General features: G+C 43.9%; 1 protein-coding gene across 1 annotated transcript; it reads right to left on the bottom strand.

Moving 5' to 3' along the window:
* Nucleotides 1–40078: 40078 nt before the first annotated feature.
* Nucleotides 40079–54015, bottom strand: SOSTDC1 (sclerostin domain containing 1). Its single transcript, XM_056518898.1, has 2 exons — nt 53743–54015; nt 40079–41003 (listed from the first exon to the last, which is right to left on the bottom strand). The coding sequence occupies exons 1-2, from the start codon at nt 53942–53944 to the stop codon at nt 40564–40566; spliced, it is 642 nt and encodes a 213-aa protein (XP_056374873.1). The 5' UTR covers nt 53945–54015; the 3' UTR covers nt 40079–40563.
* Between the last annotated feature and the right edge of the window lie 18074 nt (nt 54016–72089).

The raw sequence follows: 72089 nt of genomic DNA, 5'->3' as shown, positions 1-72089 counted from the left end.
CATTTCCACACGGAGCTATACCACATATGTTTATATTTATTTACAGGTTTTTTGTTTTTTTTTAAATGGTGAAAAGGGGGGTGATGATTCTGCTGCTTGACTGCTCATGCCTGGATCTCAGGAACTGAGCAGTCATTCGGCGATTGGACACCAGGAGGCAGGTAAGGGGACCCTTCTCGTGTCCTACAGCTGTTCGGGATGCCGTGATTTCACCGCGGCGATCCCGAACAGCCCGCTGAGCTAGCCGGGGGTTGTTCAGTTTCATTTTAGACGCGGCGATCAACTTTGAACGACGCATCTAAAGGGTTAATGGTGCACGGCACCGCAATCAGTGCGCTATTAGCCATGGGTCCCGGCCGTTGTTAGAGGCCCCGCGTTATAGAACGGGAGCGGACTCAGGGCATACAGGTACGCCCTTGGTCCTTCACAGGTTAAGGACTCAGGGTTTTTTCCTCCTCACCGTCTAAACATCAACGCTTTGTTTTCCACCAACAGACGCATATGAGGCTTGTTTTATGCACTACCTATTTTACTTTGCCCTATATGAGGGCAAATTTTTTGTGCCATTGTCTGTAGTTTTTATCGGTGCTATATTTGTTTTTATGGGACTTTTTATTGCTTTCTATACCTTTTTTAGGGTATACAAAATGACCCAAAATACGCAACTTTGTACTTTGGAATTTTTTTACGTATACGCCCATGATTGTGCGGTTTAATTAACATTATATTTTTTTAGCTCACATATATATGCATGCTGCGATACCACATATGCCTGTTTTTATTATGTTTACATATTTTTTTATATGGAATTCTGAAAATGGGGGGTGATTTAAACTTTTAGTATGGAAGGGGTTAATTCACATTAACCCCTTAACGACCTAGGACGTAAATTTACGTCCTGGTGCTGCGGTACTTAACCCCTTAACGACACAGGACGTAAATGTATGTCCTGTGAGCTGGTACTTAACGCACCAGGACGTACATTTACGTCCTAAGCATAACTGCGAGCATCGGAGCGATGCCCGGATCATGCGCGGCAGGTCACGGCTGCTGATCGCAGCCAGGGACCCGCCGGTAATGGCGGACATCCGCGATCCTGCGGATGTCCGCCATTAACCCCTCAGATGCCGTGATCAATACAGATCACGGAATCTGCAGCATCGCAGTCACTAAAATGGATGATCGGATCGCCCGCAGCGCTGCCGCGGCGATCCGATCATCCAGCACGGCAGACGGAGGTCCCCTCACCTGCCTCCGCTGTCTTCCCGGCGTCTTCTGCTCTGATCTGCCTTCCCACAGACCAGAGCAGAAGATGACCGATAACACTGATCAGTGCTATGTCCTATACATAGCACTGAACAGGATTAGCAATCGAATGATTGCTATAAATAGTCCCCTATGGGGACTATTAAAGTGTAAAAAAAATAAAAAAAAAAGTGAAAAACCCCCTCCCCCATTAAAAACTTAAATTGTCCCATTTTCCCTATTTCACCCACAAAAAGTGTTAAAAAAAATATTTTATATACATATTTGGTATCGCCGCATGCGTAAATATCTGAACTATTAACTCCTTAAGGACGCAGGACGTAAATGTACGTCCTGGTGCGGTGGTACTTAACGCACCAAGGACGTACATTTACGTCCTAAGCATAACCGCGGGCATCGGAGCGATGCCCGTGTCATGCGCGGCTGATCCCGGCTGCTGATCGCAGCCAGGGACCCGCCGGCAATGGCGGACGCCCGCGATCTCGTGGGCGTCCGCCATTAACCCCTCAGGTGCCGGGATCAATACAGATCCCGGCATCTGCGGCAGTGCGCGATTTGAATGAATGATCGGATCGCCCGCAGCGCTGCTGCGGGGATCCGATCAGTATTAGCAATCATGGTATTGCTATGAATAGTCCCCTATGGGGACTATTCAAGTGTAAAAAAAAATGTAAAAGTAAAAAAAAAGTGAAAAATCTCCTCCCCCAATAAAAAAGTAAAACGTCCGGTTTTTCCTATTTTACCCCCAAAAAGCGTAAAATTTTTTTTTATAGACATATTTGGTATCGCCGCGTGCGTAAATGTCCGAACTATTAAAATAAAATGTTAATGATCCCGTACGGTTAACGGCGTGAACGAAAAAAAAAAAAGTCCAAAATTCCTACTTTTTTAATACATTTTATTCAAAAAAAATTATAAAAAATGTATTAAAAGTTTTTTATATGTAAATGTGGTATCAAAAAAAAGTACAGATCATGGCGCAAAAAATGAGCCCCCATACCGCCGCTTATACGGAAAAATAAAAAAGTTATAGGTCATCAAAATAAAGGGATTATAAACGTACTAATTTGGTTAAAAAGTTTGTGATTTTTTTTAAGCGCAACAATAATATAAAAGTATGTAATAATGGGTATCATTTTAATCGTATTGACCCTCAGAATAAAGAACACATGTCATTTTTACCATAAATTGTACGGCGTGAAAACGAAACCTTCCAAAATTAGCAAAATTGCGTTTTTCGTTTTAATTTCCCCACAAAAATTATGTTTTTTGGTTGCGCCATACATTTTATGATATAATGAGTGATGTCATTACAAAGGACAACTGGTCGCGCAAAAAACAAGCCCTCATACTAGTCTGTGGATGAAAATATAAAAAATTAAATTGTCTGAGCCCTTAAGGCCAAAATGGGCTGAGTCCTTAAGGGGTTAAAAAGGAAGGAAAAAGGAGGAAAAAATATAAAAATAAAATTGTCTGAGTCCTCAAGGCCCAAATGTCCTTAAAGGGTTAAAGCACCAGGACGTATATTTACGTCCTGTACATGACCACGTGCATTCGGAGCGATGCTCGGGTCATGCGCGGCAGGTTCCGGCTGCTGATAGCAGCCAGGGACCTGCCGGTAATGGCCGAAATCCGCAATCGTGCGGATGTCTTCTATTAACCCCTCAGATGCCATGATCAATACAGATCACGGCAGTGCGGTCAGAAATATGTATGATCGGATCGCCCAGAACGGCGCACGGAGGTCCCCTCACCTGCCTCCGCCGCCTTCCACGGGTCTTCTGCTCTGGTCTGAGATCGAGCAAAAGATGACAGACAACACTGATCAGTGCTATGCCTATCCATAGCACTGGAACAGTATTAGCAATCAAAGGATTGCTAAAGATAGTCCCCTATGGGGACTATTAATGTGTAAAAACAAAAGTAAAAAAAAAAAATGTAAAAAATCCCCTCCCCCAATAAAAATTTTAAATTCCCTTTTTACCCCCATAAAGTGTAAAAAATAAATAAATTCATACACATATTTGGTATTGTCGCATGTGTAAATGTCTGAACTATTAAAATATAATGTTATTGATCCCGTACAGTGAATAGCGTAAACCTAAAAAAAATCGCAAAATTGCTGCTTTTTTGTCACATTTTATAAAAAAAAAAATTTGAAAAAAATTTAGTTTTATATACACAAATGTGGTATCAATGAAAAGTACAGATCATGGTGCAAAAAATAAGCCCTCATACCGCCGCTTATACTGAAAAACGAAAATGTTATAGGTCGCTAAAATAGAAGGAATTTAAGCATACTAATTTGGTTAAAAAGTTTGCTTTTTTTTTTATTTTTTAAGCGCAACAATAATAGAAAAGTATGTAATCATGGGTATCATTTTTATCGTATAAAGAACAGAATAAAGAAGACATGTCATTTTTAACGTAAATTTTACGTTGTGAAAACGAAACCTTCCAAAATTAGCAAAGTTGTGGTTTTCTTTTTAATTTCCCCATACAAATATTATTTTTATGGTTGCGCCATACATTTTATGGTAAAATGAGTGATGTCACTACGCAGGCCAACTGTCATTACGCAGGCCAACAAGCCCTCATACTAGTCTGTGGATGAAAATATAAAGGTTTATTTCCTCCCCCTCCCAGCTCATCAGCCCTCTCCACCCTCACCACATGCACTGATAGGCTGTGGCCACAAGAATGCCTCCCATGTCACAAGAATGCCTCCCATCGCTACCATCACCGCTAGCGGGATCCATGTGCCCACTAGTGCAGTGTTTCCAAACCAGGGTGCCTCCAGCTGTTGCAAAACTACAACTCCCAGCATGCCCGGACAGCCTTCAGCTGTCCGGGCATGCTGGGAGTTGTAGTTTCGCAACAGCTGGAGGCACCCTGGTTGGGAAACACTGCACTAGCGGTGTCACAAGAATGCCTCCCGCGAGCGCTACCATCACCGCTAGAGGGGTCCCTGTGCCCACTAGCGGTGTCACAAAAGTGCCAAGCGCGGCTCTGTTCCCCGTCCCTGTCAGCTCTCAGGGTACGAGCCTCGCGCGCGGCTAACGTAGTACTGCGCAGGCGCAGCACTACGCAAATAGCATAGGGCTAACGTAGGCAGCGATATTAGCCTAGCGTTAGCCCTACGCCATTTGCGTAGTACTGCGCATGCGCAGAATAAATTAACTTTGGGGGAGTAGCCGACTCCAGGCTGGGAGGCTGGCACAGCCCGCAGTGACTCATGGGGGCGATGAGTCACCGGGCGAAGATGGCGCCGGATCGTGAGGAAGATGCAGTCGAGCGTCATCAGAGAACCCAGCTTCCGGCCAGATGGAAAAGCGAGGAGAAGTCCGGAAAGAAGCCGGCATGGACAACGTGAGTACATTACAATGTTATATAACTTTGATTCATGCTTCATTTCCCCCCTAATAGGTTACCATCGGAGTACTCCTTTAAGAGTATCCTCAAGGTAAAGAAGTGAACGACTCGATCAGGGGAACATTTAAGAACCTATTGAGTTACCATTGGAGACATTTTAATGCCCGTAAAACAATACAAGTTATGTTTCACATCTCAACAAATGGGAAAGTCATCAGGGCGCCATCTCCTGCGCAGCTCATCATGATGTTATTACTATTGTGATAATCCGGGACCATGACATTTCCTATTATTATGTCACTGCACTAAATTATTGTTTTAGTTTTCAGTAATCTCTAATAACTGCAGGATATGTATAATGATTCACTTGCAGCACCCAGCTGTCGACCATACACGTGCATGCTTGTTTATAGTCAGTCTGAAATTTTTGAGTGTTTTCCTTTTACAGGATATTTACACTGCCTGTTCTGGCCATATGTGGAGGAGAAATCATCTACAACCGTTCTGGGGGGTTCTGCAATGTGAGCAAAGTGGGGAATGAAGCGGCGGTAGTAGCCGGAAAATGCCAGAAAGCTCCTGACATCTTTCACCGTGCGCAGGGTAGGCCAGTTCTTGACAACTTCCACCTTTTCAGGATTGGGCTGGACTCCCTCAGCGCTGACAACATGACCCAGGTAGTGTACCTGAGGTTTGAGCAAGTGTCACTTTGACGGCTTGATCTTCAGCCCATGCTTGATCAGGACTTGGAAGACGTCTGACAGATGACTGAGGTGTTCCTGGTAGGACTTGGAATACAAAATGACATTGTCCAAGTACAATAGGACACTTTGAAAATTTAGATGGCCCAGGCACCTTTCCATCAAACACTAAAACGTAGCAGGTGCATTAAATAGCCCAAACGGCATACTTTTAAACTCAAACAGTCCCATGCGTGTCACGAAGACGGTCTTCCACGGCCATGGGTACTTGCCAATATCTGCTGGTCCAGGGCGGAGAAGTAAGCAGCAGACCCTGAAGGCTGTGAGTGACTCCTTGATCCTTGGCAGAGGATAAACGTCCTTATGTGTGACATTGTTCAGTTTCCTGTAGTCGACACAGAAGCAGATGGTTCAGTCTTTTTTCTTGACCAGGACAAGTGGCGCCGCCCAGGGACTCTGATTTTCGGGGATGATGTCTGCCCCTTTCAGGTCGGCCAGCATCTTCTTGACAGTCTGATACATGCCTGGCCCGAGGCGGTGTCTTTCCTTGATAGGTGGGCTGTCGCCTGTGAGGATTTGGTGTTGGATCATGGACGTATGCCCAAAATCTGTGGGATGTTTTCTAAAATCTTCATGGTACCTTTTAGCGACATTGATGACTTGATCCCTTGGGGTAGTGTTGTCTCCAACTTGGTGTTGTGCCTACCAGGGCTCGGGAGGACTCGTACTGGATCCTTCAGCCACTTGGGCTGCATGTTGTCGGGCCACCAAACATTCTGTTAAGATGTCCTTTGACTCTAGGAGATACAACTGGGCTACTGGAGTGTACTTGGGTAACACAGTAGCAGCATCAGACAGGTTGACTAAAAGGACTGGAACTCTCCCGTTGGTAACGGTGAGCAGGCTTCTCGCAGCTCGGACAAGAGGGTGTTCTAGCTGCAGAGGCTCCAGCAGAGCTTGATAGTCTCTATTCTTGACTCCGGGATGTGCACAACACCAGATGATGTTTTGAGTTGCAAGGTCACCGACCAGATGTCTTGTACTCGAACTCTGCAGACTTTACCTTGCTTGTTAGCAAACTTCCGCTCCGCTTGTAGAACTTTCAAGTGGACATATGGGGAAGAGAGGCATGCAAGGCATCTACTATTTCAGCAAAACAGTTTTTCATAATGTTCATCCCTAGTATAAATCCAGCAGACCCCTTATTTGTCACATTAGATACAATCACTCTAAGCCCGCTAAGTACTTACTCTCCCAACTGAATGGTTGGCTCCCAGTATCCATGTTTGGGGACTGGTTGCCCATTACCCACAACTACTCTGAAGTTCACACAATAAAGTAGCATCCCAATGTTGATAGAAAACATTTTTAGGTATAGTAGACCCTTGTGACCCTGTATCTATCAACGCCTCCAACGGTACACCTTCTACAAAAATTCTTACATAGGGGCAGGAGGTGACATAAAGTGAGAGTCCTGACTGAGGTTGTTCGGGGATTGGACCTGATGACTGTTTTCCTGTGGGCCGGTCCTTGACCTCACAGGAAATCCGTTTAAATCCCAACACTGCATTTTCCAATGTCCTGGTTTATTACAATAGGTACAACAGGGTCTCTGAGTCCCTGAGGGTCTGTTAGGTGGAGGGTTGCGGGAGTTGAAATTGTGGGGAGTAGGGGCAGGTTTTCTGGGTAGGGGCGGTCCACGGTCAGGTGGGGCAGACCGGGTGGCAAGCCCCTTCACAGCCTTAGTCAGTTGTTCAATGTCCTGCCTCACACTCTGTAAATCTAAGGCTGCGGTGACTGGCAAAGCAGGTGTCACTGGGGCGGGGCTGGTGATAGTGGTAGTATAGGTCTGGCTACCACACCTAATGGCTCTTGGACAGGTGGACAAGCTTCCTCTAACTCAGTCCTGTACTCAATCACTTGGATAGCCAGTCTCTTGAAAGCAGGGAATGACAGGTTGGGGTTTTGGACCGCTAACATTCACAGCTGGGCTTTGTCCCACTTATTATGAGCCCCATTAATAAATCTGTCCATTAACACCTTGTTGCCCTGCTCGGGAGTTATACTATCTAATTTTTGAACAGTCTCTAGGGCATTCTGTAGGGCTTCGGCATATGCGCTCAAGGTCTCACCTGGATTCTGTCGCCTTACATACAGCCGGAGACGTATGTCTGATGGAGAATGTGACTCAAATACCTGGTACAGTCCTTCAAAGATCTGCTCTTCAGTTGCCTTCTCAGAGGCTGGCCAGGTGCGGACTTCCTCTAATGCTGGTCCCTGTAGTTGTCCTGTGAGCAATTGCACCTGTTGATTAGGAGGGAAAGAGTAAAAGACAAACAAACTCTGGATCCTTTCTTTGGAATCCTTCAGGATAAAGGGATCTCCATTGTAGGTAGGGAGGACAGGGTTCCCCATAAATGATGTGGACTGCAGACAGGACTGGCAACATTCCGGCCTCTGGGGCAGGTGATGATCCCGCTGCTGGAGAGGGAGGGGCACTGTTGCCTGGTTGATCTGGAGAGCTGGGTTCTGACATCTTGTTGAATTTTGAGTGCCCTGTCGCTTTAAGAAGAATAAGGTGCTTTCCCCTTTAAGATAATTGCTGAAGTGCTGCAGCGGCTTAGACTTGGGAGTACTATTATGAATGCTACCCCTCTATTTTGCAGGTACCCGGTAGTAATTTGTCTTGCGACTAGACTTGCGGACACTACTAGTGGGTTAATGCTGATAGCTGCCGGCATTGGAGACTTGATACTGGTAATCGTTGGTGTTTGCAGGGTCTGTGCTGCAGCGGGTGCTTGATAGAAGACAGCGTTAGGTCCCGTGCCATCTGAGAAACCTTGGCGTTGGTGTGCGGGCTCTGGTGTGTCCTTAATATAAGGATACACTGGCGAATGTCTCAATTTTAACATCAGTGTTGAGGGATTAGCCAATGTCATTGTATACATCTACCACAGTAGTGCATCTACATTTCTGTATTGTATTCTAATTGTTACACATCCACACCGTTTACCTGGTGTAGGATTCTATTGTGGCACTTGTAGTCCACTGCAGGCATCCTCCATTGTATGCATTTTTATGCTGGGGATCGCCCCTAGCAACGGACTACAAGGGCAGGATCTGCTCCCCCAGTATATATGCACAACTGCATTTGGGGTTGAGCACCTCCAGCCATTTGAGACCACGTTTTTTGTTGTTGTTTGTAAATTTATACGTGGAGGTGTGTAAACTCCATATGTTAATGCGCCTTGAACATTTTCCAGGCAGCATTAGGGTTGCACCTGTGAGGCCATGCACCTATATCAGCCAACTTGGGTGGGGCTTGTAGCCTCTCTCCCCCCTTCCATTGTATGTGTGCTTAGTCACGCTGGAGGGAACTGGGAGCAGGCTACATGTCGACCTAGTGCTGCTGTAATTGCCCACTGGCCCCTGGTTTTTGCTTATTACGCACAGGTAGGTTAGCGTTAGGTCCCGTGCCATCTGAGAAACCTTGGCGTTGGTGTGCGGGCTCTGGTGTGTCCTTAATATAAGGATACATTGGCAAATGTCTCAATTTTAACATCAGTGTTGAGGGATTAGCCAATGTCATTGTATACATCTACCACAGTAGTGCACCTACATTTCTGTATTGTATTCTAATTGTTACACATCCACACCGTTTACCTGGTGTAGGATTCTATTGTGGCACTTGTAGTCCACTGCAGGCATCCTCCATTGTATGCATTTTTATGCTGGGGATCGCCCCTAGCAACGGGCTACAAGGGCAGGATCTGCTCCCCCAGTATATATGCACAACTGCATTTGGGGTTGAGCACCTCCAGCCATTTGAGACCACGTTTTTTGTTGTTGTTTGTAAATTTATACGTGGAGGTGTGTAAACTCCATATGTTAATGCGCCTTGAACATTTTCCAGGCAGCATTAGGGTTGCACCTGTGAGGCCATGCACCTATATCAGCCAACTTGGGTGGGGCTTGTAGCCTCTCTCCCCCCTTCCATTGTATGTGTGCTTAGTCACGCTGGAGGGAACTGGGAGCAGGCTACATGTCGACCTAGTGCTGCTGTAATTGCCCACTGGCCCCTGGTTTTTGCTTATTACGCACAGGTAGGTTAGCGTTAGGTCCCGTGCCATCTGAGAAACCTTGGCGTTGGTGTGCGGGCTCTGGTGTGTCCTTAATATAAGGATACACTGGCGAATGTTTCAATTTTAACATCAGTGTTGAGGGATTAGCCAATGTCATTGTATACATCTACCACAGTAGTGCACCTACATTTCTGTATTGTATTCTAATTGTTACACATCCACACCGTTTACCTGGTGTAGGATTCTATTGTGGCACTTGTAGTCCACTGCAGGCATCCTCCATTGTATGCATTTTTATGCTGGGGATCGCCCCTAGCAACGGGCTACAAGGGCAGGATCTGCTCCCCCAGTATATATGCACAACTGCATTTGGGGTTGAGCACCTCCAGCCATTTGAGACCACGTTTTTTGTTGTTGTTTGTAAATTTATACGTGGAGGTGTGTAAACTCCATATGTTAATGCGCCTTGAACATTTTCCAGGCAGCATTAGGGTTGCACCTGTGAGGCCATGCACCTATATCAGCCAACTTGGGTGGGGCTTGTAGCCTCTCTCCCCCCCTTCCATTGTATGTGTGCTTAGTCACGCTGGAGGGAACTGGGAGCAGGCTACATGTCGACCTAGTGCTGCTGTAATTGCCCACTGGCCCCTGGTTTTTGCTTATTACGCACAGGTAGGTTAGCGTTAGGTCCCATGCCATCTGAGAAACCTTGGCGTTGGTGTGCGGGCTCTGGTGTGTCCTTAATATAAGGATACACTGGCGAATGTCTCAATTTTAACATCAGTGTTGAGGGATTAGCCAATGTCATTGTATACATCTACCACAGTAGTGCACCTACATTTCTGTATTGTGTGCTTGATAGAAGACAGCGGAGCCAGCCGCCGGAACCTCCAATATGGCTGCGCCCAGGGAACTTCCTGTTTTGGTCCGGTCAGCAAAGTCTTCCCCTGTGCAACACAGGGCGGCTCTTTGGTTCCTCCTCATTGTGCTGGAGAGGCGTAACCACTGGGGACTGACAGAGTGGAGCTGTGACTGCTTGCGCACACGGGAAGCACCAAACCCAATTAACCCTTTCAGGTGCCGACTCTCTATGATCCGCGATGGCAAATAACAGTCTTTTCCTCACCTCCCCCTCTGTTTCACAAGCGACACGAGAAAAACACTTTTCACTTGCAAAGTCCCATGCACTTTTTGGCGCAGACTTAAATCGCATCGGCATGCGGTTTTTGCAGACAATATTGGACACAGTTCAGACTAGGGGGGAGGACTTTTGGCGGGGTGTGTGGCGCAGGGCAGATGTTGTTACCCTAGGGGAAGATGGCAGTAACCCCTTGTATTCATGATGCCAGGATGGGGTTTAGCCTATAGCCACCCAAAGGTATACTGCTGGATCCTGGGCTAGGCATGGGGGGCAATAAAGACTCAGATGCCAAGTTACGGACAACGGGCTTGCTGGGACTTGTAGTAGGACTGGAGAATTGAATGCAGACCACGCTGACTTGACAGATGACAGGGACTGACTTGACTCCTAAAGCTGTGACTTTAGCTTACTTGACTTGATGGTGGCTGCAGGACTGGACTTTGAGGTCCCCAACACTCTGGACACACACACTAGGCACCACTGCTCTGGACCTCAGCAGAAGAGCAGAGCTCAAAGAGAGAGAAGCTCCACCCAGGGCTTAGATGGGGGAAGACTAGCAGGGAGCCCATAGGTCACCCCTGGGATAACCTGGTCACTGGTACCTCCTGGGTAACAATCACATGACATATCACATGGTATAACTCTTATAGCAACATTACATTTTATAACACTTTACATGGTAAATCATATTTACAATGGGAAAACAAGTGCAGGGGGCCTTGGGGACAATGAAAGAGGCTGCCTGACAGGACACGGGGTAACACCTCCCGCTCTGGGCCACCACACATGGATGGGTGTTTTCAGCCAACAAGGAAGCATTGGTAGGTTTCTGGTGAGTTTAATAAATTCCATTGATATGGTTAAAATAAAGGGATTCTCCATTGATAAAAATTTAAGCAGATTCTCATCCCTCGGGCAGTAGAATATTTGTATTTCTGGCAGAATAATAGCCCAAACACATGACCAAGGTCATAAAGAATTATCTCCAGCTACAAGAAGTTCAGCAACAGATTCCCTGATCGCAACATTATCAAGGCTGTCTAGAAGAACATGCAGACACAGAAACTATTGAGACAGCAACAAAGACAGTTCTAAAGGGAAAGAAGGTCAAGCTTAATTTTGACTCAATTTAGTTTTACCACTCTCAACTTCTTCATCTCTCAGGTTTTGAATGTACCTTTGCTTTACATTAGAAAATTCAATGAACCAACGTAACTTTCTTTGTAGAGCACCAACATAGAGAAAATGGATTGTCATCACTTGAGGATACCAACATAGTTGATACTTTTTCTTTCTTTCTTTTTTTTTTCAACTGTAATTTTTATTAAGGAGTTTTTTTTTCATAAACAAATATTCAAAACAAAGAACAAGTGGACAATATCACAAGGGCCGAAGCCCAATACTATCGACAAAATACAACGATATCACGGGGCTGGAGCCCAATAACAATCATCAAAACAAAGAATGTAGAAAGTAAGCAAAAAGTAAGGCCCAGGCAGGCTAATAAAATCAGCAGAAGAACTAGAAATAGCCTCCGGTACAAAACTATGAGGCTTCTAAACTTGCAACTACAAACAGTAAGTGGCCCACATACGTGAGCTGCCACGTGCCACCAGACACAAACACGACACCACACAATAAGATCTACAGACAAGGGAGTGGGGGGTAAAGGGCGGACAGACAACGGTACACAAAGACAAACAGAACAGTCACAGAAGAGAGAAGAGGGAAACAGAAGGGAAAGGAGAGGGAAGGGAAAAAAGTGAGAAAAACTCAAGGTGGTTGCCTATCAGTAAAACGATCCCAGGACTCCCAGACTGAGAGGAATTAGGGGATGGAATTGTTGAGAGAGGCAGTCAGGAATTCCAAGGAACGAATCTCTCGGACATGCGCTAACAATTCTGATGCGGGGGGGAGAGCCTTCTTCCAATACTTGGCAACAAGGGTTTTAGAGCTAGAACAACATGTTGGAAGAGCTTAAAGGGCTTCTTGGATAAAGAGGGGTGAGAAAGATGGAGAAGATAAATAAGAGGGTCTAGAGGAACCAAGACACCCAATACTTCATACAGCAGTCTCTGTACTCTCTTCAAGTAGTCTGTTAAGAAGGGGCATGACCAAAATATATGGAACACTGTACCCAGTCCCACCCCACAACTCCAACACTGAGGAGGAACATCAGGGTTAAGCCTATTCAATAGTTCTGGAGTATGATACCAGCCCATAATTAATTTATACTGGGATTCCTTGTAGGCCGTACATATCGAAGCCTCAGAGGCCCTCTCCCAGATAGCCCGCCACTGTGGAAGGGCAATAGTGGTGTTGAGAGCCTCCTCCCAGCGATCCATATATCAATGCAAAAGCAGGGCACCCCCAGGAGGCTGGAGAAGCAAGGAGTAGATGTCAGAGAGAAGACCCCTCGCCTGAGGCCCACCACGGCATAATTGTTAAAATCCAGTAGGCAAGGAGACTACTGCAGAGCCATGCTTAGAAGACATATAATGTCGCAACTGCAGGTAGTGAAAGTGCTCAGATGAGGGGAGGTCCCAACGAGTCATCAGTTGTTCAAAGGGCAGGAGAGAACGTGAGAGAGGGTCAACTAAATCAGCCCAGCAGAAAAGGCCCCTAGACCCCCACTCCCGCACCATAGCAGAAGACCTACCAGAAGGAAAGTCAGGATGGTAAAGGAAGGAACGCAGAGGGGAAAACAGTCGGAATTTCACAGAGCAATACCCCCAAACATATTTAGAGAATGCCATGGGACCCAGTAGAGGGGAAGAAGAGACAGTAGAGGCCGGGGTAGACCAAAGAAGGGTATTGGGATGCACGGGAGCCAACCAAAGCTTTTCCAGCTCCATCCAACGACTGTACACATGATAAGAGGACCATGCTGCAAGATGACGCAAATGGGCAGCCCAGTAGTACTTATGTATGTCTGGGACCGCCAGATCCCGATCCCCCCCCCCTCCCCCCAAGCCCTACCAGCCATCATAACAGACGTAGGGAGTCGATGCCTCTTCCCGTCCTAGATAAAACGAAAAATGGCCGACTGAAAAGAACGGAGAGCAGACAGAGGTACACGAGTCGTCAACGTCTCGAAAAAATAGGAGTTTCAGAAGGATCGTCATTTTCACTGCCGCAATACGCCCAAAAAAGGAGATGTATTGCGAACACCACCTCTCCAGAAGGGCTCGAAGTTCCCGAAAAAGATAAGAATAATGGGAAGTAATGTGGACCCCCAAGTATTTAAGAGCAAAAGAAGACCATTTAAAGGAGTAGTTGGAGCGCAAGAGAGTGGAAAGAGAAGTAGGAAGATTAAGAGGGAGTGCTTCCGATTTAGAGAGATTCACCTTATAGTCAGAAACCACACCATAGTCATGGAGAACCCTATACAGATTATTGAGAGAGAGTAATGGACGGGAGAGGGTGAGAAGAACATCATCAGCGAACAAGCAAATCTTGAACTCCCTGTCTTGTAAGGAAATGCCAGTGATGTCCGGGTCCCACCTTATCATGGCGGCTAAAGGCTCAATGCATAGGGCAAAAACCAAGGGGGACAACAGACAGCCCTGACGAGTGCCATTCAGCAGAGAGAAAGTGGGAGAGGGAGCATGAGGAAGCTTAAAAGAGGCAGTAGGGGAGGAGTAGAGACCCTGCAGAGCAGTTAAGAAATTGCCTGTGATACCAAATTTCTGAAGAGTGGCAAAAAGAAAAGGCCACCCCAGTCTATGAAATGCCTTTTCGGCATCCAAGCTAAGGAGTAGAGCCTGCTCGGACCTCAGATTGACCAAGTCAACTAGCTCTACTACCCTTCTGGTGTTGTCACCGCCTTGGCGGCAGGGAATAAACCCAACCTGATCCTTATGGATAAGAGACGGGAGGAAAGAAGAGAGTCTAACTGCCAACACCTTAAAAAACAATTTCAGGTCCGAGTTAAGAAGGGCAATAGGTCGATAACTGGAGCAATCATGCGGGTCCTTACCGGGTTTAGGTATCAAGGTAATCAGGGAGTGCAAAAAGAACCGCAGGATCACCTCCCCCCCCCCCCATGAAAGAGTTGAAAAGAGGGACAAGCTTAGGTACAAGAATAGAGGAAAAAGTCTTATAGTATAGATATGTAAAGCCATCAGGGCCCTGCGAGCGACCAGCGGGCAGGAATTTGAGAATCTCTAAAAGTTCCTCCCCGGTGATATGTGCATTGAGAGCTTCCCAATCGGCTCCCGACAAGGTAGGTAGGCCGCATCTGGATAAATAAGAGTCGAGGACTGCTGCTCGCTCCGCCAGGTCAGACGGAAGCTGAGAAGGAAGGGAGTAAAGATTTGTATAACAGTCAACAAAGAGGCGAGAAATATCAGCAGGATTATAATGGAGGACCCCAGAAGAGTCTTTCAAAGGAGAGGGAGATTGAGCCACCGCTCGGTCACGCAGGCACCTGGCCAACATAGGGTGTGCTTTATTATCTTTGTCGTAAAAACATTGCTTGGCAAACAACAATTGCCGCTCGACCCTATGAAGAGCCAGGTCACCCAACTGTGCCCGAGCAGCCACCAAGCGCCGCTTCGGCAGAGAAGGAGCAGATAGCAATAGAGCTTCCAGACGAGCAATCTCCGTATGGAGTTCCCTGGAGCGAGTCAGGGCGTCACGCTTGAGTCTTGTACCCAGAGCAATACAGTGTCCCCGCACCACAGACTTGTTAGCTTCTCAGAGGACAGCCTGAGAAGAGACTGAACCCTCATTAGTGGAAAAATACTCAGGGAGACACCTCTGTATCGACTTTCGGGAAGGCAATGATTTAAAGGGGTACTCCGGTGAAAGACTTTTCTTTTTTTTTTTTTTATCAACTGGTGCCAGAAAGTTAAACAAATTTGTAAATGACTTCTATTAAAAAATCTTAATCCTTCCTGTACTTATTAGCTGCTGAATACTACAGTGGAAATTCTTTTCTGTTTGAAACACAGAGCTGTCTGCTGACATCACGAGCACAGTGCTCTCTGCTGACATATCTGTCCATTTTAGGAATTGTCCAGAACAGCATATGTTTGCTATGGGAATTTCCTTTTACTCTGGACAGTTCCTAAAATGGACAGAGATGTCAGCAGAGAGCACTGTGGTCATGATGTCAGCAGACAGCTCTATGTTTCAAACAGAAAAGAATTTCCACTGTAGTAATCAGCAGCTAATAAGTACAGGAAGGATTAAGATTTTTTAATAGAAGTAATCTACAAATCTGTTTAACTTTCTGGCACCAGTTGATTTAAAAAAAAAGGTTTTCACCAGAGTACCCCTTTAAGGAGGGAATCATTTAGCCGCCAGTGGCAGGATCGAAGAGAGGAAGGGGAAGAAGAGAATGAAAGGAGAATAGGGCAGTGGTCAGACCAGGAAATAGGTTCAAGAGAAGAAGCAGAAAGCATGCGCACCATAGGGAGGTTGCCAAAACAATTGTCTATGCGCGTATGCAGTTTGTGGGGATGGGAATAAAAGCTAAAAGAACGGTCCATTGGGTGGTTAATCCGCTACAAATCATAATGAAGAAGCCTGTATAACCCATCGGAAAATGGAGGCCAAGCGCAATTGGGCAGGGGTAGGAGGAGCAGAAGAGAGGGTATGATGATCCAAAGAAGGAGAAAAGATAAGGTTAAAGCCCCCCCCCCCCTAACAAACAGGCAGAGGAGGGGTATTTGTGGAGCCTAGCCAGGACCCTGCGTAAGACTGGGATTTGAGAGGTGTTAGGGGCATAGATATTACAGAGTAAGAGCGGGACCCCACCCAAGACCCCCTCCACAGCTACATAACGCCCCTGGGGATCCAGAAAGGAGGAAGAGACTTGCAATGGGCAGGACCTAGACATTAAAATAGCAACCCCAGCCGTTTTCCTATCAGTGACAGCAGAATAGGATTGTGGAAAGAGATGGTGGAGAAATTGAAAGGTTCCAGAATGGTCAAAGTGCGTCTCCTGTAGAAAAACTACATCAGCACGAAGAGCAACCAACTCCCTTTGAAGCAGACGCCTCTTAGAGGGGGAGTTCAGACCCTTAAAGGGGAACTCCGATGCTCTAAATTGATACTATAATGTAGCCTAGACTCCTACCTTTCCAAAGATGCCATTTCCACGCGAATCGGTCCAGCCGTTTGTCCGCTATGCCCATCCGAAAATCCTGTCACTTCCGGGTACAGTGCATATGGAGTGTAGCGTAAAAGACTACATCTCCCATAATGCATTAGTCTAATTTCCTGTTTGCTCCTGCCCTCCCCCTGATTTATCGTCCAGCGGCGATAACGATGTGCGCATGCGCACATCTATAATGTAGATTAGCCAGCGGCGTTTGCTGAGCTAAGCCTATGGCAGCTCAGCAAACCCGAATAAATGAATAGATTAGCGAGGGGGGAGTAGCCGACTCCGGGCTAGGAGGCCGGCAGAGCCCGCACTGACTCATGGGAGGTATGAGTCACCGGGCTAAGATGGCGGCGGAGCAATGAAAAAAAGAAGTCAAGCGTCATCAGAAAACTGAAAAGTACAGAGCTTCCGGTGAGCGACAGAAAGAAGAGGAGGACCGGGATCCTTACCATATGGACAGCGTAAGTACATTGTAATGTTATATAACTTTTTTTCCACAGGTAAAATTTTTCACCGGAGTAGTCCTCTAACATTCAAGGAGACACACTTGACCATGGCGGATAGCAAAGGTAAGGAAAGTGCCAATGAAGAAACATACTCACAGAAAGGTCCAGAAGAGTCCCAGCGAGGCGGGGAAACATACAGCAACCACAGATCTCGAAGTCCAAGGGGGAGGAGCCAGGAGAAGCTACCTAAAGTGGGTAAAGGACAAGAGAAGAGGGGGAAACAAAGGAATACAGACCGACAACAAACCGACAGGACAACAAGAAACAAACAAAAGACAACACAGTACAAATGAGAGAACCATTGACCAAAGAGCCAATGCGGAGGTCAAGACCACCAGGGTGGACCGAGAACCAAAGCATTGGCGGTCCATCGCTACGACCTCGAGAAGGGACATTGGAGGTCACCACCAGAGAACAACCACCAAAAAGGGGGTAGGCAGCCAACTCCGAGGCCATAGCAATGGAGCACAAGCGTAAAACTAAACCATTGGTGGTCAAAGAAAGCAACATCACAGTAACATTAACAATAAAAATGTGCAAGAACAAAATGCAATCTGCAAGGGGAGGTAGTCCCGTCGCTGTAAGGAGTCATTCCAACAAGGAACAGTAGAGCGAGGATATCAGGACTCAGCGACATCTCAGGGGGGAGCCCGGGAAGGGGCCTCTGAGGCATTGGAGGAGGATTTTCTCTGGGAGCCAGTCCGGCGGGACCGGACTGTGCTGCCACACAGGCGGCAAAGGAGGGGGCGGAGGCATCAAGTCCCAGTCCATCAGCTGCGGCAACTCCAGGGTTGAGCAGAAGGCCTGAAGATCAGAATAGGAACGCAAAACAGCAGAGCGTCCATCTTTACGGGCATGCAGAGCAAATGGTAAGTTCCAGCGGTAAGGCACATCGTGGGAGCGGAGGACCGCCAGAAGAGGTTGGAGTATCCGTCGCTTCCTGAGGGTCAGCCAAGATAAATCCTGATAAAGTTGGATAGGTGCCCCATCAAAGTCAAAATTGCGCGGAGATCTAGCTTTAGCCATGATGGCCTCCTTGACTTGAAAATTGTGCACACAGCAGATGACATCTCACGGAGCCCCCACAGTAGACCTGGGGCGGAGTGCCCGATGAGCCCTGTCTAGTTTAATCTTGTGAGAGGATGGCTTCCCAAGCATATGGTTGAAGATGGCCCCCAAGGTGATGAAGAAATCCTCCTCACGGGTAGCCTCCGGCAAGCCACATACCCTGATACTATTACGCCTCCACCTGTTGTCCAAGTCCTTGACATGGGCATGGAGATCACTAAGAAAGTCAGTTTGAGAGGCAATTGTAGATTGTAGCTGAGCGACATACGCCCTGGTGGCATCATGAGCACCCTCCAAGCCCTCCCCCCGACCCGAAACATGCTGGAGATCCTGGCACATAGCCCCAATTTCTGCCCGGCAGGTATCTTTCACTTCAGCAATGAGTGACCGGAAGTCCTCCTTAATGGGAATCTGGGAAAGCAGCTGGCTCAGGTCTGGTAGAGTTGGGTAGGGCACGGGGAGGCCCGAGCAGGGGATTTCAGAATCAGAGAGAGCATCCCAAGAAGTTGAGTCCCTGGGGGGACAGACGAGAGGTACCGGAGGACATCACGGGGCCCTGTCTGGGCCTTTGCGGCTTGAGTGAGCAGGAGGCAGAGGAGTGAGCAGCCAGAGGGTCTAGCGGGGTGGAGAGAGGGGGCACTGATGGGGGAGAGGTTTGCACATCCAGTATGAGATGTCCAGAAGAGTGCAGCCCAGTTCCCAGGGCCGAAGAACCTGGGAGAGGGAGTCTGAACAGCGGGGAGTAACTGCAGGAGACAGGGGGCTAGAGTGGGAAGCTGGCAGGCCCCTCGCTAATGAGGCCCAGGATGGAGAATCTAGAACCAAGGGAGGAGAGGAGGCCACTTGTGAGGGCAGACAATCCCCAGCTGTAATAGCCGGAGGGTCAGAGGGCTCACTCACCGCTGGATCCTGGTGCTGGGAAGCAGGAGGGTGAGCAGCCAGCACTGCAGAGTGGGATGGAGGCTCCGGGAGCCGCGCGGCAACGCTGCACAGGGACGGCTGAATTGGAGGTACAGATGGAGCCAGAGCAGCGGAGGAAGTCGGCAGCAGAGGGTACCAGGTCCCGGACATCCCCGGCAGCAGCAGAGAGCAGGTAGGAGGGACGCCTGGGAACTTCGAGATACTGCCTCCAGAGCGGGAGCGCAGGCCCTGCGCAGGTCCCATAATGGCGGGCAGAGGAGAAGGTGCCGGGGCTGAAGGCCGCAGATACCGCAGGATTCCCCCGGGAGTCTCAGATGGTAGCTGGGCAGCAGTAGAAGTAGATCGCGCCCGTCGGGAGTTCCTCCCCATAGGTATGCAGGGTCACCAGCAAGGTATGTAGCTAATGCTCAATGTGCGGCCATTCCAGTCGACGCCAAGCCACGCCCCGCTCATAGTTGATACTTTTTCATCTCCCTGGATGTCAATGTACAGGGTGGGTCATTTATTTGGATACACCTTAATAAAATGGGAATGCTTAGTGATATTAACTTCCTGTTTTGGCACATTAGTATATGTGAGGGGGGAAACTTTTCAAGATGGGTGGTGACCATGGTGGCCATTTTGAAGTCGGCCATTTTGAATCCAACTTTTGTTTTTTCAATAGGAAGAGGGTCATGTGACACAACCAACTTATTGGGAATTTCACAAGAAAAACATTGATGTGCTTGGTTTTAACGTAACTTTATTCTTTCATGACTTATTTACAAGTTTCTGACCACTTATAAATTGTGTTCAATGTGCTGCCCATTGTGTTGGATTGTCAATGCAACCCTCTTCTCCCACTCTTCACACACTGATAGAAACACCACAGGAGAAATTCTAGCACAGGCTTCCAGTAGTTTCAGGTGCTGCACATCTCGTATCTTCACAGCATAGACAATTGCCTTCAGATGACCCCAAAGATAAAAGTCTAAGGGGGTCAGATCGGGAGACCTTGGGGGCCATTCAACTGGCCACGACGACCAATCCACTTTCCAGGAAACTGTTGATCTAGGAATGCTCGGACCTGACACCCATAATTTGCTTGTGCACCATCTTTCTGGAAAAACTCAGGGAACGTGCCAGCTTCAGTGCATAAAGAGGGAAACACATCATCATGTAGCAATTTTGCATATCCAGTGGCCTTTAGGTTTCCATTGATGAAGAATGGCCCCACTATCTTTGTACCCCATATACCACACCACACCATCAATTTTTGTGTTCCAACAGTCTTGGAGGGATCTATCCAATGTGGGTTAGTGTCAGACCAATAGCGGTGGTTTTGTTTGTTAACTTCACCATTCACATAAAAGTTTGCCTCATCACTGAACAAAATCTTCTGTGTAAACTGAGGGTCCTGTTCCAATTTTTGTTTTGCCCATTCTGCAGCACCTGAAACTACAGATACTGGAATCCTGTGCCAGAATTTCTCCTGCGGTGTTGCTATCAGTGTGTGAAGAGTGGGAGAAGAGGGTTGCAGTGACAATCCAACACAATGGGCAGCACATTGAACACATTTTATAAGTGGTCAGAAACTTGTAAATAACTAATGAAAGAATAAAGTTATGTTAAAACCAAGCACATCATTGTTTTTCTTGTGAAATTCCCAATAGGTTTGATGTGTCACATGACCCTCTTCCTATTGAAAAAACAAAGTTGGATTCAAAATGGCCGACATGGTCACCACCCATCTTGAAAAGTTTCCCCCCTCACATATACTAATGTGCCACAAACAGGAAGTTAATATCACACACCATTCCCATTTTATTGAGGTGTATCCATATAAATGGCCCACCCTGTACATTAGCTTTACATAGACCATTCAAGGAGCCAACTTGACTTTGACTTAGCAAAGAGGGAAGACATTGTCATTACTTGCATCACTTTCTGTCCCAAGTGGGGCTCACAATCTCATTTACCTATCTTTCACACATTTCAGGGTGAATTTTGGAGAACTATTCTTCTAGTATTTAGACATAAGTTTCAAACAACTCAAAAAGTCTGGCAGTTGTTTTCTAAAAATATTGGCCATCGGGAGTTGTGCTGGATTATCATGAATGCAGTATTGGTAGTTCTGATACATAAGAACAGATGGAGTTACCCATGGATCAATACTTTGCTGCTTCACTGGCCAAAATGGTGTAAAGCTAAGCCTGAATGGTGGTAACATTGTGGTTCCTAAACTCTGATGCAGCAGGTGCCTAAACATATGGCAGACTGATGGACTGGATGGAATATGTTTATTTTTGCTATCCAGGTTGGCTGGAGTGTGGACCACTGGGCGCAGGATCCGTGTACTGTCGCCTTTAAAAAACCTGTCCAATAACACATCCATAACAGCTTTATAAAGAGTGTTAACTTTAATTCAGTGATACATTTACATGTAACCATTATGTGAATAAGCAGCTCTAATTCTCGAGCCTTAACCTGGAATGTATACACAAATCACCACGATTCAATTTCCCCCATGAGAAATAAAAACATTTATTCAGGATTGGCCCTTCCAGTCCGTGATTAATGGCCACAGGCCTGAGGCTTCAGGTTACAAAGTAGGTGAAGAGATTGCAAATCCTCACAGAGCCGGAGCAATGTCTTTACAATCACGTGTCTCTATTGTAGAACACGGCCCTGGTCTATGTTCAAGACACTTTTTTTCTTGTCAGAGATTTAGCAGGAGGTATTAATGTCATATTCAGATATTCTGCTATTCCGGCTGCAAACCGACAGGATATCTGTCTTGTCTCTAGTCTTGTCACCTCTTTCTAAATCCTCTAGTGTATTTATAGTTCTTGTTCTGGACATATCCAGACACAAAATGTGTGCGACCAGCGAGAGTCAGACAGAAGCATCAGTGGTATAGTTATAGCAGATTCAGAAGTTACAGTCTGAAAGCAACTTAAGACCTGCAGTTTTTTACACGACAAATCACCATTACAAATAAGTCCCAGAGTTCTATCAGGTTTTAAGAAAAGTGGGGCTGTAGCCATTAAGGCCATTATGTAGGCAACCCTTCTAGAGAACTTGGGTTGCATGTAGATGCCGACTGGCAGTAGGCCAGAAGCAAAGAGTAGACTGCCCTTACCAAATGTCTTCTTTACGGTCAGAACGGTCAACTTGTGTAGTCAAAAAGTGGTTATGGGGCTATGGTAATACTCCCAATATCTTAGGAGGTGGGCTTCCACTTATATGGATAAGCCATGAAAGTCTCTAGGGCTATGTTCACATCAGCATTATGGAGCTCTGTTCCGGAGCTCCATTACAGACATTTATAATAGTGCTAGACGGAGTGAGTCACAATGGATCCTGATGGTCTCATTGACTTTAAATGGGGTCCGTCAGGTTTCTGTTAGATGTCCTTTATTTTGGCAGGATTTTTTTTCTTCACTTACAACCTGTCGTTTTAGCAAAATAAGCAAATTGAACTTCTAATGCTGATGTGAACAAGACCTTATCTAAATACCCCTGTAAACTCCCATTCAAAAGTCCTGAATTGCAATGCAACCTAGTTATACTTAAAACACCCCTGATACCGCCCCTACATAGTTGGTCTTGCATGCACATTGTAACACAATAGTTCAGAAACTCATTATTTAGATAAAGACTGCCAAAGACATTATAATGTAGATGTGGCCCGATGTATATGGCTGTGGTATCTCTGTGGTCCTTGGTAAACTGTAACACCACTACTAGGCCTGCTTGTGGGGACCACTTTCCTGCATAAATATTATTGATATTGGGGGAAGGAGGGGGTCCAAAGCCAGATCAAGGTTTTTGATGACCCTTGGGCAACACAGTCTATAGAAAATCAGATGAAAGATGAAAATTATACCAAAAAGATTGGAAAAAGATGCTCGATCACTGTAAACATTTAGAAAACCATATAGTGCACATATAAGAATACCATGCAGTGTCTAAATACCATGCGTGACCTGAAGAAGTGCCGGGATGGGCACAAAATAGCTATCGTGACCACACTCTCCCTCCTGGTGCCCCGCCAGAATATGTGTTTCATTGCACCTTGATCCTAAATAAAGAAGCCAGCATCTGATCCACGACATGTGAGTGCCCCCCGTGTTTTCTTCTCCTTTGCTTATTTAAATAGTAATTGTCCTTATAGTGATGAAGGGTCTCAGATGCTAGAGGCTTCGGGGCATTTGTCAGTTTCAACTTACCTATATATTCCATCCCAGAATGAAGTAGCGAAATTACCAAATCTACTGTTTAAAATGGTGTATCTACTGGAGAGTGTGAAGCACAGGGCAGGGCATCTACACCTAGAGATCTGTTTTATTTGAACTGGTGCCTGAAACAACAACTGGATCTTTTTTGACACTTTTTGAAGTGTTCCCAATTACCTAGCTATGGCTGTATACTCGGCATGACAAAACAACCATGGAACTAGTGTCTGCACCAGGTAAACCCTGGAAGATGCCAGGGTCCATGAAGCTTTGGAGCCCCATGGCATTCTGAGTAAACATGGTCTGAAAGTTTGGTAGGCATGGGGTCCCACTGTGACCAACTTATGGTGGGTCCACATACAGTCATGGCCGTATATGTTGACACCCCTGAAACTTTTCTAGAAAATGCATTTCTCACAGAAAAGGATTGCAGTAACACATGTTTTGCTATACACGTTTATTCCCTTTGTGTGTTTTGGAACTGAAGCAAAAAAGGGAGGGGAAAAAGCAAATTAGACTTAATGTCACACCAAACTTCAAAAATGGGCTGGACAAAATTATTGTCACCCTTTCAAAATTGTGGAAAAATAAGATTGTTTCAAGCATGTGATGCTCCATTAAACTCACCTGGGGCAAGTAACAGGTGTGGGCAATAAAAAAACACACCTAAAAGCAGATAAAAAGGAGAGAAGTTCACTTTGTCTTTGTATTGTGTGTCTGTGTGCCTCACTAAGCATGGAAAACAGAGAGAGGACTGGAGAATCACAATTGTGGAAAAATTATCAACAATCTCAAGGTTACAAGTCCATCTCCAGAGATCTAGATTTGCCTTTGTCCACAGTGCGCAACATTATCAAGAAGTTTGCAACCCATGGCACTGTAGCTAATCTCCCTGGGTGTGGACAGAAGAGAAAAATTTATGAAAGGTGTCAACACAGGATATTCCGGATGGTGAATAAGCAGCCCCAAACAAGTTCCAAAGATATTCAAGCTGTCCTGCAGGCTCAGGGAGTATTAGTGTCACCACGAACTATCCGTCACTATGAAATGAAATGCTATGGCAGGAGACCCAGGAGGACCCCACTGCTGACAAAGAGACATAAAAAACCAAGACTATATTTTGTAAAAAATGAACTTAAGTAACCAAAATCCTTCTGAGAAAATGTCTTGTGGACAAATGAGACCAAGATAGAGCTTTTAGGTAAAGAACATCATTCTACTGTTTACCAAAAACGGAATGAGGCCTACAAAGAAAAGAACACAGTACCTACAGTGACAAATGGTGGAGGTCAATGATGTTTTGGGGTTGTTTTGCTGCCTCATGCACTGGGTGCCTTGAATGGTACAAGGCATCATGAAATCTGAGGATTACCAACAGATGTTGGGTCGCACTGTACAGCCCAGTGTCAGAAAGCTGGGTTTGCGTCCGAGATCTTGGGTCTTCCCCAAACATACATCAAAAAGCCCCCATAAATGGATGGCAACAAAGCGCTGGAGAGTTCTGAAGTGGCCAGAAATGAGTCCAGATCTAAATCCCATTGATCCCCTGTGGAGAGATCTTATAATTACTGTTGGGAAAAGGCGCCTTCCAATAAGAGACCTGGAGCAGTTTGTAAAGGAAGAGTGGTCCAACATTCTGGCTGAGAGGTGTAAGAAGCTTATTGATGGTTATAGGAAGGGACTGATTTCAGTTATTTTTTTCCAAAGGGTGTGCAACCAAATATTAAGTTAAGGGTGCCAAAAATTTAGTCCAGCCCATTTTTGGAGTTTGGTGACATTATGTCTAATTTGCTTTTTTCCCCTCCCTTTTTGGTTTAGTTCCAATACACACAAAGGGAATAAACATGATTATAGCAAAACATGTGTTACTGCAATCCTTTCCTGTGAGAAATACTTCATTTTCTTAAAAAATGTCAGGGGTGCCAACATTTACGCCCATGACTGTATCTCTGGGAATCTTTTATTGTTTTCCATAGATCAAAAAAGCTTTTAGATACAGTGAATTGACAGGTGCCCATAGGTCCAGCATTGTGCTCCATTTTGAGAGATATGCAGACGCAACACATCCAGCTTATTTCACTCAGTGTTTTTACCTGGGGTGGCTATGGATCCCCAGACATATCTGAAAAAACCCTAATATAATTAGGGAACTTCAGAAGATTATTTAAAGTGGAGAAACCCTTTAAGGATAAACGAGCATTGAAAAGCAAAATATTTCATACTCTACTTAGCAGTCACACTGTTACGCATATGTCAGTAGTTTCAAAATACACTCAACTGTGTCTAGTTCCATAATCCTATTGGAAAGTCTCAATCCTTTGCTCATCTGTCAGTGAATTTGGGTAGAAAAAATACACAGCTTTTCTCCAATACCATACGGTAAGTGTTAAGAGTAACGTCTGTGACCAATTGATTGTAAACGCTAATGAAAAACACCCATTTCCTTCAAGCTGCACGCATCTACTGGATAGCATTGAAACAGCTATCTGACATATCGCCTTTCCCTTGATGGACTTTTGTTGATTCTTCGAGAACTGGACCCAAATGTCTTAATTTTCCGCCTCTTAACCTCTATTCTTTGCAGCTACTTCAGTAATGATTGTGCCAGCTGGCTCCACTAAGACAATTAGAATATTGAATAATTAGAGATTTTTTAAATAAAATTGTAGAAGTTTTATTTCCAGATTTAAGATAGATCTGTAGCAGAAACACTGAAAAATTCAGTCTTTTGTAGTCACAAGGACTGATTTGCTGAAGAACTAATAAAATTCTGAAGCTATTATTTCTCAACAACCTGTTTATTTACTATATGTACAGAACATGTAGTCTTTATACCACTGTACAGTAATCTGTTGTTAAAAATGATTATAACTATCCAAGATTTAAATACATCACATAGCATCGCATTATGAGAGGGTTACGTTGGATAAGCAGTAGAGGTAAAAGCAACAGCTCTTTAGCACCAATTCACAGTTTGTAAGCACTTACAGTTGTTGCTGTCCCTAGTTGGGACTTAAAGTGTGCCTGTTGTTTCAGGTAACTCTTCCAGATAATGTTTTGTGTGTGTACGTGAGGAGCAGCACTATTTCTGACCACTATACTGTATAACTTGTATATGGTATTTTCCACCAGATTTTGGCTCTGCAGACTTAATCTCTAAATGTAATTTGTCCTGGGACTGGTGGATACCCTGTTTCCCCGAAAATAAACCCTACCCCGAAAGTAAGCCCTAGCAGGATTATCAGGGTGGGCTGCAATATAAGCCCTACCCCGAAAATAAGACCTAGGCCAGGGATAATCAACTGGCGGACTGCGGTCCAGATCTGGACCGCGGCCACCAGTAATGCCCGCAGACCAGACGCCCCACCCCTCCTCACCTCCCCTCACCTCCTTTAGCTGGTCGCGGCAAGTTACCGTAATTGAGCAGGGGCAGGGACGCTTTCGCTTTAAAACGGCCGACGTCACACCCTGCCCCCGGCTGCTAAGCAACAGGCAACAGAAGGAGATCCCTTACAGTACAAGTAAAGGACAAGTTGCGGATGCTACGGTACGGACGAAGGTGAGGAAGTGCTGATCTCCGCTGGGGATGAAATGTGTAATGTACCGTAGTTTATTATGGCAGAGGGGTGGGGGGCACTGTAGGAGTGTGGAGGACGACGGGGGAAGGGGAGGATGGGGGGCTGTAGCAGTGTGGAGGATGGGGGGCTGCAGGAGTGTGGGGGGCTGTAGCAGTGTGGAAGATGGGGGGGGGGTGCGGCATCCTCTTCACTGCTACAGCCCCCCATCCTCCACACTCCTGCAGCCCCCCATAAATAAATAAGCCCTACCCTGAATATAAGCTCTAGTGTGTTTTTTGGGACTAAAATTTATATAAGACCCGGTCTTATTTTCGGAGAAACACGGTACTTTGTGATAGCTTCCATACACTGAACACACTGACAGAAGAAGGGATCCTGCTCCTCTATGTTGCAGCATGGAGGACATTATAGAGCAGTACTGAATAGATATAAGCTGTGAGTTCAGCACTGGGCTGAGCTCTATTACAGTAAGCTGGCTTACTCTCTTTCAGTTTTCTTTTGCCTCTCTCCAAACACCAGAGCCTGGGTGGAACCGCTAAGCCCTCGAAGAAGAAGTCAATAAGAGTATGGAAGGAGAGAGAAGGTCATGGAAACTGATACATCTTTGCTGGTGGCTGTTCACAGTAGCTTGGATTCAGTCTATGGAGCATAAGGAACAGTCGTCCAAAATAAAAGTAATTATGACAATAGTCAATTTACCACTAATACAGTGGGGATCAAAAGTTTGGGCACCCCAGTTAAAAAATGTTTATTAATGTGCATAAAGAAGCCAAGGAAAGATGGAAAAATCTCCAAAATGCATCAAATTACAGATTAGACATTCTTATAATATGTCACCAAACATTAGATTTATTTTCAGCATTTACACTTTCAAAATAACAGAAAACAAAAAAATGGTGTCTGCAAAAGTTTGGGCACCCTGCAGAGTTAATACTTGTACTGCCCCCTTTGGCAAGTATCACAGCTTGTAAACGCTTTTTGTAGCCAGCCAAGAGTCTTTCAATTCTTGTTTTGAGGTATTTTTTCCCATTCTTCCTTACAAAAGTCTTCCAGTTCTTTGAGATTTCTGGGCTGTCTGTCACCCACTGCTCTTTTAGGGTCTATCCATAGATTTTCAATTATGTTGAGGTCAGGAGATTGAGAAGGCCATGGCAAAAGCTTCAGTTTATGCCTCTTGATGTAATCCCCCGTGGATTTCGAGGTGTGTTTAGGATCATTATCCATTTGTAGAAGCCATCCTCTCTTTAACTTCAGCTTTTTCACAGATGGCATCAAGTTAGCATCCAAAATTTGCTGACATTTTATTGAATCCATTTTTCCTTCTACTCATGAGATGTTCCCTGTGCCACTGGCTGCAATACAACCCCAAATCATGATTGATCCACCCCCATGCTTAACAGTTGGATAGAGGTTCTTTTCATTAAATTCAGTTCCCCTTCTTCTCCAAACGTACCTTTGCTCATTCCGGCCAAAAAGTTCAATTTTAACTTCATCGGTCCACAGAACTTGTTTCCATAATGCATCAGGCTTGTCTATATGTTCATTTGCAAAGTCCAAACGCTGATTTTTGTGGTGATGATGTAGAAGAGGTTTTCTTCTGATTACTCTTCCATGAATATTTGTACAAGTATCTCTTTATAGTGGAATAGTGTACCACAACTCCAATGTCTGCCAGATCTTTCTGGAGGGATTGTGCAGTCAAACGTTGGTTTTGAATTGTTTTTCTCACCATCCTGCGAACTGTTCTGTCTGATATTTTTCTTGGTCTTCCAGATCTTGCTTTAACTTCCACTTTCCTGATGATTGCCTTTTCTTAATTACATTCTGAACAGAGGATATTGACATCTGAAAATGTTTTGCTATCTTCTTATAGACTTCTCCAGCTTTGTGAGTGTCAACTATTTTCAGTTTCAGATTTCTAGAGAACTGCTTAGAAGAACCCATGGTGCTGATTGTTGGGGCAAGGTCAGATGAGTCTGGGCATTTAAAACCTTTGAGATTGACATCACCTGGTCTTCCCAGATGGTGATTGAGAACAATCCATGACACTGGCAGGTCACAGCTTTGAAAAGGGGGCAGTGCATGCTATAAATTCTGCAGGGTGCCCAAACTTATGCAGACGCCCTTTTTTTGTTTTCTGTTATTTCGAAAGTGTAAATGATGGAAATAAAATCTGACTTTTGTTGACATATTATAAGAATGTCTAATCTGTAATTTGATGCCTTTTTTGAGATTTCTCCATCTTTCCTTGGCTTCTGCATGCACATTGATACAAATTTTTACCTGGGGTACTCAAACTTTTGATCCCCACTGTAGATCAGATATCACCAGTATAACAATTTGTGACACACATGAGGCATTTCAAATTTAAAAAAGTAGAAAGTAGTATTATACTATAAAGTTGAAAGTAGTATTATACTATGCACTAGACTATGTTGGTGACTTAAAAAAATGTGCATGGTAATAAGTTGCACCAATTTTAGTTCAGACGTGTCCACTTATGCAATGTTGACATCCAGACCTGAATTATAATTTAGGAACTACACTTGGCATGCGCAATATGAAAACCTTGCAGTCTTCCTTCAGAAATATATATCTGCAGATTTTCCTGACATACATTTCAAATGAAGTCTGAAAACGTAGACATAGCCTCAATAGACTAGTATTAGAGAATAATGTGGAGGTTCTTTTGTATGCCTTGTGCTTACCTGTTTTAGCTGATGTGGCAGACATGGGGTTTTCAGCCAAAATGTTGTAATTCTACTGTAATCATTTACTAATGCTGCCTACATTTCCCATGAATCCTCTGGCTTTGCATAGAGAGTAAGTGGAGTCTCAACCTGCAACTGGTCATCTAATTAGGCTGCTGGAGATCACCCAGGTGAACTGATTCAACTAATACCTTGGTGGGGGTGAGTTTACATTATGTGTAGTTTTGATACATTTTCCAATTCACAGAGAAATGTTGCCATTTTGGTTATATGACAATTGTGGTGTTTTATGAAGATTTGAAGTCATTAGACTGTGTTCACACTTTGAATTTCTTACTGTAGTTTCCTATGCATTTTTACTGTAATTTGGCAGTTTCTGCCGCAATTCCAGTCACTGCAAAGCACAGTAAAAATAACTAGTTTTTACCATGATTTGCACAGTTGCAGAAAGTTACCCCCATTTTTGCCATAATGTTGGGAAAATCACAGCAAAACGAATAAAAAAATATGCAATTTGTGAAAACGAATGATGTACAGTATAACTACTATATATGCTAATGCTATAGAGATAGCAGCACCAGTATACAGATTAGGGATCGACCGATATCGTTTTTTTAGGGCCGATACCGATAATCGGTGGAGGTTAGGGCCGATAGCCGATAACTTATACCGATATTCCGGTATAAGTTATCGGTTATTTATCCCCCCGCGACACCGCTGCAGATCATTGATTTAAAGCGGGCGCTTTAAATCAATGTACTGCAGTGGCTTTTGCGTTGCCAGAGACCGCCGCCGCCACCTGCTTCTCTCCCCCTGCCTGTCCGGGGGTCCTGAGACCTATCACCGCCACCACTCCCTCCCCCCCCGCCGCACCGCGACCGCCCCCCCTCCCCCATTTCCTCCCCCATCCCCGGTTTTATAATTACCTGTTCCTGGGGTCCACTCTACATCTGGCTCCGGTGGCGTCCTCCTGAACTGTCACTGAGCGCACTGACGGTGACGTCACGTCGCGCACGTCACGTCACTCGTCATTGCTCACAGCGTAACGCAGGATGCAGCCGTTTATGCGATGGCCCAGACATAAAAAAGCATTGTATGTTGATGCTGCCTCTGAGAGGCCATCGCATGTTGAAATTATCGTATGTCGGGGCCATCGTAGGTCGAGGGGTCACTTTGTATATATATATATATATATATATATATATATATACTCTGATCTCATAGAGATAGAAACAGCAGTACACAGATTTGAGGCTGTCATCCTGCAGTTTAGAGAAAGTCAGCTGACCTAGGACTGGCCACTTCTGACACACTAAGCACTGTGATTTTCTGTGAGTCAGACTATTAATCACTAGTGTTGAGCACGAATATTCACAATGCAAATTTTTATCGTGAATATCGGCACTTGGCGATGTTGCGAATATTTAGAATATAGTGCTATATATTAATAATGATGAATATTCGTTTTTTTTTTCACATGCAAATTTTTAGGCAAATTTTCGCATGGAAGAAAAGCGAACGAACATAGAGAATTTCGAGAACATAGGACGAATAATCGTCAATATATTCACAAAATAGCGTGAATTTGAATATGGCCCCTGCCGCTCATCACTAGTAATTACATGACCCAGTTACAGTAATAAAGCACATGAATGTTAGACAGATGGAGCTTTAGAACTAGTTATAGCCAGTGTGCATAATATGGGAAAAAGGATTTATAAAGTAGCTTTCCACATTTTGCTAAATTTGATCACGGGTGGTACGCCTAGTGGTGTTGGTGAATACCGTATTTATCGGGGTATACCACGCACCGGCCTTTAACGCGCACCCTCATTTTACCAAGGATATTTGGGTAAAAAAAGGTTTTTACCCAAATATCCTTGGTAAAATGAGGGAGCCTGTGTGTGCATGTGTATACCCCGATACACTGTTTCTGACCCCGCAGAAGCCCCCAGGAAAGGCAGGGGGACGGAGGCCGTCGCTGCCCGCTTCTCTCCCCTTGCCTTTCCTGGGGTCTAGAGCCCTGCTGCCGCCGCTTCTCTCACCCTGGCTATCGGCGCCGCTGCCCCATTGCCTCCCACATCCCCGGTTTTATGATTACCTGTTGCCGGGGTCGGGTCTGCGCTGTTTCTGGCTCCGGTCCGCGGTGCTTCTGGCTCCGGTGTGGCGTCTATGCGTCGTTGCTATGCGCTGCGCTACGCAATGACGAGTGACGTCGCATCACTCGTCATCGCGTCACGGGAATTCTAGCAACTCCCAATTGTCTCTCTCATTTCCAGAATGTTTAGCGTTGCTTGAAATTTTCCGCTGACTCTATTAAAGGAGTATTCCAGTGGTGACCCAGTGGTGAACAACTTATCCCCTATCCTAAGGATAGGGGATAAGTTGCAGATCGCTCGTGGTCTGACCGCTGGGGCCCCCTGCGATCTCCTGTATGGAGCCCCGACAGCCCGTGGGAAGGGGGCGTGTCGACCTCCGCACGAAGCGGCGGCCGACACGCCCCCTCAACACAACTCTATGGCAGAGCCGAAGCGCTGCCTTCGGCAATCTCCGGCTCTGCCATAGCGATGTATTGAGGGGGCGTGTCGGTCGCCGCTTCGTGCGGGGGTCGACACCCGCTATCTGGCCGGAGAGCCTGGCCCCACCGTACAGAGAGATCGCAGGGGGCCCCAGCGGTCGGACCCCCCGCGATCTCAAACTTATCCCCTATCCTTAGGATAGGGGATACGTTTTGCACCACTGGACTACCCCTTTAAGGTACGTGAGCTTTGAAAAGTAGAAGCCTATTAGTTTTGGATGTCTTTTTTGCTTTTTGCAGGAAGTGTCTGTCAGCTTCATAAGTACATTTAGAATGTTATCTCCATGAGTGATATTCGGTCAGGCCCCTTTAGATAAAACCCTGCTAAAGTCATGATTTTACACTTCCCTAATATTCTCACCGGGAACTCGATTAGATTTCCAAATACCGACCAATCAAGATAAAAACCACCAACAGTTCATTTATCTCAAAGATAACAAAAATGTATAATTCTTCTCAGCTTTTTTTTAATAGGGAGCACAGAAAAGTTCACATGACGTAGGCGGGAGTGTTTTTTTTTAAGTGAGGATATACAATATCACCCCTTTCATCTATGAGGCTGGTGTTTATGTATCTGGAATGTAGATTCCAAGACCTCATAAATGTAGAGATGAAATACAAAGAGCAGAGGCCTTCTGTCTCCAGGAATTCTGCAAATTAATGTTTAGCCAGGACTGAACCTGTGAGACGATATCAGTTTCCTGCCAACGAAAAACATTAGGAAGAACCATTTTACATTATAGCCAGGAAATCCTCCCTAATGGGCTTGAAGAGGGGGGAAAAATTTATACGAAAAATTTTAAAATGGGTAAGTATGCAGGGGCCAAAAAATGAGGACAGAAGATCCCATGGTGCTAAAATTAAAGGGCCCCTCCACATGTGATAGGAAGGTGTAAACAGGCGCCCGTTTTTTAGTACAGTGGTCCCTCAACATACGATGGTAATCCGTTCCAAACGGACCATCGTTTGTTGAAACCATCGTATGTTGAGGGATCCGTGCAATGTAAAGTATAGGACAGTGGTCTACAACCTGCGGACCTCCAGATGTTGCAAAACTACAACACCCAGCATGCCCGGACAGCCAACGGCTGTCCGGGCATGCTGGGAGTTGTAGTTTTGCAACATCTGGAGGTCCGCAGGTTGTAGACCACTGTTAGAGGAAGTTGTACTCACCTGTCCCCCCCGCTCCGGACCGTCGCCGCTCGTCACCGCTGCCCTGGATGTTGCCGTCCATCGCTGTCGCCTCATCCCCGACGCTCCGGCAAGGCCTCTGCTTCCCTGGCATCCGCGCTCTCCGTCGCCGCCATCACGTCGCTACGTACACCGCTCCTATTGGACGACGGGACGGCATGCGCAGCGACGCGATGACGAAGATGGAGAGCGCCGATGATGCAGGGGATCCCGAAGAGGACGCGCCGGAGCCCGAAGGACAGGTAAGTGATCGTCAGCGGACCACACGGGGCACTGTAAACGGCTATCCGCCGGTAGCTGAAGCAGTCTGCGCTGCCGGATAGCCGTTTATGCGATGGCCCCGACATACAAAAGCATCGTATGTTGATGCTGCCTCTGAGAGGCCATCATATGGGGAAATGATCGTATGTCGGGGCCACCGTAGGTCGAGGGGTCACTGTACTGAGAAGTGATGAGCGGCATATGCCATATTCGAATTTGCGATATTTCGCAAATATATGGACAAATATTTGTCCTATATTCGCGAAATTTGCATATTCAATATATTTGCGGTTATTTTCGTATGCGCATGCGGAAACTATTTATCCATCTATCTCCTAATATTCTTTAGCGATGATATTCGCGAATAGGAGAATATTTGCATATTGTCATATTTGCGAAAATTCGCTCTCCGGTCTAATACAGTGAATAGTATAGGAGCCTTCTTTAGACCGCAAGCTGGAAGCAGGGAGGGATGAGATCGCTGTGATGTGTTCTGCGGGGGAAAAAAATTTCCGAATATTCGTAATTGCAAATATATAGTGCTATATTCTCCATATTTGCGACTATGCAAATATGCGAAATTTGCAATAAATATTCGAATTGCGAATATTTGCACTCAACACTATTACTGAGCCTATTAGAAGACTCGACTTCATGCGTCCCTTCGTGCGTCCCTTTCTGCCATCATATGTCAGCTGCACATTCCCTATTACATATGGCCATGTGCGGGACGACAAACAAGGATTTTTTTTTATGTCGGCATGTTTGGCCAATTATCACTTTCTGTAATAGGCAACCTAATCCCAATGGCAACCACCACCCCTAGTCTTGTGTCGCCGCCATGTAGTCGGATTTGAGGTAGAAAATGGTGGATCCAAACTGCCCCACCTGCAAACTCCAGTTCTGTGGTCAGGCATCCGACCTCACACTTTTTAGTCTGATAGCAATGATGCTCCTACTCTCTAGTGTGAGCCATGTACAGTAATGGGGTAGGGAGAAAGTCACAATGGCTGTCTAACCAATAGTAGATAGGGAAGGGAGGAACGAGTGGAGATGTGACCCCTTTTGTTATAGAGTATAGGGGCCACCTTTGATTTTTGCAGATCTCTGCTTATTGTAAAGAGTATATATATATATATATATATATATATATAAAGAGATCCACACAGAAAAATAGTATAGTAACTTTGTATATTAAAGGGGTATTCCGGGCAAAAACATTTTATCCCCTATACATTCTATGCGGGTGATGATTCTCTAGTTTCGGAAACCTCCAGGTTTCTGGGACTTGGGACAGGACGTCACGCCACGCCCCCTCCATTCATGTCTATGTCTATGCCATTCATGCCGCCACGCCCCCTCCCATAGACATGAATGGAGGGGGCGTGGCGTGACGTCACGTCCCCAGCCCCGGAAACCTGTAGGTTTCCGAAACTGGAGATTCAGCACCCACATAGCTTGCGGGTGCTGCAGGGAGATCGCGGGGTCTCAGCAGCGGGCCCCCCGCAATCAGACATCTTATCCCCTATCCTCTGGATAGGGGGTAAAATGTTTTTGCCCGGAATACCCCTTTAAGGTGAGATTAATACTGTCTTTGTGCTCCGACATGGTCTGGGTCCATTAAGATCTTTATTTTTCCTTCGAACAGACCCAGAACGGCTTAGAGCGCAACTGGGTCCCAATTGATCCCAGGGACTTGAATGGGGACTGTCAGGAATCCGGTATTTTATTGCAGTTGAGTTAAAAAATATTTTAAAAGAAGACAAAAAATTTTTCTCAGCTCAACTCCCATTGTTCTGACTGGCCAATGCCTTAGAGGCATTCATATAGAAGCAGTCCCTCAATAGGGCCCATGGAGATCAGGGCCCCAGTGTGAACCATGTACAGCACGGTGTGGGTCACAATGACCATCTAAGTAACAGCAGATAGGAGAGGGAGAAACAAGTGGGGATGTGACCCCTTTTTGTTATAGACCATGGGTGTCACCTTTGATTTTTGTACATCTCCGCTAGTATTTTATTGTAAAGAGTATATGCAGAACACAAATAAAAAAAACAGCTCCACCCAGTATAAATAGTGGAGTAACTTTGTATAATAATTCCTTCCACGACAAGACAAAGGTTCAGAGATAGAGCTATAGAATCTTTTTGTCAATTTAAAAAATAAAGAAAAATTTGAAAAAGATACAGCAATATTCTGGCGCAATTAGAAGAGGCAGCCACTACATTACTAAGGATTGTACACAAAATACATTTCATAAGGTAAAAATATATTCTACGGTCTTTTTCTGGGTCTTAGTGCTAAATCTAGAAGAAATTTCGCAACTTGTTACGTTAATGAAGCATAAAAGACACTGGAGGAGGACAAAAGAAGGAATGTGATGGAGCAGAGGGCAAAAACGTTCTAGATGTATGAGTGATGGCGAGATTTGGGAGGATAAAGACCACACGTCTTGCTTTGGTGCTTTTCTTGGTCCAATGTTTCAGGATCTGAGGACATACCATGGGGGATGGGTGGGGGTGCTAGCCGCTATCTTAATTAAATGTATTGCGACATCTATAAAAAGACTCTGTCACAAAATTTCTATTGAAAATGGATTTAAAAAAAAACTCAAAACTATCTGGATTTCAGTAATGGAGTACTGAAGTCTTCATCATGGCAATTTTGTTATGGGTGGGGGGGGGGGGTCCAAGCAGGTAATTTTTTTGGTGTTAAGGGGAGCCAGAACAAGCTACCCTGTCTTGGCCAAGATATGAGATAAAGAATGAGGACAATTAACAGATGTATTGACTCAGGTCACATCCCTACAACTATTAAAAGGCACCCCTTCAATTAAGTTCTAAAGTGCACAAAAGCCAAGAAGAACTATATAAGACCCTTTGATGAATATGAATAGTATGAAAACTGTTATTTCTATCTTGTGTTTATGCCAAGATCAGATGGGTAGAAGTTAGGAGCTCAGTCACCATTAAAGGGGTATTCCAGGAAAAAACTTTTTTTTATAAATCAACTGGCTCCAGAAAGTTAAACAGATTTGTAAATTACTTGTATTAAAAAATCTTAATCCTTTCAGTACTTATGACCTTCTGAAGTTAAGGTTGTTCTTTTCTGTCTAAGTGCTCTCTGATGACACCTGTCTCGGGAAACGCCCAGTTTAGAAGAGGTTTTCTATGGGGATTTTCTTCTAAACTGGGCGTTTCCCCAGACACGTGTCATCAGAGAGCACTTAGACAGAAAAGAACAACCTTAACTTCAGAAGGTCATAAGTACTGAAAGGATTAAGATTTTTTAATACAAGTAATTTACAAATCTGTTTAACTTTCTGGAGCCAGTTGATATATAAAAAAAGTTTTTTTCCTGGATAACCCCTTTAACACTAATATAACTGTCTATAAATATATGCAGATATCTGTATTTAAGCTAGGCCATATGTCAATATTGAGGTAGATGCCGATTTGGTTCCACAAAACAATCCAGTGCACATTAGTGTGGCTCGTTTTTCCACTTTTTTCTCTGATCAAATCCAAATACTTGGCAAAAGTTTCCCACCCACAGGGGCAACTCACATGATAAATTTGGTTCCAATTGAACATTATCTTCGGTCTTCACTATGAGCGTTATGTTTTCCATGGGAAATTGTTCTTGAATTGTGCCTATCCGCACTTTTGACCCCCGAGGTAGTTGCCAAGAGTGACGAAACGCGAGGGGCTTCAGTGGGACACGTGTTCATCATTGTTTGACATGACTTTCCCCCTTAAATATTGGTTTGCCTGACCAGTTGCTAATTATATGGTATTATTTTGCCCTCCTGGGGTGTATTAAAGGGGCACTCCAGTGGAAAACTTTTTTTTTTTAAAAGAACTGGTGCCACAAAGTTCAAAAGAATACTTCTATCAAAAAATCTTAATCCTTTTGGTACTTTTCAGCAGCTGTATGCTACAGAGGAAATTCTTTATTGTTTGAATTTCTTTTTTGTGTTGTCCACAGTGCTCTCTGCTTACACCTCTGTCCGTGTCAGGAACTGTCCAGAGCAGCATAGGTTTGCTATGGGGATTTTCTCCAGCTCTGGACAGTTCCTGATACGGGCATCAGGTGTCAGCAGAGAGCACTGTGGACAACACAAAAAAGAAATTCAAACAATAAAGATTTTCCTCTGTAGCATACAGCTGCTAAAAAGTGCTGAAAGGATTAAGATTTTTTAATAGAAGTCATTTACAAATCTGTTTAACTTTCTGGCACCAGTTCAGTTAAAGAAAAAAAGTTTTCCACTTGAGTACCCCTTTAAGCAGTGACCCTTTAGATCAGGCGTGTACAACCTGTTTTGGCCTGAGGCCCACATTTTGGATTGTACTGCTCTTAAGGGCTAGTGTTGCTCGCGAATATTCGCAATTCGAATATTATTCGCGAATATCGCATATTCGCGAATTCGCGAATTTTGCGAATATAGCACTATATATTCGTAATTACGAATATTCGTTTTTTTTTTGTTTTTTTCTTCTTCACAGTACACATCACAGTGATCATCCCTCTCTGCTTCCAGCTTGTGTGGTGTAAAGAAGGCTCTAATACTACTGTGTGAGACTGGCGTGCAAAAATTTGCATATGCTTATTTTCGCATATGCGAATTTTTCGCGTATGTTAATTTTGTATATGCAAATTTTCACATATGTTACTTTTCGCATACGCGAATATTCGCATATGCGAAAATAAAACAAATATAACGAATATGCGAATATTCGTGAATATCTGACGAATATTCGTCCATATATTCGCGAATATTCGCGAATTCGAATATGGCCTATGCCGCTCAACACTATTAAGGGCTGCAATAATAAGTAAAGGGTTATTCCCGTCCACATACTCCCTATAAACCACAATGGAGAGAGCCATGCAGGAGTACAGAAGGAAGAGGAGTCTCCAAATATCGGGAAGGTATATTCAGGGGTTCAGACATAACTAGGGGCCAACAGATCGATATAGTGTCACAAGTTTTGTTCCTTGTCCTCCATAGAGTAGGTAGGGCCATATTTGCCACTAGGATGAATGTTTGAACAATTGCTTATTTGCATCAAAATTAGCAACTTTTCTTGCGTTTTGTGCAAAAATTATGCAAAAATTTGCAATTCTAATAAGGTGTATTAAGTCCAAATGATAAGGGCAGCTTGAGCTGTAAATACGGCCCTAGAAAATTTGCCCCCTTTGACCTCCCCTATATTTGAAACAGAGTTTCTCAAGCAGTATGCCTTCAGCTGTTGCAAAACTTCAACTCCCAGTATGCCCGGACAACTAAAGGCTGTGAAAAACACATGAAAAAAGAAGTGAGTAGTCCCTACTAAGGACATAGCATATACTAAATTAACTATACGAAGGAATAATAAAGTTCAGATTTATCATCTCAATTGCACATTATAGCTTTTTAATAAACATTCAGACACACGTCCTGTACTAATAAAATACAACAATAAAAATATAACCACAAATACTACAGAATTATATTACAATATCTACACAAATGTGGAATGCGCTCTACTTACAAGTTGTAAGAAAATACTTTGATACATAAAAAAAATGCTGTATGACATATAATGTACTGTACAATTTAAAAAAATACACATTCAAAAAGCTACAGGAACCTTTCCGAGGGGCCACGATTACTCGTGACCAAGCGGACGAACACGCGGATGATAACAGTGACAAATAAATATTTTAATTATATTTTAATTTATAATCGCCAATATTTTAATGCTGATAAAACACAACAGGTTCATTAGGAATTTACAGAAATTGTGTAAAAAAATAAAATAAAATAAAGGAATCTTTTGTTGGAAACATTGATTTTTCAATAGTTTTTTGTTAACTAAAATAACAAATTATATTTTAATCTTTTGATGTGGTCTTAAAATTAAAAATAACTGACATTTAATTTCAAATATTTATTTTTAAATTAAATACATTTTTTTATTTATTTTTAAATTGTTCAATTAATTATTAGTAAATTAAAATGTAAAATAAAAAACTTTTTTTTAAAGGGGAAATGTGAAATTGTTATTAACATTTTTCAGCTGTTAATAATAATTTTTCTTTTTTAATTGTTTAATCATATTAAAGTGTAAAATAAAAAAAAACAAATGTTAAACAAATAACTGACATTTAATTTCAATGAAATACACTTTTTGGATTGTTTGAATCAATTAATTTTGTAAAAATATTTTTTTAAGGAAAAGTGTGATATTATTATTAACATTTTACATTTATTAATAATAATCACATATATTTTTAAAATTATCAAAATGCAAAAAAAGTAAAAAAATTTTTTAAAGAAATTAGTTTGGTATTGACATTATTGCCATCTCTTAGTATTTAACATTTTTGATAATTTTTGGATAAGAATGACAGCTTATGACTGGAGTAGTTATCTTGACCCCTGATGTATTGAGCATAAAAATCTAAAATATTGGCTTTTTTTCCATTATATTTCTTTGCTTTTAAAATAAGATTATATTAATAAGAAAACATACTTTAGCTTGGCTATTCCTCAAGATTAAAAATAAGGGATTTATAAATTATTTCAACTTTCTTTTTTTGTACATATGTTGCCTTTTTAAATCTATCCGAAGCACCTTTGACCCTGTCCTTAATACCATTATATATATGTAACTTCTGCAATTTTTTCCCAAATATTTGGAATCAATCAGTCCTTCAAAAAGATAGGATATTGAAAAGAAAAAAAATTCACGGAGTGTTGAGCTTTGTTGTAGCTTTTCGTCCAAAGACTTCTGGAATTTGGGGTTCACAGAATTAAATTGTCTTTATAAGTCTTAAGGGACTCAGTCATGGAGTCACGTTCCTGGGGTCCCAGATCTAGCTGGATATGAATTTGCTGATCTTACTTAGTCTTTTCTTATCTCGGTTGTTGTGGGAGTGATGGTGTTGGTGGGCATGAGCGGGTTTCAGTGGAGACACCCCTTCGTAGTTGTGGTTGGACTCGTTGTGTTGCCTGGTGTATCTCTTGCACTTGCAGGAGGTGACCACAGTGACTTTGTAGGTTCTGGTGGTGCCATCTGCACATTGGAGCTGAATCCGTTGAGTGCGCATCTTGTCATTGACACATCTCCATTCCTGGGTGCTCCGACGACTCCAGTATTTTAGGCCATAACCTCCTCCAATCCAGTTTGGAAGAATGGGGAGTGGAAGACATTCTCCGGCACAGACCAACTCCTTCAAGGGTCTTAGGCTGGTGCACTGGCCGTCTGATATGTACTTGGTGGATCTCAGTTCTCGACATCCAACTTGATGGTGACCTGGAGGATGAATAAGACAGTAAAGATTAATTCACTGGTCAATGACCATCTGTTGACCTCATATGCAGTAATATTACAATGTCCCCTATGGGACTCATTCATAGGCCAATTGTCTATATGAATAGACGTTCTTCCAAGTTGACTTTTTTGCATCGAACCTTCAAGAGGTTGTCCAGGATTAGGAAAAAACATGGTTGCTTACTTCCAAAAAGAGTGCCTCACCTGCCATGGGATGTGTTTGGTATTGTAGCTCAGCTTAATGTAAAGAGGGGGCTGAGGTCCAATACCATACACTACCTGTAGACAGTGTGTAGAGCTGTTTTCGGAAGAAAGCAGCCATGTTTTTTCTAAACCTGGACAGCTAACTGTTGCAACAATGTAAATTGAAATATGGCCACCATATCTGTTTTGGTACGGTTGTACATAGCATTCAGCCTTTTTATAGAAAGAGAGGGGAGGGGGACCCAGAAATCTCAGAAAAATTGGGGGATATGTGGGAGGAGACTTTTTTTCCTCACATAGGCTAGGGTCACACGTAATGGATCCGAAACATATTTTATGCTGCAGATCTGCCAATGACCAACCCTAGAGGGATTCGCAATTCGCTGCTACGAGCACACACAGCGATCAGTGCGACTGGAGCAAACTGTGCATGCATGTGCAGTTTACTCTCAGATATCCCGGCCACTCTCTGCCTAGCTCAGTGAGCAGAGTAGTGGCCGCAATGTCTGTGAGTAAACTGCACATGCATGCACCATTTACTGCAGTAGCGCAGATCCCTGTGTTTGTGCTCATGGCAGCGGATTGCTGCTACGAGCGAACACACGGGTACAAGCAGGGGGCTCACTCTAGGGTCTGTCGCAGGCAGATCCGCAGGATAAAATATGCTGCAGTTCTGATACATGGGACCTACCCATAGACTTAAAATGTCAAGATACGGCACCCTCAGCATTCTGTGATTTTGGCAAACTACCCCTGATCCTAAAAATGAAGTTGTGTCTGGTGTTTCATACTTTCCCATCGCCTCCCAGCTAACATCTGACCGTAGCGTTATTGGTCCAAAAAAAACACTCCAGACCCATCACATTTTTGTCCTTTGCCGTTTTTTGGCTCAGTGGCAGAGTCAAAAGTAAGTTGCATGTCAAGTTAACCGAAGGGCGCGTTCCCACCTGTTGTATATGCAGCGTTTTCTTACGCTGCGCAAAATTTGCGGCAGCAGCGGGAAATACGCTGCGTATTCCTTGCTCACTATACACACAGGGCTGTCCAGTGGCAGCACTATGTGTGCAGTGAGTTTTGGAGGCGGGGCCGTGTGCTGGCGTGACTGTCACGTGCGGCTCCACCTCCAAAACTCACTACACACATAGGGTTGCCGCCGGAAAGCCCTGTGTGTATAGTGAGCAAGGAATATGCAGCGTATACGCCAGATGGGAAGGCTCCCTAAAAGCGATAGCTGCAATTTTTTGTATTGTCTGCTGTTATTTGGGCCCCGTCTTCTCAAAAGTTCTTTACATACTTCTCTATGATGATCTGATAATCCAGAAAGTGATCACCTGGCACTGAGGTGGATTTACTGGTGTAATGGAATTGAACATTGTAAGGCCCTGTTCACACGGTGGAATGTCCGGGCGGACAATCCGCAGATAGCAGGCGCCGGCAGAACACACCATCACTAGGACCACTCGGAAATGCGCCGTTTCCATAGACAGCAATGCATTTATGAGCAGATTCCACAGAAAGAATTGACATATCAGAATTATCTGGAATCAGAATTTCTGAGGCAGATGTTTCAGCAGCGAAAACTTGGCCATGTACACGGTGCAGCAGAATCCCAGGACTACAACAGGACTCTGCTGCAACAGAGTCCCACCTTGTGAACATACCCTATAGCTGACTCCTCAAGGATTTTACTATTTGATTCTTAAATCCATGGCACTACGCTATAACACACCTAGCTGTGTCCCGACGTGTTTCTACAGATCCTGGTGGATGTGATGACCAATTGACAGATCTCCGAAATCTAATATGGGGAGCAAGATAAGTGATGACAAGAACCCCTCAGTATGGGAAACAATCAGCCGAGCACAATGGGTCCCACCGGCACCTCTCACCCACACGTCTCCGCCGCTCCTCGCCACCATACGTTTCGTAAATCGGGTAAGGCGATGCCAGAAACCTTAGTGTTTTTTATTGTATAGTTGAAGATTAATGGGCCGTGGGAAGAAGCCAAATGTAATTTCTGTTCATTGCCATCCAGGTTCTACCCCCTCCCCTCCTCAGACAGAGTCAGGTTGGTGGTGGGCCCCTGGGGGCCGGTGCTGGGTGCCAGAGAGCTCAATAAAATCTCTATATGTTTACTTATGCCAAAGGCCCTGGGGCACGGGAATACTTCTTTGCCAGGAAGTGCAAACAAATGCTGGCCGCAAATCAAAGCCTTTCATGTCTGGAATCATTCCTGACATTACTGAAGTGTCACAGACAGGTGAGAGTGGAAGCGGCTATTACCTGGCCTGCTCTGTGCCTTATCTGCAGGTGCTGACACATAGATGTAGCAGAGCCCAGCCTGACACATGGAAGCAGAACCAGGACTGGCTAGCAGAGTCGGGTCTGTCAGATGCAGCAGAGTTGAGTATGACAGATGCAGCAGAACCGAATCTGACTGATGAAGCAAAGGCTGGGTCTGTTAGATGTAGCAGAGCCAAGTGAGATTTAAAGGGGTTATCCAGGAAAAAAAACTTTTATATATATATATATCAACTGGTTCCAGAAAGTTAAACAGATTTGTAAATTACTTCTATTAAAAAATCTTAATCCTTTCAGTACTTATGAGCTGCTGAAGTTGAGTTGTTCTTTTCTGTCTAAGTGCTCTATGATGACACCTGTCTCGGGAACTGTCCAGAGTAGAAGCAAATCCCCATAGCAAACCTCTTCTACTCTGTGCAGTTCCCAAGACAAGTAGACATGTCAGCAGAGAGCACTGTTGCCAGACAGAAAAGAACAACTCAACTTCAGCAGCTGATAACTTTTGGAAGGATTAAGATTTTTTTTAATAAAAGTAATTTACAAATCTGTTTAATTTTCTGGAGCCAGTTCATATGAGGAAAAAAAAGTTTTTTCCTGTAATACCCCTTTAAAAGATTTGGGTCTAACAGATGTAGCAGTTTTGAGTCTCGAGTTTCACTGGTGTAGAAGAACCAGGACTGATATAACAAAGCCGGATCTGTGAGATGTAGTAGTTTTGAGTCAGATGTAACAGAGTTTGGTCTGACTGATGTAGCAGAGCTGAGTCTGACTGATAAAGAAAAACAGTCTTGTAGATGTAGCAGTACTTAGGCCAGTGTTTACCAACCATGGTGCCTCCAGCTGTTGCAAAAATACATCTCCCGGCTGAGAGTTGTAGATTTGCAACAACTTAGACAAATGTAGCAGAGCCGAGTGAGATTTACCAGGTTTGTGTCTGACAAATGTAGCAGAGCCAAGTCTGGCAGATGCAGCAGTTCTGAGTCTCCATGACTGACTGATACAGCAAAGCTGGATCTGTTACATGTAGTCGTTCTGAGTCAGATGTAGCAGAGGTGAGTATGGCTGAGGAAGCAATACTGAGTATGGCAGATATATCCGTACTTCGGCCAGTGTTTACCCACCAGTGTGCCACCAGCTGTTGCAAAACTACAACTCCCAGCATGCCTGGACAGCCTTTGGCTGTCTGGGCATTCTGAAAGTTGTAGTTTTGAAACAGCTGGAGGCACCCTAGTTGGCAAAAACTTACTTAGACTGATGTAGCAGAGCCGAATGTCAAATGTCAGATGTAGCTGAGTTAAGTCTGACTGAGAAAGCAAAACTGAGTCTGGCAGATGTAGCAATACTTAGTCCAGTGTTTGCTAACCAGGGTATTATTTAAGGGGTACTCCGGTGAAAAACTTAATTTTTTTTTTTAAATCAACTGGTGCCAGAAAGTTAAACAGATTTGTAAATTACTTCTATTAAAAAAATCTTAATCCTTCCTGTACTTATTAGCTGCTGAATACTACAGTGGAAATTCTTTACCGTTTGAAACACAGAGCTCTCTGCTGACATCATGACCACAGTGCTCTCTGCTGACATCTCTGTCCATTTTAGGAACTGTCTAGAGTAAAAGGAAATCCCCATAGCAAACATATGCTGCTCTGGACAGTTCCTAAAATGGACAGAGATGTCAGCAGAGAGCACTGTGCTCGTGATGTCAGCAGGGAGCTCTGTGTTCCAAAAAGAAAAGAATTTCTGCTGTAGTATTCAGCAGCTAATAACTACTGGAAGGATTAACAGAGGTGTCAGCAGAGAGCACTGTGGTCAGGCAGAAAGGAAATTCTAAAAGAAAAGAACTTAACAGCAGCTGATAAGTACTGGAAGGATTAAGATTTTCTAATAGAAGTAATTTACAAATCTGTATAACCTTCTGGCACCAGTTGATTTAAAAAAAAAATGTTTTCCAGTGGAGTACCCCTTTAAATAGAGCTGAGTTGTCAGATGTAGCAGAGCCAAGTCAGCTTCCACCCCCTTTAGTCTGGCAGATGTAGGGGTGCTGAGCATGTCAGGTCTAACAGTGACAAATCTCTCCACACAGTAGAGAAGAGTCTGATACTTTGCACATGGTGAGATCACGATGTGCTTTAAGTAGCTTTTACATGGGACTGCAGGTAAACCCATAGCTACCATGAATCTCCAACAACTATACTCTATCTTTATAAATACACCAAACTTTTCAAGATCTCTGTTTGCTTTCAGTGAATGAGAATAAAAAACCTATCCTGAAAATATTGTGCAGGGCTTGTTACAGTGTATCAGAAATCTCTCTTTTAGGGTACGTTCACACGGGCGGATTACTTGCAGAATTTCCGCAGCAGTGTTTGCTGCGGAAAATCTGCATCAGACAATCTGCTATTATTGAATTCAATGGGTCCGAAGGAAAATCTGCAGAACTGCCTCTATTGCAGATTTTCTGATGACCCATTGAAGACATGCTGCGGAAATTCTGCAGGTAATCCGCCGTGTGAACGTACCCTTAGGGACGCCTGATACTTCATCAGTACAACTAGATCCAGGCCCATGTAAAATGCAATGTTTTATTCACTGACAGCAAGCAGAAAATCTCAACCACTGTTAGGATTCAATACATGTTGTATATTAATTAGATAATTGCGGAACATCTCCTTATGCGATGATTACATTTTATTTGCATTGAAGTGGAAACGCTCTCTGGCTCTGCTACATCTGTAGAGATAAGATGAGGGTGTGGGGGGGGGGGTGTTTGGGGGGTTGTCTATGAGGCCTATTCACATGTGGAGACAGCGTGACGTCCAGACTTGGAGCACATGTAACATGAGATCCATAGACATTCCTGGCTCATCTGCTACAGTGTAACATCCCTAGGGAACCTTCTATTCACTGCTTGAATTAGTATCCGTGTAGATTTACATAGGACTGCAATTACAGCAAGTGTCCTCAAGGCCGTGTTCACACGCTGCAGAAATGCCATCTCGTTTTTTTTTTAAATTCACAGCAAAACTGCAGATTTTTTTGCATTGATTAATTTCTTAATACACTTCGCGTTTCAAGAACTCCGCTTGCTGTCAGTGAATATGAAGATTCTTGCCTATATCCTGAGGCTTAAAACCTGTTATAATTGAAGCAACAATCCTGGTTTGGGAAAAAAAAAAAAAAATATATATATATATATATATCTGCTTTTTCGCAGAAACAGCGCCACTCTTGCCCTCAGGTTGTGTGTGGTATTGCACCTCTGTTCCATTGAAGTGAATGGAACCGTATTATAATACCATACACAACCTTAAAGGGGTAATTTTTTTTTAAATCAACTGGTGTCAGAATGTTATTCAGATTTGTAAATGACTTCTATTTAAAAATCTTAATCCTTCCAGTACTTATCAGCTGCTGTATGCTCCACAGGAAGTTCTTTTCTTTTTATATTTCTTTCCTATCTAACCACAGTGCTCTCTGCTGCCACCTCTGTCCGTGTCAGGAACTGTCATGAGCAGGAGAAAATCCCCATAGCAAACCTCTCCTGCTCTGAACAGTTCCAATAATGGACAGAGGTGTCAGCAGAGAGCACTGTGGTCAGATAGAAAAGAAATATAAAAAGAAAAGAACTTCCTGTGGAGCATACAGCAGCTGATAAGTACTGGAATGATGATGATTTTTAAATAGAAGTAATTTACAAATCTGTATAACTTTCTGGCACCAGTTGATTTAAAAAGAAAAAAAAATTCACTGGAGTACCCCTTTAAGACAGGAGTGGCGCTGTTCCTGGGAGAAAGCAGCTAAGTTTAGAATAACCCCCAATATGACTGATGCACATGACCTGCACTGATACATTGTAACGATCTATCAAGGCAGGAGAGGGATTTCTGCTGCTGATGTGTTTACACAACTGTAACAAACCCTCAGCTGTGAGCAATATTAGTCCAGGGCAAGTTCTTTCAGTTTCCGGATGAAACAAGAAATGTTCCTATTTGCTGACAGCAAGCAGAGGTCTTGAAAATGGCGAAGGAATCGAAAGTTGTAGAACATTTTTGACGCATCATACTTCTATAGGTCTTAGAGTTGAGCGAACTTACAGTAAATTCGATTCGTCACGAACTTCTCGGCTCGGCAGTTGATGCCTTATCCTGCATAAATTAGTTCAGCTTTCCGGTGCTCCGGTGGGCTGGAAAAGGTGGATACAGTCCTGTGAGACTCTTTCCTAGGACTGTATCCACCTTTTCCAGCCCACGGGAGCACCGGAAAGCTGAACTAATTTATGCAGGAAAAGTCATCAACTGCCGAGCCGAGAAGTTCGTGACGAATCGAATTTACTGTAAGTTCGCTCATCTCTAATAGGTCTGAATACAAAGACGGGCACCAACTAACACCATATAAATATATACTGGGTGCAAACGGTTATTAAAAATACAAGAGAACTGGAGAAGAAATAAAAGCTAGCCACCAAAAAGATGCACACGGGGGGAGATTTATCAAAACCTGTCCAGTGGAAAAGTTGCCCAGTTGCCCATAGCAACCAATCAGATCGCTTCTTTCATTTTTCAGAGGCCTTGTTGAAAATGAAAGTAGGGATCTGATTGGTTGCTATGGGCAACTGGGCAACTTTTCCACTGGACAGGTTGTGATAAATCTCCCTCCATAAGTACAAATGTATGAATATGCAAAAAAAAAACTTTATTTATATGACACATGGTAACGCTATCAAAAAAGGAGAGCATACAAATAATAAAAACATTTAAAAACCATATCTGGTTTTTAAATGTTTTTTATGGTTTGTATAAGCTCCTTTTTTGGTAGCGTTACCATGTGTCATATAAATAAAGTTTTTTGCGTATTCATACATTAGTACTTATGGTGCGCATCTTATTGGTTGCTAGCTTTTTTTTCTTCTCCAGTTCGAAACAGACCATCGTTTGTTGAAACCATCATATGTTGAGGGATCCGTGCAATGTAAAGTATAAGACAGTGGTCTACAATCTGCGGACCTCCAGATGTTGCAAAACTACAACACCCAGCATGCCCGGACAGCCGTTGGCTGTCCGGGCATGCTGGGTGTTGTAGTTTTGCAACATCTGGAGGTCCGCAGGTTGCAGACCACTGTTAGACAAGTTGTAGTCACCTGTCCCCGCCGCTCCGGACCGTCACCGCTCGTCACCGCTGCCCTGGATGTCGCCGTCCATCGCTGTCGCCGCGTCCCCAGGGTGTCCCCGACGCTCCGGCAAGGCCTCTGCTTCCCTGGCATCCGCGCTCTCCGTCGCCGCCATCACGTCGCTATGCACGCCGCTCCTATTGGATGACGGGATGGCGTGCGCAGTGACGTGATGATGAGGATGGAGAGCGCCGACGATGCAGGGGATCCCAAAGAGGACGCACCGGAGCCCCGAGGACAGGTAAGTGATCGTCAGCGGACCACACGGGGCACCGTAAACGGCTATCCGGGGGCAGCTGAAGCAGTCTGCGCTGGAGGATAGCCGTTTATGCGATGGCCCCGACATACAAAAGCACCGTATGTTGTTGCTGCCTCTGAGAGTGATCGTATGCTGAAATATCGTATGTCGGGGCCATCGTAGGTCGAGGGGTCACTGTACTTCTGTAGGTCTAGCATGTAAAGCAGTGGTCTCCAAACTGAGGACCTCCGGATGTTGCAAAACTACAACTCCCAGCATGCCCCCCCCCCCCAGCAGAAACAAATCCCCATAGCAAACCTCTCCTGCTCTGGACAGTTCCTGACCAGACCAGAGGTGTCAGCAGAGAGCACTGTGGTCAGACAGAACAAACTACACAACTTCCTGTAGAGCATACAGCAGCTGATAGGTACTGGAAGGGTTACGATTTTTAAACAGAAGTAATTAATAAATCTGTATAACTTTCTGGCACCAGTTCATTTGAAAACATTTTCTTTCCACCTCCGACACCTCTGTCCATGTCAGGAACTGTCCAGAGCAGCATAGATTTGGGGATTTTCTCCTGCTCTGGAAAGTTCCTGATACGGACATCAGGTGTCAGCAGAGAGCACTGTGGTCAGACAGAAAAGAAATTCAAAAACAACAGAATTTCCTTTGTAGCATACAGCAGCTAAAAAGTACAGGAAGGGTAAAGATTTTTTTAATAGAAGTACCGTATTTTTCGCCGTATAAGACGCACTTTTTCTTTGGGGGGGAAAAGTTGGTGCGTCTTATACGGCGAATACACAACTATCGCGGCGGTCCCTGCGGCCATCAACGGCCGGGACCCACGGTTAATACAGGACATCACCGATCGCGGTGATGCCCTGTATTAACCCTTCAGACACGGCGATCAAAACTGACCGCCGCGTCTGAAGCGAAAGTGACACTAACCCGGCTGCTCAGTCGGGCTGTTTGGGACCACTGCGGTGACCCGAACAGCTTACAAGACACCGGGAGGGACCTTACCTGCCTCCTCGGTGTCTGCTCCGTGCCGGGATCCCCTGCATGGCCGGCGCTCTCCTTCGTTGTCATCACGTCGTCACGCACGCCGTCCCATCATCCAATAGGAGCGGTGTGCGTAGTGACGTGATGACGGCGACGGAGAGCGTGGATCCCGGGGAAGAAGACGTCCGGAGCGTCCGGGACACCCCGGGGATGCGGCGACAGTGATGGAGGGCGACATCCAGGGCAGCGGTGACGGGTCCGGAGAGGCGGGGACACGTGAGTATTACCTCCTATACCAGTGGTCTTCAACCTGCGGACCTCCAGATGTTGCAAAACTACAACTACCAGCATGCCCGGACAGCCAACGGCTGTCCGGCCATGCTGGGAGTTGTAGTTTTGCAACATCTGGAGGTCCGCAGGTTGAAGATCACTGTTGGGTTCAAAATCTTTTTTTTTCTAGATTTTGCACCTTTAAAATTGGGTGCGTCTTATATGCCAGTGCATCCTATAAGGGTTAAAAAATACGGTAATTTATAAATCTGTTTAACTTTCTGGCACCAGTTCATTAAAAAAAAAAGTTTTCCTCTGGAGTACCCCTTTAAAATGGACAGAAATGTCAGCAGAGAGCTCTGCGTTCCAAAAAGAAAAGAATTTCCTCTGTAGTGTTCAGCAGCTAATAAGTACTGGAAGGATTAAGATTTTTTTTTAATAGAAGTAATTTACAAATCTGTTTAACTTTCTGGCACCAGTTGATTTAAAAAAGATTTTAAAAAAGTTTTCCACCGGAGTACCCCTTTAAACTAAATTCAGGATAGCAGTGGTACCTAACTTGTGACTCTCCGGCTGTTGCAGAACTACAACTCCCAGCATGCCCTGCACACCCTTCGGCTGTCACAACATGCTGAGAGTTATCTTCTTTGCCATTGTTAGGAAGCCACAATTGGGGAAAACACTGCTTTAGTGCATCCAGACATCTCAGTCTCTATCAAACCCAGCCCTGTTCCATCTGACACACTCAGCTCTGCTACATCTGCACGTGTAGTCTCACAGGTTTTACAGCTCGGAGGAACTTGATCCCCCCAGGAGCAGATTTCCCATATCCTGGGCTCTGGGTGTCAGATTATTGTCATCTTTTCTATAGGCCGGAGGAGTCAGTGGGAAATCTCTGCCCATTGTCAGCGCTCACATGCGGGGGGTAACACTATACGGTATGTGCACGAGATGGGGGTATATACATTGTGCACGGCTATGGGAATATATAAGCACAATGGACTCGCATAGTAGGACCAGCCCTCCCGACATCACTACATCTTCCTATATAAAATGCAGCAGAATAACCTCCCTCCTATAGAACAGTGTTCCCCAACCAGGGTACCTGCAGCTGTTGCAAAACTACAACTCCCAGCATGCTGTTCATTTTAAATCTTTTAAAGTTCGCATAGTAGGACCAGCCCTCCCGACATCACTACATCTTCCTATATAAAATGCAGCAGAATAACCTCCCTCCTATAGAACAGTGTTCCCCAACCAGAGTACCTGCAGCTGTTGCAAAACTACAACTCCCAGCATGCTGTTAGTCTTGAATCTTTTAAAGCTCGCATAGTAGGACCAGCCCTCCTGAAATCACTACATCTTCCTATATAAAATGCAGCAGAATAACCTCCCTCCTATAGAACAGTGTTCCCCAACCAGCGTACCTCCAGCTGTTGCAAAACTACAACTCCCAGCATGCTGTTCATTTTAAATCTTTTAAAGTTCGCATAGTAGGACCAGCCCTCCTGAAATCACTACATCTTCCTATATACAATGCAGCAGAATAACCTCCCTCCTATAGAACAGTGTTCCCCAACCAGCGTACCTCCAGCTGTTGCAAAACTACAACTCCCAGCATGCTGTTTGCCTTGAATCTTTTAAAGCTCACTTAGCTCTGCTACATCTGACAGACCCAGCTTTTGCTTTCCCAGTCAGTTTTGGTTCTGCTACATCTGTCCGACTCGAATCTGGTAAATCTCACTCGGCACTGCTACATCTGTCTAAGTCAGTGTTTGCCAACTAGGGTGCCTCCAGCTGTTGCAAAACTATAACTGTCCGAGCATGCTGAAAGTTATAGTTTTGCAACAGCTGGAGGCACCCTAGTTGGCAAACATTGAGGTCTGGCTCTGCACTTAGATGTAGCAGAGCCAAGTGCAAAGCCAGACTTAGCGCTGCTACATCAGTGTTTGTCAACCAGGATGCCTCCAGCTGTTGCAAAACTACAACTCCCAGCATGCCCGGACAGCCAAAAGGCACCCTAGTTGGCAAATCTTGGTTTAGACAGATGTAGCAGAGCCAAACTTTGCTCTGCTACATCGGTGTTTGCCAACTAGGATGCCTCAAGCTGTTACAAAACTACAACTCTCAGCATGTCCGGATAGCCAAAGGCTTTCAGGGCATCCTGGAAGTTGTAGTTTTGCAACAGCTGGAGGCACCCTAGTTGGCAAACACTGACTTAGATAGATGTAGCAGAGCTAAGTCAGTGTTTGCCAACTATGGATTATCCAGGATGAACTTAGACTTGTACAGAGTAAGATAAAGCGGTGGTCTGCAACCTGCGGCTCTCCAGCTGTTGTGAAACTACAACTCCCAGTATAGCTGGCATTCTGGGCATTGTAGTGTAAGGCACAAAATAGCAGCACTGTGTAGGTAGATAAGTACTTACTTTTCCTGTCCAGGGCAGAAATGGCAGGGTACAGTACAGATGTAGCAGAGCTGAATGTGTCATTTATGTATAGAGTGGAGACCAGAGCGTACAGTACAGATGTAGCAGAGCTGGATGTGTCATTTATGTATAGAGTGGAGACCAGAGCGTACAGTACAGATGTAGCAGAGCTGGATGTGTCATTTATGGATAGAGTGGAGACCAGAGCGTACAGTACAGATGTAGCAGAGCTGAATGTGTAATTTATGTATAGAGCAGGGACCAGAGCGTACAGTACAGATGTAGCAGAGCTGGATGTGTCATTTATGGATAGAGCAGGAACCAGAGCGTACAGTACAGATGTAGCAGAGCTGGATGTGTCATTTATGGATAGAGCAGGGACCAGAGACTGCACTAAAGATGTAGCAGAGCTGAATGTGTCAATTCGGGATAGAGCTGAGACCAGAGCGTACAGTACAGATGTAGCAGAGCTGAATGTGTCATTTATGGATAGAGTGGAGACCAGAGCATACAGTACAGATGTAGCAGAGCTGAATGTGTCAATTATACATAGAGCGGGGATCAGAGCGTACAGTACAGATGTAGCAGAGCTGAATGTGTCATTTATGGATAGAGTGGAGACCAGAGCGTACAGTACAGATGTAGCAGAGCTGAATGTGTCATGTATGGGTAGAGCTGGTACCAGTGCGTATAGTACAGATGTAGCAGAGCTGAATGTGTCATGTATGGGTAGAGCTGGTACCAGAGCGTACAGTACAGATGTAGCAGAGCTGAATGTGTCAATTATAGAGCGGGGATCAGAGCGTACAGTATAGATGTAGCAGAGCTGAATTTCTCATTTATGAATAGAGTGGGGACCAATTTATGATAGAGGTATATTATTGAATTTCCATTTATGCGGCTCTCTAGCTTTTGCACAACTACAACTCCCAGTATAGTTGGCGTGCTGGGAGTTGTAGTGTATGGCGCAGAATAGTAGCACTGTGTAGAGGTCTGCAACCTGCAGCTCTCTAACTGCGAGACTACAACTCCCAGTATAGCTAGCATGCTAGGCGTTGTAGTGTAAGGTGCAGAATAGCAGCACTGTGTAGGCAGGTGAGCAGTGACTTACTTGTCCTGTCCATGGCAGAGTTGGCGGGGTGCCGTCCCCCGTTCCTGGCTTGGTTGATGGCGCTGCTGTTGGCGTTGTCCCCTATATGTTTATCCACATGGGAGTACAGGATCTCGGTGGCATCGTTCTTAAAGGACTGGCAGCTCCTAAACAGGACGCACAACAAGTACAAAAAGCAGCACTGCAGCCTGGAGACAATCATGGTGGGGGTCTGGGGGGCAGCAGATTCCTTGCCTTCCTGGTCAGGAGTGTGAACCGCTCTGCTGTGCGGAGCCCTTATATACCTTCTGTAGGGCTGGAGAATGGGAGGGACCCACACAATGCAAGGGTGGAAGGCACAGGCTATGCAGAGCAGAACAGATGTAGCAGAGCTGAACGTGTCATTTATGAATAGAGCAGGGACCAGAGCATACAGTACAGATGTAGCAGAGCTGAATGTGTCATTTATGGATAGAGTGCAGACCAGAGCGTACAGTACAGACATAGTAGAGCTGAATGTGTCATTTATGTATAGAGTGGAGACCAGAGCGTACAGTACAGATGTAGCAGAGCTGAATGTGTCATTTATGGATAGAGCTGGGACCAGAGCGTACAGTACAGATGTAGCAGAGCTGAATGTGTCATTTATGGATAGAGCTGGGACCATAGCATACAGTACAGATATAGCAGAGCTGAATGTGTCATTTATGAATAGAGCTGGGACCAGAGCGTACAGTACAGATATAGCAGAGCTGAATGTGTCATTTATGGATAGAGTGGAGACCAGAGCATACAGTACAGATGTAGCAGAACTGAATGTGTCATTTATGGATAGAGTGGAGACCAGAGCATACAGTACAGATGTAGCAGAGCTGAATGTGTCATTTATGGATAGAGTGGAGACCAGAGCGTACAGTACAGATGTAGCAGAACTGAATGTGTCATTTATGGATAGAGCTGGGACCAGAGCGTACAGTACAGATGTAGCAGAGCTGAAGGTGTCATTTATGGATAGAGTGGAGACCAGAGCATACAGTGCAGATGTAGCAGAGCTGAATGTGTTATTTATGAATAGAGCTGGGACCAGAGCGTACAGTACAGATATAGCAGAGCTGAATGTGTCATTTATGGATAGAGTGGAGACCAGAGCGTACAGTACAGATGTAGCAGAACTGAATGTGTCATTTATGGGTAGAGCTGGGACCAGAGCGTACAGTACAGATGTAGCAGAGCTGAAGGTGTCATTTATGGATAGAGTGGAGACCAGAGCATACAGTGCAGATGTAGCAGAGCTGAATGTGTTATTTATGAATAGAGCTGGGACCAGAGCGTACAGTACAGATGTAGCAGAGCTGAAGATGTCATTTATGGATAGAGCTGAGACCAGAGCGTACAGTACAGATGTAGCAGAGCTGAATGTGTCATTTATTAATAGAGCTGGGACCAGAGCATACAGTACAGATGTAGCAGAGCTGAAGGTGTCATTTATGTATAGAGCAGGGACCAGAGCGTACAGTACAGATGTAGCAGAGCTGAATGTGTCATTTATGTATAGAGCTGGTACCATAGCATACAGTACAGATGTAGCAGAGCTGAAGGTGTCATTTATGAATAGAGTGGGGACCAGAGCGTACAGTACAGATGTAGCAGAGCTGAAGATGTCATTTATGGATAGAGCTGAGACCAGAGCATACAGTACAGATGTAGCAGAGCTGAATGTGTCATTTATGAATAGAGCTGGGACCAGAGCGTACAGTACAGATGTAGCAGAGCTGAATGTGTCATTTATGGATAGAGTGGAGACCAGAGCGTACAGTACAGATGTAGCAGAGCTGAATGTGTCATTTATGGATAGAGTGGAGACCAGAGCGTACAGTACAGATGTAGCAGAGCTGATCGTGTCATTTATGTATAGAGTGGAGACCAGAGCGTACAGTACAGATGTAGCAGAGCTGAATGTGTCATTTATGGATAGAGCTGGGACCATAGCATACAGTACAGATGTAGCATAGCTGAATGTGTCATTTATGGATAGAGTGGAGACCAGAGCGTACAGTACAGATGTAGCAGAGCTGAATGTGTCATTTATGTATAGAGTGGAGACCAGAGCATACAGTATAGATGTAGCAGAGCTGAATGTGTCATTTCTGGATAGAGCTGGGACCATAGCATACAGTACAGATGTAGCAGAGCTGAATGGGTCATTTATGCATAGAATGTGGACCAGAGTGTACAGTACAGATGTAGCAGAGCTGAATGTGTCATTTATGCATAGAATGTGGACCAGAGCATACAGTACAGATGTAGCAGAGCTGAATGTGTCATTTATGTATAGAGTGGAGACCAGAGAGTACAGTACAGATGTAGCAGAGCTGAATGTGTCATTTATGTATAGAGTGGAGACCAGAGCATACAGTACAGATGTAGCAGAGCTGAATGTGTCATTTATGTATAGAGTGGAGACCAGAGCGTACAGTACAGATGTAGCAGAGCTGAATAGGTCATTTATGAATAAAGTGGGGATTGGAAAATAAAATACAGATTTAGCAGAGCTGAATGTGTCATTTTTGTATAGAGGGGGGGATTGGAGGCTAAAGTACAGATGTAGCAGAGCCGAATATGTCATTTATGAATAGGAAGGACCAGAGCATACAGTACAGATGTAGCAAAGATGAATGTGTAATTTATGGATAGAGTATGGACCAAAGCCTACATGATAGATGTAGTAGAGCTGAATCTGTCATTTATGAATGAACTGGGGACCAAAGCCTGCAGTATAGAGGTATCATTGCTGAATTTGTAATTTATGAATAGAGTAGGAGCCACAGCATAAAGTATAGATATAGCAGAGCTGAATGTGTCATTTGTGAATCAAGGGGGAACTAGAATGTAAAGAGATGTAGCAGAACTGAAAGTCTAGTTTATAAATAAATCAATAATTAGAGTGTAAAGTATAGGTGTAGCAGAGCTGAATGGGTAACCTATGTATAGACCAGGGACTGGAGCCTAAAATGCAGATGTAGCAGATCTGAATGAGTCATCTATAAATAGAGTGGGGCCAGAGCAGAAAGCACAGATGTAGCAGAGCTGAATGAGTAATGTATAAATAGAGTGGAGACCAGAGCAGAAAGCACAGATGTAGCAGAGCTGAATGAGTAATGTATAAATAGAGTGGGGACCAGAGCAGAAAGCACAGATGTAGCAGAGCTGAATGAGTCATCTATAAATAGAGTGGGGACCAGAGCAGAAAGCACAGATGTAGCAGAGCTATATGTGTCAAATATGAATACAGCGGGGACCACAGCATAGCGTATAGATAAAGCAGAACTGTGTATGTCATTTATAAATAGAGCGGGGCTCAGGACATAGGGTACAGATGTAGCAGAGCTGAGTGTATCCTATTAATACAGTGGGGTTGCATAGTTTTTCAGTGAATATGTTGGTGTACCTGCCTATGTAACACCCCAGGTGATGTGCCCAGGTGATGTGCCCAGGTGATGTGCCCAGGTGATGTGCCCATGAGTTGTGCCAAGTGACAAACTCTAAACCTTCTGCTAAGCTGAACCTTCTCCATAGGTTTTATGATCTTACAAACATTCACTATACACTAGAATCTCCCTTAGCGGACACCTCCCAATAGGGGACACCTCCCATGAGGGGACACCTCCCAATAGGGGACACCTCCCAAGAGGGGACACCTCCCATGAGGGGACACCTCCCAATAAGGGACACCTCCCAATAGTGGACACCTCCCAATAGGGGACACCTCCCAATAGGGGACACCTCAAAATAGGGGACACCTCCCAATAGCGGACACCTCCCAATAGGGGACACCTCCCAATAGGGGACACCTCCCAATAGTGGACACCTCCCAATAGGGGACACCTCTCAATAAGGGACACCTCCCAAGAGGGGACACCTCCCAATAGGGGACACCTCAAAATAGGGGACACCTCCCAATAGCGGACACCTCCCAATAGCGGACACCTCCCAATAGGGGACACCTCCCAATAGGGGATTCCTCCCAATAGGGAACACCTCCCAATAGGGAACACCTCCCAATAGGGGACACCTCCCAATAGGGAACACCTCCCAATAGGGAACACCTCCCAATAGTGGACACCTCCCAATAGCGGACACCTCCCAATAGCGGACACCTCCCAATAGGGGACACCTCCCAATAGGGGACACCTCCCAATAGCTGACACCTCCTGTCACGATCACACCCTATCGGTCCAGCCAAGACGCTAGAGAGAGTGTGATGGTGCAAGGGTTAAAGCCGCCAGACCTCTGGGTATCCACTACTATTCCCAGCAAGTCACCAAATTAACCCTTAGATAAACGTGTTTTACCCGAGCCTCCTTCAGAAAGGTGAGCTCATATATTTAGAGATCAAAGACCAGAGCTGATTAATTAAACATTTAATCTGATAAAAGGTATCACAGTGCTATATATATAAAAATACAGAAACAAATGACATACAGGTATAACAATATATAAAAGAGTTTAGCAAGACAAGTTCAGAAAACAAAAATGAAGTTCTTACAGCATGATGGTATAGCAGTCCTTGTCAGTGAGAGTGCTGTTCTTAGGATGGTCTTGTCAGCTTGTTCCACAGCCTTGAACACCCAACTTTGAGTATAGCATTGTTTTTAATATCATATCTGGTTTCTTGGGAGGGAGACTCCATTCCCCCATCCCCTCTGATCCCACCAGGGGGTCTTCTCTCTTCCTGACCCCTTATCTGTTTGATTATATGATGGGACCAGAGTGCACGACTTCAAAGGAGATACCAAGACAGCCAGACCCCCAATAAAATGCAATACACAAAACACAGTCTGAATGACCTCTCACCCATGTCTTGGATGATCCATCACACACAGTTATAATTTATAATACACATATAGGATTTTAATAATCAGGCCTTGGGCCTGACACCTCCCAATAGGGAACACCTTCCAATAGTGGACACCTCCCAATAGGGGACACCTCCCAATAGGGCAAACCTCCCAATAGGGGAAACCTCCCAATAGGGGACACCTCCCAATAAGGGACACATCGCAATAGTGGACACCTCCCAAAAGCGGGCACCTCCCAATAGTGGACACCTCCCAATAGTGGACACCTCCCAATATGGGACACCTCCCAATAGGGGACACCTCCCAATAGGGGACACCTCCCCATAGGGGACACCTCCCAATAGTGGACACCTCCCAATAGGGAACACCTCCAAATAAGGGACATCTCCCAAAAGGGGACACCTCCCAATAGGGAACACCTCCCAATAGTGGACACCTCCCAATAGGGGACACATCCAAATAGGGGACACCTCCCAATAGGGGACACCTCCTAATAGGGAACACCTCCCAATAGGGAACACCTCCCAATAGTGGACACATCCCAATAGGGGACACATCCCAATAGGGAACACCTCCCAATAGGGAACACCTCCCAATAGTGGACACCTCCCAATAGGGGACACCTCCTAATAGGGAACACCTCCCAATAGGGAACACCTCCCAATAGGGGACACCTCCCAATAGTGGACACATCCCAATAGGGGACACATCCCAATAGGGAACACCTCCCAATAGGGAACACCTCCCAATAGTGGATACCTCCCAATAGGGGTCACCTCCCAATAGGGGACACCTCCCAATAGGGGACACCTCCCCATAGGGGACACCTCCCAATAGTGGACATCTCCCAATAGTGGACACCTCCCAATATGGGATACCTCCCAATAGCGGACACCTCCCAATAGGGGACACCTCCCCATAGGGGACACCTCCCAATAGTGGACACCTCCCAATAGGGAACACCTCCAAATAAGGGACATCTCCCAAAAGGGGACACCTCCCAATAGGGAACACCTCCCAATAGGGGACACCTCCCAATAGGGGACACCCCCCAATAGGGAACACCTCCCAATAGTGGACACCTCCCAATAGGGGACACCTCCCAATAGTGGACACCTCCCAATAGTGGACACCTCCCAATAGGGGACACCTTCCAATAGGGGACACCTCCCAATAGGGGACACCTCCCAATAGGGACACCTCCCAGTAGGGAACACCTCCCAATAGTGGACACCTCCCAATAGGGGACACCTCCCAATAGTGGACACCTCCCAATAGTGGACACCTCCCAATAGTGGACACCTCCCAATAGGGGACACCTCTCAATAGTGGACACCTCCCAATAGGGGACACCTCCCAAAAGTGGATATCTCCCAATAGGGGACAGTTTTTTATCCCCAGGCAGAGTCCCATAAGACTTAAAGAGGTACTCCGCTGCTCAGCGTTTGGAACAAAATGTTCCGAATGCTTAGAGCCGGCGCCGGGAGCTTGTGACATCATGAGAGGCTGGGGGTATGATGTCACAAGCTCACGCTGCCGGCTCTAAACATTTTGTTCCAAACGCTGAGCAGCGGTGTACCACAATAGGGGACAAAATTTTCCCAATAGGGGACAACCAGGCTCATGTTCCGGCCCTACCATGTACACAGGGTCGCTGTCAGGGGGTACAGCCAATACCCCAGTAAGGGGCCCAGACTCCTGCTGCACAACCCCCCCCCCCTAGAAGCTCCAGCACAGAAGCAGAAGACTGATGTTTATACAGTGATCTCTTGCATCTACGCACCCGCCAGCCACATCATTCACCCTCGTCCTTCCCTGATCCCCCCCCCCTGTGCCAAATCATCCCCCCCCCTTTATTAGCCCCCTGTGCCACATCATTTCCCCTTGATCTCCCCTGTGCTATTTCCCTCCCCCTTTATTACCCTCTGTGCAAATTCATCACCCCCTCTTTACCACCCCCTGTGCCATTATATTCCCCCTTTATCCCCCTGAGGGGGGGGGGGGGGGTGATTTACACAGAGGGTAATGAAGGGGGAATGAAATGGGAGAGGGGGGGGGGGTCAAGAGGAAATCATGTGGCACAGGGGGTAAGGGGGGGATAATTTGGCACAATGCATGGGGTAATAAGATGGCACAGGGTATAAAAGGGGGGATGAAATGATACGGGGGGGGGGTATAAAGGGAGATTGTACTGTAATATTGTGTTTTATCATGTTTTGTAGGTAAGTACACTCTGCAGTGAGTACAGGACAGGATTCCGTCATTTAGAAACAAATCTGAGCCTTTTTCCCAATAAGGGACCTCCCTATAGTGGACACTTCTTTCTTCCCCCTGATATTATGAAGTACAATGCTGTATAGTTCTGGGTCTGTCAGTGTTTATGGCTTCTGGGGTTGTTCTCTGTCATTAGTATCAGGTATTACTATAAACCTTCACCAGGACTCTGTATGTAGGCGGAGGAGTCCGCAGGGAAGAAGCATTTCTAGTAAACCTGGGTGACTCTGGGACTATATGATGGCGCCAAAGATGCATCAATCCACTGCCCGGCCGTGAAACCAACCGGTCATATAGGAAGAAAATATCACCAGGAGGGAGAAGAGAGATTCTTATATCTTCACTTTGTATGTACATGGATTATCTGTATGGGCACAGTTTATCTGTATGGGCACAGTTTATCTGTATGGGCACAGTTTATCTGTATGGGTACAGTGTATCTGTATGGGCACAGTTTATCTGTATGGGTACAGTTTATCTGTATGGGCACAGTTTATCTGTATGGGCACTGTTTATCTGTATGGGCACTGTTTATCTGTTTGGCACAGTTTATCTGTATGGCACAGTTTATCTGTATGGGCACAGTTTATCTGTATGGGCACAGTTTATCTGTATGGCACAGTTTATCTGTATGGGCACAGTTTATCTGTATGGGCACTGTTTATCTGTATGGGCACTGTTTATCTATATGGGCACAGTTTATCTGTATGGGCACAGTTTATCTGTATGGGCACTGTTTATCTGTATGGGCACTGTTTATCTATATGGGCACAGTTTATCTGTATGGGCACTGTTTATCTGTATGGGCACTGTTTATCTATATGGGCACAGTTTATCTATATGGGCACAGTTTATCTGTATGGGCACAGTTTATCTGTATGGGCACAGTTTATCTGTATGGGCACAGTGTATCTGTATGGCACAGTTTATCTGTTTGGCACAGTTTATCTGTATGGGTACAGTTTATCTGTATGGGCACAGTTTATCTGTATGGCACAGTTTATCTGTATGGGCACAGTTTATCTGTTTGGCACAGTTTATCTGTATGGCACAGTTTATCTGTATGGGCACAGTTTATCTGTTTGGCACAGTTTATCTGTATGGGCACAGTTTATCTGTATGGGCACAGTTTATCTGTATGGCACAGTTTATCTGTATGGGCACAGTTTATCTGTATGGGCATAGTTTATCTGTATTGGCACAGTTTATCTGTATGGGCGCCGTTTATCTGTATGGTTGCTGTTTATCTATATGGGCACAGTTTATCTATATGGGCACAGTTTATCTATATGGCACAGTTTATCTATATGGGCACAGTTTGTCTGTATGGGCACAGTTTATCTGTATGGTTGCTGTTTATCTATATGGGCACAGTTTATCTATATGGGCACAGTTTATATGTATGGCACAGTTTATCTGTATGGGCACAGTTTATCTGTATGGCACAGTTTATCTGTATGGGCACAGTTTATCTGTATTGTCACAGTTTATCTGTATGGCACAGATTGTCTGTATGTACATGGATTATCTGTATGGGCACAGTTTATCTGTATGGGCACAGTTTATCTGTATGGTTGCTATTTATCTGTATGGGCACAGTTTATCTGTATGGGCACAGTGTATCTGTATGGGCACAGTTTATCTGTATGGGCACAGTTTATCTGTATGGGCGCTGTTTATCTGTATGGCACAGTTTATCTGTATGGGCACAGTTTATCTGTATGGGCACAGTTTATCTGTTTGGCACAGTTTATCTGTATGGCACAGTTTATCTATACGGGCACAGTTTATCTGTATGGGCACAGTTTATCTGTATGGGCACAGTTTATCTGTATGGGCACAGTTTATCTATATGGGCACAGTTTATCTGTATTGCACAGTTTATCTGTATGGGCACAGTTTATCTGTATGGCACAGTTTATCTGTATGGGCACAGTTAATCTGTATGGGCACAGTTAATCTGTATGGGCACAGTTTATCTGTATGGGCACAGTTAATCTTTATGGGCACAGTTTATCTGTATGGGCGCTGTTTATCTATATGGGCACAGTTTATCTATATGGGCACAGTTTATCTATATGGGCGCTGTTTATCTATATGGGCGCTGTTTATCTATACGGGCACAGTTTATCTGTATGGGCACAGTTTATCTGTATGGGCACAGTTTATCTATATGGGCACAGTTTATCTGTATTGCACAGTTTATCTGTATGGGCACAGTTTATCTGTATGGCACAGTTTATCTGTATGGGCACAGTTAATCTGTATGGGCACAGTTAATCTGTATGGGCACAGTGTATCTGTATGGGCACAGTTTATCTGTATGGGCACAGTTAATCTTTATGGGCACAGTTTATCTGTATGGGCGCTGTTTATCTATATGGGCACAGTTTATCTATATGGGCACAGTTTATCTATATGGGCGCTGTTTATCTATATGGGCGCTGTTTATCTATATGGGCACGGTTTATCTGTATGGGCACAGTTTATCTGTATGGCACAGTTTATCTATATGGGCGCTGTTTATCTATATGGGCACAGTTTATCTATATGGGCACAGTTTATCTGTATGGGCACAGTTTATCTATATGGCACAGTTTATCTGTATGGACGCTGTTTATCTATATGGCACAGTTTATCTATATGGCACAGTTTATCTATATGGCACAGTTTATCTGTATGGTCACAGTTTATCTGTATGGGCACAGTTTATCTGTATGGCACAGTGTATCTGTATGGGCACAGTTTATCTGTATGGGCACAGTTTATCTGTATGGGCGCTGTTTATCTATATGGGCACAGTTTATCTGTATGGGCACAGTTTATCTGTATGGGCACAGTTTATCTATATGGGCACAGTTTATCTGTATGGGCACTGTTTATCTGTATGGGCACAGTTTATCTGTATGGGCACAGTTTATCTGTATGGCACAGTTTATCTGTATGGGTACAGTTTATCTATATGGCACAGTTTATCTGTATGGGTACAGTTTATCTGTATGGCACAGTTTATCTGTATGGGCACAGTTTATCTGTATGGGCACAGTTTATCTATATGGGCACAGTTTATCTGTATGGGCACAGTTTATCTATATGGGCACAGTTTATCTGTATGGGCACAGTTTATCTGTATGGGCACAGTTTGTCTGTATGGGCACAGTTTATCTATATGGCACAGTTTATCTATATGGGCACAGTTTATCTATATGGGCGTTGTTTATCTATATGGACACAGTTTATCTATATGGGCGCTGTTTATCTATATGGGCATAGTTTATCTGTATGGGCACAGTTTATCTATATGGGCACAGTTTATCTATATGGCACAGTTTATCTATATGGGCACAGTTTATCTATATGGGCACAGTTTATCTATATGGGCACAGTTTATCTATATGGGCGCTGTTTTTCTATATGGGCACAGTTTATCTATATGGGCACAGTTTATCTATATGGGCGTTGTTTATCTATATGGGCGTTGTTTATCTATATGGGCACAGTTTATCTATATGGGCGCTGTTTTTCTATGTGGGCACAGTTTATCTATATGGGCACAGTTTATCTGTATGGGCACAGTTTATCTATATGGGCGTTGTTTATCTATATGGGCACAGTTTATCTATATGGGCACAGTTTATCTGTATGGGCACAGTTTATCTATATGGGCGTTGTTTATCTATATGGGCACAGTTTATCTGTATGGGCACAGTTTATCTATATGGGCACAGTTTATCTGTATGGGCACAGTTTATCTATATGGGCACAGTTTATCTATATGGGCACAGTTTATCTATATGGGCACAGTTTATCTATATGGCACAGTTTATCTATATGGGCACAGTTTATCTATATGGGCACAGTTTATCTGTATGGGCACAGTTTATCTATATGGGCACAGTTTATCTATATGGGCGCTGTTTATCTATATAGGTTTCCTGAAATTGACTTAGGATTGAGAAGGCCACTGACTGGGCATCCTGGTCTGACCAATCCTTAGAAAAACTACAACTCCCTGTATGCCCAGACAGCCAAGCTTGGCCGGGTATGCTGGAAGTTGTAGTTTTGCCACAGCTGGAGGCACCCTAGTTGGGAAATACTGGTCTATAGTAATGGTGGCCTGTCCGTGTCTTCATGGAATAGTCGCGTGATACATTCCGGTCACATGATCTGATCGGCTACAATGTATCTGATCCAAGAACCTGGTAACAGTGAAGTTATCTGGAGGATTCCGACCTACAGCAGAGTCGCCCGACTGACACAGTCCAGACCCCGTCATAACAAACATGGCGGAATATTCCGGAAAACCTGACGCAGCCTTCGCGTTACCGCTCCCTCACATCATTTATATTAACACAGCAAATAAAAGTGCAAAAGCCAAGGTGGAAGTATATATAAGGTGCAAACAAAACCGCTCGGCCCTGCGATACGGATCCGGGCAGACGCCACTTAGGCTTTAACTAAAGATTCTTTGCAGAAAAAGTTGTCATACAGAATTAGTCCTGACCTACTTCATGTCAGATCTCATTTCCCTTCATCGCCTGCTACCAGGATGCCGGCAGTGCCATCTAGTGGTGCCGCAGGGTAATGCCAGAGTAACCTGCTGACTAAAAATGGTGACGTCACAAACTGAGCTCTGCTACATCTGTGAATCCTGGATCATTCTAATGTTACGTGGTAAAAGGTTATGATAAGCTGAACGTATTTTATTCCATAAAAGGTGTCATTATAAACAGCTTACACGTTATTACTTTTTGCTGATGGTTTGGATGTGCTGCTATTCTACTTCTATCTATCTATCTCATATCTATCTATCTCATATATATCTATCTATCTCATATCTATCTATCTCATATCTATCTATCTCATATCTATCTCATATCTATCTCATATCTATCTATCTATCTCATATCTATCTATCTATCTCATATCTATCTATCTCATATCTATCTATCTCATATCTATCTATCTCATATCTATCTATCTCATATCTATCTATCTCATATCTATCTATCTCATATCTATCTCATATCTATCTATCTATCTCATATCTATCTATCTCATATCTATCTATCTCATATCTATCTATCTCATATCTATCTATCTATCTCATATCTATCTATCTCATATCTATCTATCTCATATCTATCTATCTCATATCTATCGCATATCTATTTATCTATCTCATATCTATCTCATATCTATCTATCTCATATCTATCTATCTATCTCATATCTATCTATCTCATATCTATCTATCTATCTCATATCTATCTATCTATCTCATATCTATCTATCTCATATCTATCTATCTCATATCTATCTATCTCATATCTATCTATCTCATATCTATCTATCTCATATCTATCTATCTATCTCATATCTATCTATCTCATATCTATCTATCTCATATCTATCTATCTCATATCTATCTATCTCATATCTATCTATCTCATATCTATCTATCTCATATCTATCTATCTCATATCTATCTATCTCATATCTATCTATCTCATATCTATCTATCTCATATCTATCTATCTCATATCTATCTATCTATCTATCTCATATCTATCTATCTATCTATCATCTATCTATCTCATATCTATCTATCTCATATCTATCTCATATCTATCTATCTATCTCATATCTATCTATCTCATATCTATCTATCTCATATCTATCTATCTATCTCATATCTATCTATCTATCTATCTATCTCATATCTATCTATCTCATATCTATCTATCTCATATCTATCTATCTCATATCTATCTATCTCATATCTATCTATCTATCTCATATCTATCTATCTCATATCTATCTATCTCATATCTATCTATCTATCTAGACAAAGAATAAGTCAGCCAGCACTTTAGTTGATACCAAACTATTATATGGACCTGGCCTACAGGTGCACGCTACTAGGCTAGATATACAGCAACAGAAGAATACAGCAGCACACTGCCAGCACAAGGATATAGGTGAAACATAAACATGCAGATAAAACATGGAGAGCTATACAGCTATGGTGTAATAGATGCAAATGTGAAACTATGAAATAGTGAGGCACTTAGCTCGCAAATTTGTCTCCGCCGGCGGTCAAATAGCTTGGACTGTCCCACCGCGATAAGGTGGCCTCATTGGGACGGACCCTACACTGTGAATATGCCTCTGTGTGAACAGTTCAGTAAGCATGGCAGGATCTGGAACATCCAAGACACCTTATATACACACCTGATAGAGGTGGGTGGGACGGTCCAAGCTATTTGACCGCCGGCGGAGACAAATTTGGGATCTAAGTGCCTCACTATTTCATAGTTTTCTCCATGTTTATCTGCATATTCATGTTGCACCTATATCCTTGTGCTGGCAGTGTGCTGCTGTATTCTTCTGTTGCTGTATATCTATCTATCTCATATCTATCTATCTCATATATCTATCTATCTCATATCTATCTATCTATCGCATATCTATCTCCTATCTATCTATCTATCTATCTATCTATCTATCTATTTCATATCTATCTATCTCATATCTATCTATCTATCTATCTCATATCTATCTATCTATCTATCTCATATCTATCTATCTCATATCTATCTATCTATCTCATATCTATCCATCTATCTCATATCTATCTATCTATCTCATATCTATCTATCTATCTCATATATCTATCTATCTCATATCTATCTATCTATCTCATATCTATCCATCTATCTCATATCTATCTGTATATCTCATATCTATCTATCTATCTCATATCTATCTATCTATCTCATATCTATCTATCTCATATCTATCTATCTATCTCATATCTATCCATCTATCTCATATCTATCCATCTATCTCATATCTATCTATCTATCTATCTATCTCATATCTATCTCATATCTATCTCATATCTATCTCATATCTATCTATCTATCTCATATCTATCTATCTATCTCATATCTATCTATCTATCTGATCCATTGATCAATGATTCTGCCACTTGACTGCTCATGCTTGGATCTCAGGCACTGAGCAGTCATTTGGTGATCGGACACCAGGAGGCAGGTAAGGGGACCCTCCTGCTGTCCTACAGCTGTTCGGGATGCCGCGATTTAGCTGCGGTGATCCCGATCAGCCCCCTGAGCTAACCGGGGGTAGTTTAGTTTCACTTTAGACTCAAAGTTGAACGCAGCTTCTAAAGGGTTAATATCGCTCAGCAATCAGTGCCGCTCTATTAGCCACGGGTCCCGGACGTTGCTAGAGGCCGGGGCTCGACCTGCCCTGCATTATAGAACGGGAGTGGACTCAGGGCGTACAGGTACGCCCTCAGTCCATAAGGAGTTAACGTTTTATATTGATTGATTTTGACACTGTATGTTAATTATTGTAATTGGAGACCATATATTTATATATATCACCTTCTTTAGTCACTTTGTATGCTTGAAAAAGGCTGCACAGGCAGCAGAAACGTTGCATCTGTATTTTTAATGAATTAAAGCTACCCATTTTTTCACCTAAACTGAGTGCTGCTACTGCTTTGTTTTTATTTATCTCATATCTATCTATCTCATATCTATCTCATATCTATCTATCTATCTCATATCTATCTCATATCTATCTATCTATCTATCTATCTATCGCACATTCATCTATCTCATATCTATCTCATATATATCTATCTCATATCTATATATCTCATATCTATCTATCTAAAGAATAAATTGGCCAGCACTATTGATCCAAACTATTGTAAAAACCTGGCTTGCAGGTGCAGGCTGCTGGGCTAAATATACAGGAACAGGAGAATAAAGCAGCACACTGCTAGCACAAAGATATAGATGAAACATGAGTATATAGATAAAACATGAGTATATAGATAGAACATGAAAAGATATACAGCTGTAATGCAATAAATGAAGGTATGAAACTATGAAATTATGAGGTACTTAGCTTGCACAGAGGCTTATTCACAGTGTATGGTCCGTCCCAGAATGAGGTCACCTTACCGTGGTGGGACGGTCCACGCTATTTGGCACCAAATTTGTAAGCTAAGTACCTCATAATTTCATAGTTTCATATCTTCATTTATTGCATTACAGCTGTATAGCTTTTCATGTTCTATCTATATACTCATGTTTTATCTATATACTCATGTTCCATCTATATACTCATGTTTTATCTATATACTCATGTTTCATCTATATCTTTGTGCTAGCAGTGTGCTGCTGTATTCTCCTGTTGCTCATATCTATCTATCTCATATCTATCTATCTATCTCATATCTATCTATCTATCTCATATCTATCTCATATCTATCTATCTCATATCCATCTATCTCATATCTATCTATCTATCTATCTATCTCATATCTATCTATCTATCTCATATCTATCTATCTATCTCATATCTATCTATTTCATATCTATCTATCATCTCATATCTATCTATCTATCTCATATCTATCTATCTATCTATCTATCTATCTCATATCTATCTATCTATCTATCTATCTCATATCTATCTATCTATCTATCTCATATCTATCTATCTATCTCATATCTATCTATCTATCTCATATCTATCTTTCTCATATCTATCTATCTATCTATCTATCTATCTATCTCATATCTATCTATCTCATATCTATCTATCTCATATCTATCTATCTGTCTATCTCATATCTATCTTCCCCTCACAGGGCTTTCTAGTGTTCTACCTTATGTTGTCTGTCTGGGTGACACTTAGAGATGACATATGACTGGATTATCCGCCGACATCATTGATCAGGGAGCGGATACATTTATAAGACGTTTACAATAGGAACATATGAATGACTTAGTTTCTCAGCGTAACTAGGAACAAAGTAACATATGGCTAATGGTCCATTAGTGTCCGTCCTCATTACAGTGACCAGAACATCAGTCATTCTGTTGCATTTAAAGGGCCAGAAGAAGATGGACTGCAGCCGCCCTAATCCCATTATTTTCGTGCACTGATGCAATCGTCTCTGACTTTAAAGGTGATTGCCTTAGTGATGGGCACAGGGGGCACAGCCCCAGGCTGCCAGGGCCAAGGAAGCCCATTGTCATGATTATTTTGTATATTATCATCTCAGTTAGGCCAATAGTTATGGCTCCAGGCTTGTTTAGTCTATGTCATCTCGCTTCAGGGTATTATTACTAGTTTTGTAATGGAAACATAAAGTCATTATATTGACAAATGCAATCAACCAGAACTGATGAACCCAGATTGGGATTTACTAATGGGCTGACATACTTAATATATTATATTTTTTAAGACACATTACTATAATACTGCTCCAATATACACGAATATAACTGCTATAATACTGCTCCTGTATACACTAATATAACTACTATAATACTGCTCCTATATACAAGAATATAACTACTATAATATTGCTCCTATATACAAGAATATAACTACTATAATACTGTCTCCTATATACAAGAATATAACTACTATAATACTGCCTCCTATATACAAGAATATAACTACTATAATACTGCCCCTATATACAAGAATATAACTACTATAATACTGCTCCTATATACAAGAATATAACTACTATAATACTGCTCCTATATACAAGAATATAACTACTATAATACTGTCTCCTATATACAAGAATATAACTACTATAATACTGCTCCTATATACAAGAATATAACTACTATAATACTGCTCCTATATACAAGAATATAACTACTATAATACTGCTCCTATATACAAGAATATAACTACTATAATACTGCTCCTGTATACAAGAATATATCTACTATAATACTGCTCCTATATACAAGAATATAACTACTATAATACTGTCTCCTATATACAAGAATATAACTACTATAATACTGCTCCTATGTACAAGAATATAACTACTATAATACTGCTCCTATATACAAGAATATAACTACTATAATACTGCTCCTATATACAAGAATATAACTACTATAATACTGTCTCCTATATACAAGAATATAACTACTATAATACTGCTCCTATATACAAGAATATAACTACTATAATACTGCCTCCTATATACAAGAATATAACTACTATAATGCTGCTCCAATATACAAGAATATAACTACTATAATACTGCTCCTATATACAAGAATATATCTACTATAATACTGCTCCTATATACAAGAATATATCTACTATAATACTGCTCCTATATACAAGAATATAACTACTATAATACTGCTCCTATATACAAGAATATAACTACTACAATACTGCTCCTATATACAAGAATATAACTACTATAATACTGCTCCTATATAGAAGAATATAACTACTATAATACTGTCTCCTATATACAAGAATATAACTACTATAATACTGCCTCCTATATACCAGAATATAACTACTATAATACTGCTCCTGTTACGCCTAGCGCTCCGGGTCCCCGCTCCTCCCCGGAGCGCTCACGGCGTCTTTCTCCCTGCAGCTCCCCGGTCAGTCCCGCTGACCGGGAGCGCTGCACTGTCATGGCCGTTGGGGATGCGATTCGCACAGCGGGACACGCCCGCTCGCGAATCGCATCCCAGGTCACTTACCCGTTCCCGTCCCCTGCTGTCATGTGCTGGCGCGCGCGGCTCCGCTCTCCAGGGCGCGCGCGCGCCAGCTCCCTGAGACTTAAAGGGCCAGTGCACCAATGATTGGTGCCTGGCCCAATTAGCTTAATTGGCTTCCACCTGGTCCCTGACTATATCTGACCTCCTCCCATGCACTCCCTTGCCGGATCTTGTTGCCCTTGTGCCTAGTGAAAGCGTTTTGTGTGTCTAAAGCCTGTGTACCAGAACTTCTGCTATCCACCCTGACTACGAACCTTGCCGCCTGCCCCCGACCTTCTGCTACGTCCGACCTTGCTTCTGTCTACTCCCTTGTACCTCGCCTATCATCAGCAGTCAGAGAGGTGAGCCGTTGCTAGTGGATACGACCTGGTCACTACCGCCGCAGCAAGACCATCCCGCTTTGCGGCGGGCTCTGGTGAAAACCTGTAGTGACTTAGAACCGGTCCACTAGCACGGTCCACGCCAATCCCTCTCTGGCACAGAGGATCCACCTCCTGCCAGCCGGCATCGTGACAGTAGATCCGGCCATGGATCCCGCTGACGTCCCTCTGCCTTATATCTCTGATATCACCACGGTGGTCGCCCAGCAATCCCGACAGATCGCCCATCTAACCCACCAGCTGTCGGAAATGTCC

Source organism: Hyla sarda, chromosome 5 (assembly GCF_029499605.1).
Source record: "Hyla sarda isolate aHylSar1 chromosome 5, aHylSar1.hap1, whole genome shotgun sequence".
Taxonomy (NCBI): domain Eukaryota; kingdom Metazoa; phylum Chordata; class Amphibia; order Anura; family Hylidae; genus Hyla; species Hyla sarda.
Note: the sequence above shows the minus strand (reverse complement) of the source record. Positions and strands in the feature narration are given on the sequence as shown.

Bases quoted from the DNA above. Each gene is read 5' to 3' on its own strand.
- SOSTDC1 (XM_056518898.1), bottom strand. From the start codon at position 53,944: ATGATTGTCTCCAGGCTGCAGTGCTGCTTTTTGTACTTGTTGTGCGTC. The intron at 41,004-53,742 runs GTAAGTCACTGC...TTCATCCTCCAG, and splicing joins CTCTGCCATGGACAGGACAA to GTCACCATCAAGTTGGATGT.